The sequence below is a fragment of the Amphibalanus amphitrite genome, unplaced genomic scaffold, assembly GCF_019059575.1.
Source record: "Amphibalanus amphitrite isolate SeventyFive unplaced genomic scaffold, NRLGWU_Aamphi_draft 000533F_arrow, whole genome shotgun sequence".
Lineage (NCBI taxonomy): Eukaryota > Metazoa > Arthropoda > Thecostraca > Balanomorpha > Balanidae > Amphibalanus > Amphibalanus amphitrite.
In genome coordinates this window covers 1-55,857 of record NW_024882027.1, presented here as the reverse complement: position 1 = coordinate 55,857, position 55,857 = coordinate 1, and the positions used below count along the sequence as shown (strand labels likewise).

The 55,857-nt window shown below is 49.3% G+C and overlaps 4 protein-coding genes and 1 long non-coding RNA gene across 6 annotated transcripts; 2 read left to right on the top strand and 3 right to left on the bottom strand.

Annotated features, from left to right (window-relative positions):
* The first annotated feature begins 3,518 nt into the window (after positions 1 to 3,518).
* LOC122393388 (NF-kappa-B inhibitor cactus-like) lies at positions 3,519 to 11,497 on the top strand. Its single transcript, XM_043389335.1, has 6 exons — positions 3,519 to 4,064; positions 5,979 to 6,084; positions 6,762 to 7,017; positions 9,669 to 9,757; positions 10,016 to 10,264; positions 11,015 to 11,497. The coding sequence occupies exons 1-6, from the start codon at positions 3,604 to 3,606 to the stop codon at positions 11,084 to 11,086; spliced, it is 1,233 nt and encodes a 410-aa protein (XP_043245270.1). The 5' UTR covers positions 3,519 to 3,603; the 3' UTR covers positions 11,087 to 11,497.
* A 12-nt stretch (positions 11,498 to 11,509) lies between these two features.
* LOC122393389 (succinate dehydrogenase assembly factor 3, mitochondrial-like) lies at positions 11,510 to 13,570 on the bottom strand. Of its 2 annotated transcripts, none has more exons than XM_043389336.1 (2): positions 13,352 to 13,570; positions 11,510 to 12,211 (listed from the first exon to the last, which is right to left on the bottom strand). In XM_043389336.1, exon 2 carries the CDS (start codon positions 12,176 to 12,178, stop codon positions 11,810 to 11,812), a length of 369 nt encoding a protein of 122 aa, XP_043245271.1. In that variant the 5' UTR covers positions 12,179 to 12,211; positions 13,352 to 13,570; the 3' UTR covers positions 11,510 to 11,809. The 2 variants fall into 2 exon arrangements, with proteins under 2 accessions (XP_043245271.1, XP_043245272.1); XM_043389337.1 differs by lacking the exon at positions 13,352 to 13,570 and adding an exon at positions 12,735 to 12,756.
* Positions 13,571 to 24,915: 11,345 nt separating this feature from the next.
* Positions 24,916 to 27,597, bottom strand: LOC122393396 (synaptotagmin-16-like). The gene is made up of 4 exons (XM_043389350.1): positions 27,574 to 27,597; positions 27,056 to 27,219; positions 25,376 to 25,517; positions 24,916 to 25,249 (listed from the first exon to the last, which is right to left on the bottom strand). The coding sequence occupies exons 1-4, from the start codon at positions 27,595 to 27,597 to the stop codon at positions 25,052 to 25,054; spliced, it is 528 nt and encodes a 175-aa protein (XP_043245285.1). The 3' UTR covers positions 24,916 to 25,051.
* Positions 27,598 to 27,770: 173 nt separating this feature from the next.
* On the bottom strand, positions 27,771 to 28,744 carry LOC122393387. Its single transcript, XR_006258690.1, has 3 exons — positions 28,603 to 28,744; positions 28,189 to 28,297; positions 27,771 to 27,924 (listed from the first exon to the last, which is right to left on the bottom strand). It is a non-coding gene; the product is annotated as an uncharacterized LOC122393387 (long non-coding RNA).
* Positions 28,745 to 37,525: 8,781 nt separating this feature from the next.
* On the top strand, positions 37,526 to 40,212 carry LOC122393395 (synaptotagmin-16-like). The gene is made up of 4 exons (XM_043389349.1): positions 37,526 to 37,550; positions 37,873 to 38,068; positions 39,611 to 39,752; positions 39,879 to 40,212. Exons 1-4 carry the CDS (start codon positions 37,526 to 37,528, stop codon positions 40,074 to 40,076), a joined length of 561 nt encoding a protein of 186 aa, XP_043245284.1. The 3' UTR covers positions 40,077 to 40,212.
* Positions 40,213 to 55,857: the final 15,645 nt, after the last annotated feature.

The window sequence follows — 55,857 nt, the reverse complement described above, 5'->3', positions numbered from 1 at the left end:
CCAAATCGAATTTTCGAAACGAGGGGTCACCTTGCGGGCTTTCATCTGATATTCTCGCCGGCGACTAAAGCGGTGTTTCTGTCGGCCTGGAACTTCGTGAGATCTGCGTCCTGCGATCAGCAGCATATCTTGTTGGCAACTCTCTGGCTAGTCTGGGTTTAACCCTCGCCAGTTGTCTTTTCACTTTTCTGACCTCCGTCCTTTCGTCCCGCGACCGCAATAAAACATGTCGCTGGCCGCGCGAAGAGATAAGGCACCGATTTCAAACGATTCTGTTAGTGAGAGTAGAAAAGAGAAGATGATAATAGCTTCTGCTGAATTAGATATTTTACATCATAGTCTGCGTGCACTGTCCATCCCCGAGCCCGGAACGGCGCCGGATGTGCCGCAATAGTGATGTAATTGGATCGCAGCCACCTGATTGGATCAGGTGACTGTGATTTTATCTCAAGTAAGCGCATTTGCCCTCAGTCACCTGAACTGGCGCTATTCACAGCCGACGGCAGGGGCTTCGGAGTTATTCTGGCCAGCAATAAGGGTGTTTCCGATAAAAGCTCCGGTTATTTTTACCACAACTGACCAGCGACAATCACCGTCGGTGCTTCCCTGGGAAGGGATCAGCGGACGGTGCGAGTGGGTGGAAGGCGCTCCCGTCCACTCCCCTGCCTCACTCAGGTGGATCGGTAGGCTCGCGGTTCCGGCGATTGGTCTGGGTGACTCCCCTGCAGCTGAGCCCCATCGTCTGCCCCCGGAGGATCATGGTACGAAGGCCACACTGCAGGCTCCCAAGTCCATTTTCTCTGAGAGTTTGTAGGTACAGACCGACTGGTTTGTAGGTGTGGTGTCCTGTGCAGCAGTCCTCTATGGGAGGGTGCTCAGCCGTGACCTGAGACTGCTTGATACCTACTGATATCGAACTGGTCTATATGGAACTGATTACCGATCTGAGGGTGAAGAAGCTGTTGACTTACGAACCTGACACTGGTATCTATGTGACCTAAGAAACTGTGTGGTCCGATTAATTTTTCTTGCAGACAAAAGCGCGTTGAAGGATTACACGAAACACATTTCGCAAGAAGTTTTGCTGTCTCGCGCTGGGAGGACATTCCGGAGTGGCAGATGTCAGTTTTATCTCGTGCTGGACGTTCCGAAGGGACATCTCTTCCCGTTTGGAGAGTCCGTGTCTCGAAAGCGCGTTTCAAGAGGAAAACCCAAACTGCGGCGGCGCCGCCATGGATCTCACAGACAGCCAGATCTGTTAAATCACCTGTCACGACACCACGATAGATCTCAAACGTGTTCCGTCAGAGGCGGCTTGGGCCCAGCGGCCCAGACGGCTTTTGGGGTTTCCAAGTGCGGGCCGCGCGGGGCCGTGCTATCGCTAGGAGCGTGAGGTGTACATACTGAGATCGAGCGCCGCTCCCGGGCCATTACCGCTGAGTTCACCATCCGGTTGATTACATCTGCACTTGAAACGCTCTCATTGCAACTCACGCTTCATGGCTGATATTTATTTTCAGAGACAATGCTAGTCGCATTTGAATACCCCATAGTGTTGCATTTAGGTAAATACAAAAGCTGTGCGTTATAATGTTTCAGCGTGCCAAGTACGCAATCCGTACATGCATAACCTGATTTGGCGTCCCAGAAAGTTATCACAAGTTCGTCGCCTATTCGTTTGCAATGTTTATTTGTCCGCACGGAAGGCGCCTCATGGTTTGATAATATAATGTTATTAATTCATACACCAGGCATTTGCTCTTTATTCCAACGGGTAGTCAAATTGAGACTTCGAAAAACCTACTTCGAAAAAATTGTGACTTCTTAAATGTGTTTTTTCAGAAGCCTCTAAACGTTGAAAGACCTTTGTTCCATCGTTATTGAACAGCTAATCTGCATAGTAGCTTCATTGATCACTGTTAGTCCTGCAGCTTGGAAGTTATAGTACCTACCTTTACCTATATGCTGCAAACTTTCGCATCTTATTCTATTTCATTTATAAAGTAAAATCCAGCTGGGGATGACATTGCGTTTTTCCCTCTGCGCAGTAAGCTGCTTATACGGTTTTTAAAGCCGCTTAGTGTTGTTGAGACACGTGAGAGCCCGCAATCAAGTGCGGGATATTGCGGGTTTTCCTGGCCGCTTACCCAGGTGGGAACACAGATGAAAGTGTTTCACAGCTATAGGCGCTGTTCTCGGGACACCCCGTTCAACTTTTTGGCTTTGACCTGCTCCGGGAGGCAGCCTCGAAATACATGACGGAATAATGTTTGGCAGTGCCATTCACTGTCAGAGTAGGGCAAGGGGCACGAGGATAAACCCGCCCCCTTCCAAAGAGCCCATATCCTAGCCCGCGCATGACGAGGGGGGGGGGGCTCTACAGAGGGCGGATAAACCCACCCCCTCCCGTTTACCTGTGATATCTTCAAAACCGCTGAACGTATCGACACGAAATTTGCAGTATGAATCCTCAGGTACGTATAGGTATCAATGACATATAATTGTGCTAAAAAGAAACTTTCGTAGCTTCCATAGGTCGGGATGGAAATGACGTCAGAGTAAAGTCATGCTCGGCCAATTTTGATGCAAAAACACGGACAGTAACGGCAATTGCCGTTGATAGCCTAATTTTTGACCTACCTATGACTAATGTCTTTGCACATGAGATAACGGAGGATACATGAACTATGAAGGGTCATTAAACTGCTGTCTTAGATTTTCAATCACGAGATTGCGGAGTTGCGACATTATAAAATATAATCGTGCAGAGGCTCACGTATATGTTATGATATCTTAGTTTAGTGATCTGACCTGAAAATCGGTAGGTGTCAGAAGATCTAGCTTGAATCAAAGTTTAGGTGGTAATAGGTATGCCAAATATTCTGCTCTATCGCCAGAGTGCTCTGAGCTATCGCGAAAAATCCCTATGGTGGACCCCCCTCGACCTTTTCGCTTTCATATTATTTTTCGTTTGATAGGTAGGTATATTTGCTAACGCAAACGATTGTAAGGGAGGCGTCGATGTTCAACAAAGCTTGCAGGCTGCAGCTCAAGACGACTGCCTATCCATAAAGTGACGTATAGCATATTACGCTGCATATTATTTTGGATATAACCCGGAACCCAAACCCCTTCCCCACCCCTAATTTCCCAAGTAGACCGACGTAGTTCAAAGTATTGCAAATTCACTGGCCTTTTCACAAAACATCCCACACTTCATTATTTCGAACGATATACGTGGCATGGGGATTTATAAGTGGGGGCAGAAAATGTGTTAGTCACGCAGTGCAGCCCAGAGGTAGGTACTTGTTTCTGCGACACACTGCCAGCAATCAACAAACTTCCCCCAACTTCCCGCGGAGGTCGCCGCGCCGCCGCAGCCTGCCGCGATTCGGCGGACCATACCCTGGGGCGTTCCACCTCTCCAACTCTGTCCGGACGGTGGTTCCGTCCCCGGCCGCCAGCGGCGCTGCGGTCGGCGCGGCAGCGAACCACTACGGTGGCCGGCCGGCGGCCAGCGACAGTCGGCGGGCAGCAGTTGCAGTGTGAGAGGGCTGCTGGACGCGATCTGAGCAGAACAGTGGTGACTAGCGAGTGGATACCATGTCGCACAGAGGTCGGATGGTGGACAGCGGCGAGGGGCCGCTCCCCTCAGCCGTTAGTGACTGCGCCCCAGTGACCCGCGGCACGGCCGCGAGGCCGAGCCGCTTCTTCGCGAGCGCCAAGCAGCAGCCGTCGGATCACAACAAGTCGCTGCTGGACAGCGGTCTCGACTCTGGCTTCCTGTCGCAGGGCTGCCTCTCGGAGGAGGGTCTGTCACAGCGCTCCCTGAGCAGCGGCCCGCTGGAGCCGGCCGCCCCGCGCTGTCCCAAGGAGGCGGCCGCCACCGCCGGCGAGTCGCGGCTCGACAGCGGCCTCGACCTGGCCGACCGGCTGACGGGAGAGCTCAGTCAGTTGGAGCTCGCCGAAAAGTCGGAGCTGAGCGAGAGCGAGCGCGAGCTGTGGCAGGAGCGTTATGTAACCACCCTGCGAGAGGCCTTCCAGGGAGACGACGACGGCGACACGTGAGTCCCACCGGGGGCACTCGGGGTGTCGGGCACTCCGGGGCGGCTGCGGGAAAGGTCACCAAAGTCAGGGATATAAATTTGTTATTTGTAGATAATTTAATGCCAAGTACCGATCTGGTTATAAACATTTCCAGTATGTGTTTACGGATCGGCATCAGCTCGTAGTCTGGCGAATGTTTATCGATTCGAGTCAGAAATGTTAGGTATTTGTAGCTTTCAAACTTACATGACTATCTACATTCTACTTGTTGCTTGTGTGTCGCTTATTGTCTATTTATTATGCTGGTTTTGTTTACCTACTGATAAACCTGGCGTGGTGTACCTACCTAAATCACTAGAAAATATTGAGATAATCGATCTCCAATCATGCTGTTATTCACGAGTTATACTGTTCGTGTAATTCAAAAACTTCGATTATCGCCAGATAACAAATGTAATTTATAGAAGAGCTCGCGCTAGCGTGCAAGTCAATTCAACCGTCGTCTTGACATTCGGAATTCCGACATGCATGATTTATTCACCGCCGTTAGTTCGTGTCCAAGAATTGGTGCCACTCGATACGAGTGCGGGACGGTTATCGATTTGTGTGGGCGTGCCAAGGTCGATTCGTACGCCGCCCGGGGCGCCGATTGCGCTGTGTGTGCCGGGGCCATCTGTGCGTACTGCGGCCGTCGCCCGGCTGTGGTGTGACTGGTGCTGTACATACTGAGAACAGCCGACGGCCGGCGCTCCCCAGCACCTGGCCTCTGAGTGTGCCGCTCCGCGAACGGCGTGGCTCGCCCGCTGTGTGGAACGGCCGAGTGGGCCAGCCCCAGCGCGGCCGGCCGGCGCGCTCCGCAAAAACGCCGTGCGCGGACCGGAAAACCCGCGCACCGTGCCTCACCGCCGCGCCGCTGCCGGTCGGCCCGGGCGCGGCCGGGCGGCCCTGAGCGCCCGCGGCCAGCTGCGCCGGTGGGCAACCCACCGTGCGCCCCGCTGTTTGGCCAAAATTCCTACCCGCTGGCCCACCGTGCGTCGCTGTGGAGCGGGCCGGCACGGCGGCTGCACTTGACGGGCGTTTCGTCAGCGGGCGACGGGGATTTCCGAGCGGCTGGTGGCCGGGTCGGGGTCGTCATGGCCGCCGTCCGGTCGGCCCCGAGGGCCGGCTCATCCGCGGGAAATACGTGACGACCGCGGAATCCGCCGACCGGGGTGCTGAGGCGACCGCTCCCCTGGAAAAGCCCGGCGCGCCGCACTGTGGAGCGAGAACTCTCATCGCTCAGAGTCATCATACCCATACGCGGCTTTATTGATAGACAGTAAACACAGTTACATATCATCAGACGGCCGCCGTTCGCGCGTTACCATGCGATCGGTGGGCGTATGCCATAAACGATATCGGTCGGTCGTGGCCCACGTCGGGCCAGTGTTGATAGGACCGAGTGGACTGGCAGAGCAACGGGAGGGCCGGGCAGAGCAGCGGTGGAAATTCCGACCGCCGTGAAAGTGGTCGCTCGCACGTTGAGAGGCGGCCTGGGAAAACCCAGCGGCGCACGCCGTGCTGGGCCGGTCGGCGGTCACGGCGAGTGACGCGGCACGGCGCCGGGCAGTCCGCAGCCGGAGCTCCGGATCCTGTCGGTCCGTTCAGAGTCGGGTCGGGTCGGTCCTGGCCGGTCGCTCTCCCAGCTCCGGCGCGGCCCGGCTGCAGGTCCGGCTCGGTCCGGTGCAGTCGTGATGTCCCGGCCACAGCCGCCGTCTGCAGGCGGGCCGGTGATCTCACGCCGTGAACATCAGGCGGCTGATGGCTCGTTTAACCCCCGCTGGGCCCCCGTAATGGGTCTGAACCCGCCTGACAACAGGCTGGACGTGACGAGCCGCCCGTCAGCTGACCGGCTCCGAGCCCCAGCTGACCTGTGACCTCTCCTTCCGCAGACATCTTCACCTGGCGATCATCTACGGCCTCCGGAAGGTGGCCATCTGGCTAATACGGCTTGTGCCCCACCCGAGCTTCCTCAACCTGAAGAACAGCTACCAACAGGTGAGTCGAACGAAGAATACTGATAGCTCAGGCCTGTGTACCTACACGTACCACTGGGCAAGACTGATGTCTGGCCTACACGTGTTACTTATCAGGGCGACCCTGAGCCCGATTTGTGCATTATTCATGCCCACCCCAGCTGCTCATCAAGTCATCAGCTGCATCAACAACGACAGAACATCATTAAACTGTAGCGTTTATAATGAGAATCTCCCTTTATCCGGGTGCGCGCTGCGCGCCGGTGAATGGGTCGTTGGTCGCCGGGTCGCCGGCCCCTTCCTACCGATGTTACCTCCGCGGCCGAGCGCGGCGCGGGGAGTTCCCGCCCGAAACCCGGACGGTCCCTGTCCGATTTACCTGACGATAACGCCCGGGCTGGGGACAACGGGCCGCCCTGATCACACAATCTCGAGTACATAAACCCGGCCACATAATCTGGCTACTCATCCTGAATCGAAAACACGGTGGGCGCTGAACAGTGAGCACCCACTCAGGAGGGATCGAACAGGGAGGTTCCACAGACCTTGAGCTGTCGAATATTGCGATTACAGCTTGCTTACTTACCGATACAAGTCTGCCTATCGACATGGGCGTCTGGGGATTCCCCGGCGTCGTGCCTGATAGCGAGTGGGATCACGCGGTGACCTGACCTCTGACCTGACCTGACCTGTCCGCAGACGCCGCTCCACCTGGCGGCACTGACCGGTGACTCGGAGCTGGTGCGACACCTGCTGGTGGCCGGTGCTGACCCGACTCTGCGCGACCGGCACGGCAACACGCCTCTTCATGTGGCCTGCGAGCGCGGCGACCGCGGCTGCGTGCTCAACCTGACCGAGCCGGTGACGGCCAACGAGATGCGCCAGGCGGCGTGCCGCTACACCTGCCAGCCGAGGCCGCTGGCCTGCGCTCAGCTCGACGAATGGAACTACCAAGGTGGGTGGGCCGAACGGGGCAGTCGGGGAGGATTGGGAGTTAGCTACTGCACTGGGTGGAATGTTTGAATAGTTGGGATCGGTGCACAACGTAAAGCGACGGTAGGCAGTGGTACCGACCCCACACACTGCAGCTGCAGCTGGTGGAACGTGAAACATCCATTAACAATAGAGGCGTTACAGGGGGCTCATAAATTCCCCGCTGTGTTAGCAGTGCTACTCGGCGGAAGTGAAGGGCGGCCGTGCCGAAAATAGAGCCGCTCTGTACAGACCGACTGGTGCCGGTGGCTCGGCGGTCCGTGGGGCGGCCGGCGGGGGCGGTCGGTCGCAGTATCGAGCGCCCGCGGCTGTGTTAAAGGGACTTAGCCGATTCCTGGTACGGCATGTTGACGAGTAGGCGGCTGCCGACACGGTGTCTGGTGTGCTAGCGGTCGATACCGACCGCCCGGGCGGTAACCGGCGGTCGCCGGGTCCGCCCCGGTGCGATCCAGACGACACCGGCCTCGTCTGCGCCCCGACCGACCGGCGACACCCACCAGAATACCCAATGGTCGAACACGACGACCCGCGAGAGGCTCATCCGGACTCATCCAGTCCAGTACGCGGCCGTCTGTGGTTTCCGTGAGGCGGTGAGCGACTCTGTCTGGCTGGAACGGGACTGAATAGCCCGCTGCCTTTGTGCGGCCTACGGGACGCTGTGCGCCGGGTCTCTGCTGTGATGCGGCTCCACTATTGATCGGTCTGCTCCGCGGCCGGCGGCAGAGGGAGTTCCCCGGCCTCGCCGTCGCCGCCGGCCGACCAGCGGAGCGTGATGCCAGCCGGGACGGCCGTCACGAGGCCGGCCACGCTACCGGCTCTCGCCGGATTGCGCGAGCGGCCACGCGTGCCTTCAGAGAGAGCGGCGGAGAACAGCCCGGCCTGGGGCTTCCCCTCCGCGGCCGTGGCGGCTGCACAGCCGGCAGAGGGAGGAGGATTGAGGAGAGAGGATGGGCCGCCGCCGCACTTCGCGCCGTGCGCAGTTCGCCGCGGCGGAACTGCTCTTTGTTGGGCCGCGCAGTGACGCGGCAGCGCGGTGGCGGACGGGGTGGCCGGCCTCGCTGGGAAGTCCGCGCGGTCCGCGCCGCGTGGGCTACCCTCTCGCGCGGCTGGCACGCGCCTGGGCCCGCCGCATGACCTTATTTGGTAGTCGGCGCGCGCGCAGCGTCGGCGGCGGCGCGTATTTTTGAACTGGTTTTCCCAGTCGTCGGTTGCCAGCTGCGCTAAATCGGAGCGGCCGGCCGGCGGGCGTGCCCGAAATACGCGGCCGGCCCACCGACGGCGGCGGCTGAATCAGTCTGCACGCGCGCCCAGTCACCAGCTCCGGCGGTCAGGGCCGGCCGGCCTCCTCAGTTAGTCAGTCACGTTCTGTCCCAGGCGGTCGCCGCCGTGCGTCATTGTGGTTCTCAGAGGGACTAGGTCGGTGTCGGCGGGACCGACCCGACCCCACCGTTTGACGACACACAAAGCCGCGGCGGAAGCCTGTGGCGCTGCCTGAGGTCAGGGGTCGCCCCTGGCCTGTCGTGTGGCCGTGATAAGGTCATCGGACAGCGGTCGGTAGTTCCCCCAACGTCAGCTCCGAGCCGAAAACTGAACCGTGACGGGCCGGAATCCGCCGGTTCTGACCAATTTTGTTCCTGTATACCATTGCATGTTATGGCGTAGCAGCGTGTCGGGCGGACCCTAATCTGACCATTGCACTGCCGCGGGCCCCCTGGAATGTGCTTAAATCATATCCCCTCCACGGCAGTCTGGTTCGTGCGCGTACGCTGGGCGTCTTCGGGACAGCTCCGGAAGCGTGTTGGACGATGGTCACGCTACGAACGCCAGCGCCCGGCACGTTCGGCTATCACGGCATGTCCTCACTGTCAGTGAAAACCTATCACGAGTCGGTCTCGGCCAGGGATTTCCTTCAACACGTAAAAACGAGCCTGTCGGGCGGCAGCGGTGGCGGCGGCGGCCGGGTGACCACCTGCCCCGGCCGGTGCAGCTGCACCCTTCCCCCTCCCCTCGCCCGGAAAACGGCCAGGGGGCGGGCCCGAGACGGGCCGTGGAGACAGGCTGTCGTGCTCCGGCCGGGATTTCCAGCTGGCTGAGGAATGTGGCGACTGGGAGCCAGCGCCCGTTCTCCACTCGTGACTGGCGCTGGCAGCGAACCCGGCGGGGACAGCCAGGGGCTGGTCAGGCCGCCTGACCCGCGGCCAAGGCCTGACCCGCCGCCAGAGGCCTGACCCGCCGCCAGAGGCCCGATCTGCCTCCGCCGGACAGGACAGGACCGGTCGGTCCGGCTTATGATACCGGCTCGGGAACCTAGATCGGTGGGGCGCTGCTCGGCCGCCGGACAGCGGCGTGTGACACCGCATAAATCCGTAATATTGGCCGGTGCTGAGGACGCGACAGAGACCCGGGCCCGTATCGCTTCTCGATATGTGAGCCGTGGCCTGGCCTCGAATGGGCGGTGAACTCCGACAGTATTCGCAGCCAATCAACCGTCATGAACGATAGACAGACACGCGATTAACACTACACGAATGTAGAGAAACCGCGACTAGTTCTAACCGATGAAATATCACCCTGCTTGCAGCGCGCTCTAACTCCGTTTTTCGTTTGTTGCAGGTCTGAGCTGCCTCCACCTCGCCGTTGCTTCCCGTGACCGTGAAATCACGGCGCACCTCATCATTCACGGATGCAACGTGAACATCACGGTAAGCACTGAAACCCGTGCGACGTTCACTCGCCGCGTAGCGTAGCCGGGTTGTTTGTTTGGGGACGGCATGCATCTCGACGATGGCGGAGGGGGCACAGAGTCCTAAATGATCCCTCGGCCCACTGCGCATCTAGCTGCATCGTTTGCAGTATGGGGACCTAAATCGGCCTCTGGCACTCTAGGTCGACATTCTAAACCCCGATGACCGTACCCCTCGCCCTCGCCCCATCTGACCACCATTTTTCTCCGCCTACAGGAGGGTAAGAGCGGCCGCACCCCGCTCGTCCTCGCCATTGAAATGGGCGACATCGAGATGCTGCGCTTCCTGGTCGAGGCGGGCAAGGCCGAGGTGAACATCCCCACGTACGGCGGTCTCAGCGGCTACCAGCTGGCGCTGCTCAACGGCAGGAGAGACGTGGCCGAGCTGCTGCTCCACCTGGGCGCGCAAGTGTCGCCACTGCCTGACTCCGAGATGGACCTCTCATCGTCCGACTCAGAGTCTGAGGTAAGAATTAGAGTCGCTCGGCGGGAAAAGTTGATAGAGCCATGTCGCAAGGTGTTGATTAGGGACGTGCGTACGGGGAATGGCCGTCGCGGTAATGAGGTGTGGAGATTTTTATTGTTCTTTGAAGGAAGAGGGTGCGGGTAGATGGTGGGTCGCGACGGGGACTCCGGACTCAGACTCGAGTCGTCTCTGGGAGTCCCGGGGCGTGCGGGCCAGTCCCGTCGCCCCGCCGCGCTCCTCATTAGTCGCCTTTTTGTCGCTGCCGCTCGCGGCTCTCAGGGACGGGCTGTCTGAGTCGGGGAACCCCGCCTAATAAGCACCGCCGGCGACGGTCCGGCGGGCGCCGTTATTGGAGTGGCTGCGTCGGTCGGCCTGTAGCGGCGGCGGCGGGGAACTGTCCCAACTCGCCGACTGGCGTCACGCGCTACCTCTGAATCGAGTCGTCACGAGCGTCACAGTCCCATCGTTTGGCTATAAATAGCTGAGTGACTGTGGCCGTGACGCCTCGGTGCGGTGAAGTGGCAAACCGCCGCCCGAACCGGCCGGCTTTCTGGATCAATCGCTCACGGGTATGGGTGGCCACCTGGCGGGTGGATTAGGAAGCTTTGCCGCTTATTGCTACAGCTAGGGGCGCTCGTTTTGTTACCTGGCCTAGTGTGAAATTTTGGAATGGTTTAGCGTGTATTCAACACAATAGTGGCAGGTTTTTGGTGTGACCGTGTCTGACGTCTTATTTCTCTGTTGTTACAGAGCCTGATGAAGGGCGACGATGTCTACAGCGAGCTGCGACTACGTGGCCAGCCCCTGGTGGCAGCCCAATGAACTAGTGGATCGTTCTGAAACCGGGGGGTCGGGGACGCGACGGGGTCAATTCGGGAGGGACGGGGAGGGTATGTCGTTTGGGCGCCACCAGTCGATTTTGACTGGTGTATTTAAAGAAGACTAGAATGTGCGCTGGCGCTGGACCGCATTGTTGAACGATATTGTCATTGTCTCATTGTAAATAGTCATCATCACTTGTAAATAATTCATGTTTGATGTCAAACTTGTAGTGGGCTCTGTTACTTGTGGACATGTCCCATGTTAATACATGTTGTATGTTATTGGCTGTTTCTTGGAGGCCGAACTGAGGAATCACACCACCACATAAATCTTGGGCCAGAAACATGCCGAAAACTAGTGAATCAGGACTCATGAGCGTGGTAGATTGGTGCTTCTAGTAGAAGCCAAAACATTCACGATGCCGATGGTCACATCCTATTTCTATTTATCAACTGCGTGGGTAGGTACTAGGTAGGTATCTTCCCACTTACAATGCACATCACGGTATAAATTGGCAAGACTCAAAATGAGGGAAAATCTGCCAACCAATTGACGTGTAAACCGTTTCTTTGGTGGCCAATAAATATTGCAATCTATCATAAGTCTAGAGCCCTGCACACACCCAGGCATACCAACGCAGACTCGAATTCACTGCTCTTCGACACGTCCTGTCCCTTGGCCAGCAGACCACGCGGTGGCTAGCGGAGCTCGGCCGGCGCCGGGTCAGTCGGAGGCCGAGTCCGGTGGCCGCGACGGGTTCTGGGTCTCCTGGAACAGTTCATACAGCTGCACCAGCTGCTCGGGCCGCAGATGGTCCAGCTGCTCCTCGGAGATGTGCGTGCCGATCGGCCGCGCCCCCTTCACACCGCGCACGCCCAGCTGGCGCGCCAGGTTGAGCGCGTAGCCGGCCCACTCCTGGAGGAACAGACCGGCCTCGCGCGCAGGCGCGTCCCGATGTCGCCGAAACTCATCGCGCACGTATTGGTCGCCAAGGGCCTTCAGTTCGGCGGGCAGACCGCGGTGCAGTCGCAGCACTGATTTGTACAACATGCGCACCGACTGCACGTGGGTCAGCGTCTGGGGCACCCCCATGATGTGGCCAGCACCGACCACTGCGGCAGGACCCTGCAAATTATACAATTTAAACCTCAGCAATCAGCATCTCAGTGACAATGTAGGTCGTTAACACAAATTGAAATCATACAAAGTTGAAGGTTCAATGTTGAGATGCAAGATATTTAGGTCAATTGAGGTTATGGGAAAACATGATCAAGTGTAAGTTGATAGGAAGGTACCTATCCCCTTGTCTATTCCTAAATGTATAAATGTGATTATGGTGATGAAGATCATCAAGTATGAGATGGCCATAGTAATACAACTTTCTTGCAGTGGTGTAAAAATCACCGAACTCTAAGCATAGGTACTAGGTAGGTATTGCATTTGATGAGGGCCCCAGCAAAATACAAGGAAATAGCAAACATGCACAAATCAAACATTACATGATACATGTAATGTATGATGTATACATGTATGATGCAATGCTATTGCAATCCAACAAAACTCAATCCTCACGCATGCATAACTTTGATAATTAGCAACAAATCAAAATCAATCAGCCTCAATCTTGATGTAATGAACAAACACTTGCCTTGAAATTTGAATCACTGGCTACGTTTCCATGGCACAAGTTAAGCCGATTTTGAAAAATAAATTTGTTCCATCATAGCAATTTTTTTTTATAAATTTAGCTTGAATGTTTGAATGGACGGATTGACAGAGCCGGAGTCCACGCTAAGCAGAGCTTGTTGCGTAGACCCCGACCCCTACCGTCCGATCGCGCAATTCCGGGTAACGGGAGAATTTAGATGCCAAAGTTTAACGTGCCCTTCAAAGCCGGACACGGCCTGTCCCACTCAACTGACTTCAACTGGCTGCGGCTGCTCCCACCAACCGCAGACCATCCCCGTCAGGAGTCTCATATATCGAGCGCCGGAGCGTCTCGAACCCGGGCTCTCACTACCGGGAGTCCGATGCTCTACCAACTGAGCTACGGGACAGGCAAAATGTAAAAATGTAAATATAGGATTAGGTGCTAGCTAAAAGTTAAAACCATATATACGCTCATTTTTTGCATAAGGTACCTACCTAAATAGTTTCCGAGTAAAACGCACGTGAAATTTCGCTAAATCGATTTGAGTGTGTCATGGAAACGTAGTGACTGAGCTTTGCAACAATGGAATTAATTTGTACGCGACAAGGCCTTACCTTGGCCTCATTCACGGCCCAAAATCACAATAGACCCAAATCCACCCTCTTCTCAATAGCCACAGTGCTAATTCGACATCTGTGGATTTATGTTCTTTTATCAGTATTCGGAGGCACTTATGTAATCAATGACCAACGAAAGCATAGAAAGAGCCTTCTGCAATCAGCAGCAGCATGTTTTAGCGTTCTAAGATGCTAGAAATGAACACAAAGTTATGAAAGAAGAGCGCAATAACCGCATTTATCTGTGCTTCCAGTAAAGACTACCAGATGAAGGAAAGTTGGCCTTCACCTAAAGAAACCTTCACCAGATGAAGTTGACATTTTACCGGACGCCACTTCATTTCAGTATAGGTAAATACGGAATCTTGGGTAAATAGGCATGATCAAAGGTAAGACCAACTTGTCCAAATCACGTCCAAATGTTGTATCCAGCCCAGTGCTAATCGTCACCCACCCCATACACCAGTGGTCGGCAGGTCACTCGGGGTTGTGCCCCCTTTTTAGGCGCCAGGCAGGGCCATTACCCCCACCTACCAGACCCCATTGCTGTCACAACCAAGTTTACTGAAATTCCATACCTTTCTGGAACTCTTTGGGTATTTCTGCATTTCCAATGCATCAAATTTAAAACATGACACTTCCTCTACAAAGCATTTAGTATATCCCATTTAACCCTCGTACATATAGAGGCGGCGGGTGGTTTTTCGTTAAACGCTCACGTAAAAGCCGTTGGATCACGACCAAATTGTACCCCCGGCCAATCATTTACCCGGGAATTCCTGAGGCCAGTTTTACCAACAGAAAAATAGCCGCCTGCCGGAGTTTTTGCCTAAAAACCGCTTCACATACGTAAGCGCGATGAGCATGTAAGTGGATAGGGTTTTACCGTTTACGTTTACGTTTACGTAATCATTGGCTTCGGAGCGTAAGCGCGATGAGCATGTAAGTGGATAGGGCTTTACCGTTTACGCTCCGTATGTGAAGCGGTCTTAACCCGGCACCGCCTGGGCTATTTCCGTACCCACGACAGCCTGGGGGGGGGGGGGGGGGGGTCGGATCCGACCCCCCCCCTGTTATCTCGAGAACCAATGGTCGTATCGAGCCCCGCGAGGCGGCGTTCGAAAGGTCTCTACGAGGCCTTCCCAAAGCACTCTTAAGATTTTAAGATTGAGGTCAAATTTCGGGTCAAGGTCAGGTCAAAGGTCAAATTCAGGGGTTTTGCATGAATCGGCTTACGGACAGCGGAATCGATAGCTGCTGCTCGAAACTCACCAAAAATGACCTCAAAGGCCTAGTGAAGGTACCATGTGCGTAAAGGGGTCATACTAGGTACAGGTCAAGGTCAGGTCAGGTCACGAAAGGTCACGGTTTTCACTTTCTGCTACATGGGCGTGCGGCACATGTTTTATGGCTTATTTTTCACGCCGAATCCGATGGTAATGGTTATATGTGACCCCAAGTCACTGTGCTGGTGATAAGTGTGCATTGAAAGCATAAAAAATCGTTTATACTATACATAACTAAACTAAAGCTAAGAAAAAAGGTCAATTTTTCAACTTTTTAATTTTGACATAAAAATGCACTTTTCTAGACGAGCTTTGTCCCAGGAATCTAGTGGTGCCATTTGTTTTCACATGCGATGTTCAGAAGTGCCTCTAATTCACGAAAATGCTTATGACGTCACCATGCCCTATGCATGTTGGAGCTATTTTTTTTTACAATTTGGGGGTCAAAAATCAAGATAGAAAGTTGAAATTTGGGGGATCTAATGTTCTAATAGAGCTCTACAACATATATTCCGGTTTTTTGGAAATTCCAAAAATTTTGGATTTTATTAGCTGTTTTCTAAAAAATATAGTTTTTTGAATTTTTAGGGGTAAAAAAACGCATTTTATGGAAAATCCGAGATAGCCATTTTAAAGAACTCGTTGAGCTGCGTCTTTTGATGTCCTTAATTTACAATTTGCTTCAAACCCTGATTTTTGGCGATTTTTTAAACATTTACCACTTTTTGACTAAAAACGCCATGTAGTTACATCACTAAAATCGATATATCTAAAAAAAAAAATTGGAATTTTTTTCTTAAAAATCGCACAGGAGACGTCAAATTGATGGGGGAGAAGGTATGCCAAGTTTCAAGTAGATAGCGAAAGTGGTTCATGAGTTATTCAAGAAAAACGGAGGGGGGGGGGTCGGATCCGACCCCCCCCCCCAGGCGGTCGCGGGTTAAGGCGAAAAATTCCGGCAGGCAGCTATTTTTCTGTCGGTTAAACTGGCCTCTGGACCCATAATGATCATTGGCTTATGAGCTTTTTCTGGAGGTCATCTTGAGCCATAAAATCTCACTTCAAGAAGTTATAGCGGGTCCCGATTTTCTCGACACTCGTCTTTGACCTCCGGAATGAGACGAAATGACCAAGGACCTTAAAAATGGGCAGCAGCGGCTTCCTATAGTCACGGGTAATACGCTCGTTTTTTTATGCACAGCTCCATCTCAGAGTCCGAGAGGCCGCGGGGGTCCGATCGACTCCTCCCCCTTACGTTAGCGGCTGTTGAAACGCCAACAGACGGGCGACGGTTAAAAATTGCAGCTGCTTTTGTACGACTGTACGGAACCGCGGTGGGATGGTGAGGCGAGCAGCTACGTGAAAATTGGTATCTTATCAATGTGTGCTGTGCCTTTGACCTGGGCTAATCTTTGAACCCTGGGATGCAACAGTCACGATGGTTCCATCAATGGAGCCCCTAACTCTAAAAAGATAGGTTTTCTCAGAATCCCTCATTACCCCCACCGAAAGGGTTCCATTACCCCCAAAGGGGGCATGCCCCACCATTTGCCGACCCCTGCCATACACCGTCACCAGCCCACCACATATCTTCTCCTCCCTCCCTCTGCCCTCCCCATAAGTATCCCAGCTCAGCGGTCAGATGCATCGGCTGCCGAGTGCCGAGTCTGATCGCGTAGCAGCACTCGCAGCGCTCATGCTGCCGCGGTCCCGCCCACGGTGGTCCCGCCAAGAGTACCTATACATATGTCCAGCCGTCCAGCCGGTTTATAGCCTTGGTCCAGCTCCAGCCCCAAGATACCTATAAGAAACTCCGGGCCCGTCCCGGGGTGGGACTAAATGCTTTTTTTTATAAATTTAGCTCGAATGTTTGAATGGACGGATTGACAGAGCCGGCGCCCACGCTAAGCAGAGCTTGTTGCGTAGGCCCCGACCCCTACCGTCCGATCGCGCAATTCCGGGTAACGGGAGAATTTAGATGCCAAAGTTTAACGTGCCCTTCAAAGCCGGACACGGCCTGTCCCACTCAACTGACTTCAACTGGCTGCGGCTGCTCCCACCAACCGCAGACCATCCCCGTCAGGAGTCTCAAATGTCGAGCGCCGGAGCGTCTCGAACCCGGGCTCTCACTACCGGGAGTCCAATGCTCTACCAACTGAGCTACGGGACAGGCAAAATGCTTACTAACTACTAAATGCTTACTTCGAAATCTAACCTGCGTTGCGGCATTGGCGGTTATGTGCGGCGTGTATGCCGCATGATTAGTAAGCGGCGACCACTAAATTAAAGACTCAAACGCTCCGACCAGTTCTCAATGAATAACACTGCATACCAAAAATGTCAACCGCTCTCGTCATAAGATATTTAGCTAATATCTACATCATCATTTTGAACCAAATTAATACTTTCAACTTAACTCACTCATTCCTTCCTTTGTTGGCTCCAAACAGTCTTTCGATTGTCTGGAAATCGTATGCTAAATCCCGTACCTGTATGCGACTGGTGCATATAAAGGCCGATAAAAGAATTTGAATAGGCTCTGGCATGCGATTTCCTGGCTACCCAAAAAAGTCTGTTTCAGTCTTGCTATCAAAACATGACCTCGCCCGCACAGGGGGGGGGGGGGTTGATGCAACCCCCCTACGGTTTTTCGCAAATAACTCGCTTAAAAAGCGGCTGATCGCGACGAAACTTTCAGTACCCTCGCATTGATCAATTTAACACCCACTCTGAAAATTTCATGACCCTGACCCAAATGACCTTTGACCTGTGACCTACTTTTCGAGACCATGTTTGGCCGGAACCGCGATTCAGCGTATGTCGGCTCGCATTAGCAGCGCGTTTGCAGTCTTTTCGTGGTTTCAAGCGTTCAAACATGTGATATGATGTTGCCCCCATGCATTAGGGTGGGTGTCAAGGTCACCTGAAGGTCAGGTCAGGTCATTGACCTTTGGTGACCTCGGTTCACTTTTTCGAGTTTGACATGTTTCTAGGCCAGCTTTTTCGAGCTGAATTCGAATTAAGCAACCACATGAACGTTTACAAAGTAGTTTTGGTGCCTTCGTAACATGTTACGAGGCTGTCAGAGGCGGTTGACACCTACTACAAATACCTGGCAGGACCTCTACTGGTTGACCTGACCTGACCTAACCCGACCTGGCCTAAATGAATGAAGACATCATCTGTGATCAAAACTAGCATGATATTCGTGATCAGCACCCCGAAAAACCCCAAAGCAGCCACACTACGACGTTCTAACAGGTCCCAATTTTCCCGCCTTTTGGGTCATTGACCTGACCTGGAAGGTCAACCGATGACCTAGGACCTTAAAATTGGGTATCATCGGCTTTCTCTCGTCACGGGCAACACGCCCGTTTTTTCCGCGAAGCTCTAGCTTGATCAGGAGCGAAACGGCAAGGGCTTATACCTTATACGTTCGCGGCTGAGTATTAATTTGGTTCAAAACAATGATGTAGATAAGTTAGTTATTTAAATCTAAATATCCTATGACGAGAGCGATGGACATTTTTGGTATGCAGTGTTATCCATTGAAAACAGGTCAAAGCTATTGAGTTTTTAATTTAGTGGTCGCCGCTTACTAATCATGCGGCATACACGCCGCACATAACCGCCAATGCCGCAACGCAGCTAAGATTTCGAAGTAAGCATTTAGTCCAGGGGTCGGCAAATGGTGGGGCATGCCCCCTTTGGGGGTAATGGAACCCTTTCGGTGGGGGTAATGAGGGATTCTGAGAAAACCTATCTTTTTAGAGTTAGGGGCTCCATTGATGGAACCATCGTGACTGTTGCATCCCAGGGTTCAAAGATTAGCCCAGGTCAAAGGCACAGCACACATTGATAAGATACCAATTTTCACGTAGCTGCTCGCCTCACCATCCCACCGCGGTTCCGTACAGTCGTACAAAAGCAGCTGCAATTTTTAACCGTCGCCCGTCTGTTGGCGTTTCAACAGCCGCTAACGTAAGGGGGAGGAGTCGATCGGACCCCCGCGGCCTCTCGGACTCTGAGATGGAGCTGTGCATAAAAAAACGAGCGTATTACCCGTGACTATAGGAAGCCGCTGCTGCCCATTTTTAAGGTCCTTGGTCATTTCGTCTCATTCCGGAGGTCAAAGACGAGTGTCGAGAAAATCGGGACCCGCTATAACTTCTTGAAGTGAGATTTTATGGCTCAAGATGACCTCCAGAAAAAGCTCATAAGCCAATGATCATTATGGGTCCAGAGGCCAGTTTAACCGACAGAAAAATAGCTGCCTGCCGGAATTTTTCGCCTTAACCCGCGACCGCCTGGGGGGGGGGGTCGGATCCGACCCCCCCCCCCTCCGTTTTTCTTGAATAACTCATGAACCACTTTCGCTATCTACTTGAAACTTGGCATACCTTCTCCCCCATCAATTTGACGTCTCCTGTGCGATTTTTAAGAAAAAAATTCCAATTTTTTTTTAGATATATCGATTTTAGTGATGTAACTACATGGCGTTTTTAGTCAAAAAGTGGTAAATGTTTAAAAAATCGCCAAAAATCAGGGTTTGAAGCAAATTGTAAATTAAGGACATCAAAAGATGCAGCTCAACGAGTTCTTTAAAATGGCTATCTCGGATTTTCCATAAAATGCGTTTTTTACCCCTAAAAATTCAAAAAACTATATTTTTTAGAAAACAGCTAATAAAATCCAAAATTTTTGGAATTTCCAAAAAACCGGAATATATGTTGTAGAGCTCTATTAGAACATTAGATCCCCCAAATTTCAACTTTCTATCTTGATTTTTGACCCCCAAATTGTAAAAAAATAGCTCCAACATGCATAGGGCATGGTGACGTCATAAGCATTTTCGTGAATTAGAGGCACTTCTGAACATCGCATGTGAAAACAAATGGCACCACTAGATTCCTGGGACAAAGCTCGTCTAGAAAATGCATTTTTATGTCAAAATTAAAAAGTTGAAAAATTGACCTTTTTTCTTAGCTTTAGTTTAGTTATGTATAGTATAAACGATTTTTTATGCTTTCAATGCACACTTATCACCAGCACAGTGACTTGGGGTCACATATAACCATTACCATCGGATTCGGCGTGAAAAATAAGCCATAAAACATGTGCCGCACGCCCATGTAGCAGAAAGTGAAAACCGTGACCTTTCGTGACCTGACCTGACCTTGACCTGTACCTAGTATGACCCCTTTACGCACATGGTACCTTCACTAGGCCTTTGAGGTCATTTTTGGTGAGTTTCGAGCAGCAGCTATCGATTCCGCTGTCCGTAAGCCGATTCATGCAAAACCCCTGAATTTGACCTTTGACCTGACCTTGACCCGAAATTTGACCTCAATCTTAAAATCTTAAGAGTGCTTTGGGAAGGCCTCGTAGAGACCTTTCGAACGCCGCCTCGCGGGGCTCGATACGACCATTGGTTCTCGAGATAACAGGGGGGGGGGTCGGATCCGACCCCCCCCCCCAGGCTGTCGTGGGTACGGAAATAGCCCAGGCGGTGCCGGGTTAAGACCGCTTCACATACGGAGCGTAAACGGTAAAGCCCTATCCACTTACATGCTCATCGCGCTTACGCTCCGAAGCCAATGATTACGTAAACGTAAACGTAAACGGTAAAACCCTATCCACTTACATGCTCATCGCGCTTACGTATGTGAAGCGGTTTTTAGGCAAAAACTCCGGCAGGCGGCTATTTTTCTGTTGGTAAAACTGGCCTCAGGAATTCCCGGGCAAATGATTGGCCGGGGGTACAATTTGGTCGTGATCCAACGGCTTTTACGTGAGCGTTTAACGAAAAACCACCCGCCGCCTCTATATGTACGAGGGTTAAATGGGATATACTAAATGCTTTGTAGAGGAAGTGTCATGTTTTAAATTTGATGCATTGGAAATGCAGAAATACCCAAAGAGTTCCAGAAAGGTATGGAATTTCAGTAAACTTGGTTGTGACAGCAATGGGGTCTGGTAGGTGGGGGTAATGGCCCTGCCTGGCGCCTAAAAAGGGGGCACAACCCCGAGTGACCTGCCGACCACTGATTTAGTCTCACCCCCCGTCCCGCCCGCCGGTACAGGGGGGGAGGGGGGGGGGCCGGGGAGGGGTGATGCAACCCCCCTAAGGTTTTTCGCGAATAACTCGCGTAAAAAGCGGCTGATCACGACGAAACTTTCAGGACCCTAGCATTGATCAATTTTACACCTACCCTAAAAATTTCATGACCCTGACCCAAATGACCTTTGACCTGTGACCTCTTTTCCGAGACCATGTTTGGCCGGAATCGCGATTCGGCGTATGTCGGCTCGCATTAGCCGCGCGTTTGCAAGCTTTCGTGGTTTCAAACATTTAAAAATGTTACTTGATGTTGCTCCCTTGCATTAGGGTGGGTGTCAAGGTCACCTGAAGGTCAGGTCAGGTCATTGACCTTTGGTGACCTCGGTTCACTTTTTCGAGTTTTACATGTTTCATAGGCTAGTTTTTGGAGCTGAATTCGAATTTAGCAACCATTTGAACATTTACGAAGTAGTTTTGGTGCCTTCGTAACATGTTACGAAGCTGTCAGAGGCGGATGACAGGTACTACGAATACCCGTCACGACCCCTACCGGTTGACCTGACATGGCCTGACCCGACCTGGTGACCTAAACTTTTACCCGACAAATAATGACGGACTTCCTTTGCAGTAGCGGCAGAACACCTTCAGGGGGGCACTGCCAACTTTTGGTCCCATTCTTTCCATGCAACGCCCATAGGGCTAATGTTAAAATGCCAAAATCAAAGAGGGGCACGGTGCCCCGGTGCCCTCCCCGTTCTGCCGCCTATGTTCCTTTGCTGATTTTTTTTTTTTACGAAGTCGCTTACCGCGTGATACTACGTTACCCAGGGCTCAATTTAGACGGCGCAGGGGGGGGGGGGGGGGGGATCAGTCAGCCCCAACCGCGGCCCGGCACGGGTGGCGCCGAGTCCTAACCGGGCCCGGGGAATAGGAAAGTATACCAGTTTCATTCAACATGGACTTTTAACCCTCGCCCATGTAGGGGGAGGGGGGGGGGGGTGCACCCCCCCCTAAGGTTGTTCTTCGCTACACGCCGAACCGTTTCAGATAGCCTGCTCAAATTTTCAGTACCCTGTGGGGCATCCTTTGCGCAACTTTTGGTATTTTTTTTGTCAAGGTCATGTCAGGTCACGGAGTTATGACGTCATAAAGGGAACAACCTCCGGCCAGATTTACGCTAAATTGGAGATTGCTTCACATTGGTATAAATGCCGACTGACCTGACACACTGATGGATTGCTTTAGAATCACAACTGGCTGAGTTGACATTGGCACAATGTCCGTTGACATTTTGAAGGTTACTAAAGGTCAAGGTAAGGTCAGTGGCCTCGGTTGACCTGTAATGACTTCTTGCACTTGTATGCCTTTTCGGGGTATTTTGATGCCATGAATTCGAATTTGCTATCCATTTCAGGCATCGTCGGTTGTTTCTTGTAGTTCATTTTGGGTCAGGGTCAGGTCAGTGACGTCACACGCCTGACGTGACCCAATGCCCAAATGACCTTGGAGACTTCCGATGCTCCCAACGCATCATTTTTAGAGTTATGACATCGAAATACACACCAAACGATAGAGAATTGATCACGGATCACGATAGTGAAGGTTTCAAGTCGATATCTCTTACCGTTTTGCCGCAATCGGCGCGGAAATCTGAAAAAGTTAGATTTTTCCGAAAATTTGACCTTTGACCGGTCATAAGTAGGTCAAATGTTGACCTAGGACCAAAAAACATACCACCAATCGCGAGAGCTCGTTGAGAGCAATCCGTTGGTCTTTTCCGCTAAGCTATACGACGCTCCGTTTTCAAACGCCAGGGGGGGGGGTCGCCCATGCCCCCTGCATGGGCGAAGGTGGCAAAACACCGTTTACGGGCGAGGGTTAAACTAGAATAGCAGATTTGTAGCTTGAGATGAGACCAGCACAAATCAGGAGTTTTTATGGCCCTACGATCACCCAATGCAACGATATTCCATTTCTCGTTCCGAGATCAGTAGGCCTACCTACCTACCTGCCTTACGCATCAATGAGGTGCCTTATGGAAGAAAGCCGAGAATGCCAAGAGAATGCAGCTAGCCGGCAGAGACCGACGTCAGCTAATCAGCATGCAATAGGTTTTGAGCTACGCAATATGATTCGTGGTCAACGCGTACTAAGCTTTCGCTGCAAACACTGTTTAGCCTGTGCCAAGATGGAAAACAGTTCTTCCCAAATGAAAATATTTTACAATTTCCTTTCGTTTATATAATTTATTTTCCTTTTTCATCATTCTGTGTTTAAATGTCATAAAAACATGACAAAAAAGATATTTGAGGAAAGTGGTAGGCATAGGTATTGAATATTCCCCTTAATTAGGTCAGTTATCGTGGCCTGGTGACCTGACGGTGAAGGATCTAGATCTGACATTTCGAATCATGTGCACAAATTGTGCATTATAAGGCCTGTGCAAAAACGCAACCTTTTTTAAATATTTGCGATAAATCTCATGGGAAGCCGGTAACAACGACCCCTCCGCAACAGCGCTGGTTAATTAACCGAACAGTTCGGTACCCTCGACATTCGACAATAAGTGACCAATTGTATTGATAATATACAATCTGAGGACCTGAGAAGCAACGCAACTTAACTATAGGGGAAGTTGGGGGAACGCCGAAGACTTTTTTTCTGACGCCCGTAGCACGCAAGGTAGACAACATAAGCTATTCTTGTTGGCGTCATTCGAGAGGCCAGTCTTTTGCCTTTCAAACATACCAGGCGCATTTGATGAATTCGCATACCGTTAAGCGCACAAACTAAAAATACCAAAGAAGTGACTTTTTCGGCGTTGCCCCGGACTGCGGGGAAGCCGAAAATGGGAGAAATAATCTACGGGGAATGCCGACATTGATATTTTGCCATTTTATCTCAAACTTTATCCAGAATTCATCAAAGCTGACACGCGTTTTAAGAGCTTGAGGACGCGGTGCACACTGGAAGTTATAATTGTGTGATATAATAAGAAAATGCCAGGTAAATCATTCCTTATAGGTAACAGGCCGTTGTGTCGGTTGAAAGTGTAATTTGTGCGACTAAAAATACGCGTTGCTATTCTACAGCAGTAAAGTCCACGTAGCGTGCTTTTAACACGTGCGTAATCGCACGTTTTCGGCATTACCCAGCCTGCCATACTTTCATTTGCAGGCCCATAACTTTTCAACGTGCTGTATAAATTTCAAATAGGCAGCACACTTATGCAAAGACATGCTAAAGATTACTTGACCGAATTGGCTAGACAAACGGTAGCACAATGAGTAAGAAATGCAGCTTCAAAGGCGCATGTAGTACAAGGGAAACGTACCTTGAAAACGCTCTTGGCGCCCTCACAGTCGAAGTATTCCGAATGACGACTCGTAACAAACATGCGATAATTGTAGTCACTTAAGCTTCAGAGCATCACTGACAGGTGGCATCCATGTGTTACGGTTTTCGAAATATCTCGAATTTCGGCTTTGCCCCAACTCCGGCATTGCCCAACTTCCCCTAATACATAATACTCAGCAATATAACTACGACTAGACGTAACACACAGCATACCATTACCTACGTTAGCCACATCGTGATGCATTCCATATTCACAAATACCTACACATGGTATAATAATTAAAGGGACCCTCCCACCTTCAAAAAGTTAATGAATTGGCATGACTGTGATGTCGCTCGGTTCAGAGAGAGTGAAAACGAATATCTACCAAATTTCACCGAAAATATATTCACCGGTTTTCAAGATATTAGATTTTTACTTTTGTTTACTTTTTGGGATCTCCGCTGTTCCTAGCGACTTTATTTGAAAGTGAGGCATTTGTTGCGCGCAAAGCAGCATATACCACCGCGTGCTACCAAACGTTTAAGTAAAAGATTAAAAAATCGTTAGATCTCCGCTGACGTCACAAATTCTAAGGGGACATTCCAATGCATTAGCCCCTTAGAATCCGAGAACTGTAAGTTTGAAATTCCATATCTCCAAATTAAAGTATTTTTCGATCTTGTGAGTGCCCAAACCGGTATTTTCAGGCCATGGCCACCAATTTGGCTATCTCAACTCAAAACTAATGGTTAAGGTGGGATGGTCACTTTAACAGTACAGATAATATAATTTTTAAATCAACTCAGGCACATACAATATTCACGATTAATGACGCAGACATTTTGAGCTACGAAATAGTTTCATAGCCTTTAACAATTGGTAAATAACACTGAAGAAACACCAGCACCGTTTTAACCATCCAATAGACACATACTTTTTTGAGCGTAATGAGTCACCTTTAAATCACACAAAAACAAATATCACCATAATTTAGCACGGCTCGTTTTGATTCATTCCGCGGAGAGCAGATGCCACCGACAGATTTGTACACCCTGGGCGTCGCGGGCGTCCGCCCAGTGGCGGCGCTCTTCACTGCTGGTGCTGCTGTGGCCCAGTCCGAACCATCCGATCAGGTCCCGCTTGCGCATTGTCCGCTTGTTGTAGACACTTACTATGAGCGAGACATCCGAAAACTGAAACAGCGGCAGCTGCAAGAAAGGCGCTTCTGTTGTCACTCTGACATCTTATAGACATAATTATTTTAGCAAAATGTTGCAGCTTTCTACTCTTTCTAGCAACTCTTTCCACTCTTTCTAGTGACGTCACTGGCTCACCTGGAACATCAGAGTCTCTCTGAAGAGCGGGTTGATCTGTGCCCTGCGAACGGAGGTTTTCCCACTGGCCAGTTCGCTGCCGCTGCTGCTCACCAGAAGTAAGCGAACATAGGTGTCCGGCGCACGGCTGCCAGAGTTTGACCTGCGAGCGGTCAACGGGTCAACGGCAGAGGTTATTACAGGTCATGCTAGTTGATGTTCATAAACAAAGGCTACAAGTATGTCGACTTTCTTAGGGCTAAATTAGGCGGAGCTAAAAAGAAGAAGAAAAGAAAAGAAAACAGACAAACACAGTCGCAAACAGATCACATAGTTCTTTAGTGGGCTTTATGATTTAGGTAATGCCAATTCCCAGGTCAGCAATACAGTGTCATCCTAAATAGCCCGCGACCGCCTGGGGGGTCGGATCCGACCCCCCCTCCGTTTTTCTTGAATAACTCATGAACCGCTTGCGCTATCAACTTGAAACTTCGCATACCTTCTCCCCCATCAATTTGACGTCTCCTGTGCAATTTTTAAGAAAATTTTCAAAAATTTCTGAGATATATCGATTTGTGATGTAACTACAAGGCGTTTTCAGTCAAAAAATGGTAAATGTTTAAAAAATCGCCAAAAATCGAGGTTTTAAGCAAATTGCAAATTAAGGACATCAAAAGACGCAGCTCAACGAGTTCTTTAAAATGGCTATCTCGGATTTTCCATAAAATACGTTTTTCACCCCTAAAAATTCAAAAAACTATATTTTTTGGAAAACAGCTAATAAAATCCAAAATTTTGAGAATTTCCAAAAAACCGGAATATATGTATAGAGCTCTATTAGAACATTAGATGTCTAAAATTTCAACTTTCTATCTTGATTTTTGACCCCCAAATTGTAAAAAATAGCTCCAATATGCATAGGGCATGGTGACGTCATAAGCATTTTCGCGAATTAGAGGCACTTCTGAACATCGCATGTGAAAACAAATGGCACCACTAGATTCCTGGGACAAAGCTCGTCTAGAAAAGTGTATTTTTATGTCAAAAATAAAAAGTTTAAAAATTGACTTTTTTTCTTAGCCCTCGTTTAGTTATGTATGGTATAAACGATTTTTTATGCTTTCAATGCACACTTATCACCAGCACAGTGACGTGGGGTCACATATAACCATTACCATCGATTTGGCGTGAAAAATAAGCCATAAAACATGTGTCGCACGCCCATGTAGCAGAAAGTGAAAACCGTGACCTTTCGTGACCTGACCTGACCTTGACCCGTACTTAGTATGACCCCTATACGCACATGGTACCTTCACTATGTCTTTGAGGTCATTTGTGGTGAGTTTCGAGCAGCAGCTATCGATTCCGCTGTCCGTAAGCCTAATCATGCAAAACCCCTGAATTTGACCTTGACCTGACCTTGACCCGAAAGTTGACCTCAATCTTAAAATCTTGAAGGTGCTTTGGGAAGGTCTCGTAGAGACCTTTCGAACGCCGCCTCGCGGGGCTCGATACGACCATTGGTTCTCGAGATAACAGGGGGGGGGGTCGGATCCGACCCCCCCCCCCCAGGCTGATGTGGGTACGGAAATAGCCCAGGCGGTGCCGGGATAGCCTGTCAAAGATAATAAGATAAAAACGAAAAAGAAGACAAGCAACACGGGTGGCATCGGTACGGGACCGCCTCGTGAGACCTCCCACCTGAAGTGTGATCCTTTGACGACCTCTGCGGCGAGTCGGCCCGTGGTGCGGCTGTACTGCAGACCCAGCAGCAGACCGGGAGCGCCCCAGCGCGGCAGGGTGCGAGCGCTGCCGGCACTGGTCACCACTGGACTGGAGGCGCCGCTGCCGCGCCCCACCGCCCGCTGGAAACACCAGAGAATGGGCTCAGTGCACACTGTCAGCCGACGGTTCACCGGTGAAAGAGACCGACTGACTTCAGCCGAAAGCTCCTATTCTACTAACTTTTCACGAAAGCGGACAGTCCTACTCGCAATACAGATGCAGGCTTGTGGCCCGGCTGTTACATTTAAGGCGGTACGGGAGCAATAACAATACGAGTATATCATTGTTTCATGAGAATAAGACATAGATACACTGGTGGCACAGGAGCCAGAGCATGTCCTTTTATAACCCTATCTTGGATGTGAAAGGCAGCTCATCTGGAGATAAATGAAACATTTTCGTAAGCTATCACGGACACTATTCACCCCACTCACACCTGTAGACTTTGCACGTTCCATGTTCATTATAATTCAGATTACATGCATAAAATAGTGCAGTGCCACACACCCCACACACCCAGACTCAAACGTAAGCCGCGTTTGGTGCGGCCGTTTTAACTCCGTTTTAACTCTGATCACTGATCAGCTCAGAGAGGCTTGCAGCCCGAGTCAGCTCCATTCTTCTTACCCCGCTGTTGACGTGCGGCCTCAGAGAGAGCCAGATCGAGGTATGGCGCTGCAATCTCTCCGGAGTGCAGGGCAGAACGGCCTCGCCCAGAGTCTGGTGCCGCCGCAGACGGTCACTGGCCAGGAGTCGTAGCCGCACCGCCGACTCCCGCAGGGCCTCTGTCGGGACGGGTAGTTGCATGGGTAACTAATAACTATGCTGAATATATTATGTGGAAAACTGATATGGAAAACAACATTAATCTAGGTTGGATGCAAATGAATGCACTGCATAAATGAAAGTCATGGTTAAAATCACGAACATAGTTTTGTGATGAACTAAGCTGTTCAATAAAATTTAAATGCATGACTCGTAGATAATAATTTATATAAAATATAGAGAGGAACCTACGCAATAAAAGTGCAAATAGAGTAGTGGTTTACCTGGCTGTATGTTGTCAAACACGAAGGTCTGGTTGAAGCGAGGGTTATCGCCATACTGCAGTTCGCTCAGGAATCTCTGTTTCTTCTCTGGTAGCAGGGCTAGCTCCACCTGAGGCGTTCAAACGGCCGTGAGGCGAGGGTCTTTCCCTCTCGCAACGCATCCAAACATGGTAACTTCTAGGTACTCGCTGAAGGATGTGCGTTTTTTTTTTTTTAATGGTAAGCAAAGAACAAATTAAATAATAAAGTGTAGCATGGAGTTTACATGCATAGGAAAAGTTTGCAAAAAAGATGACATTCATATCCAGTGTTGTTTTTAAAAAGCATCTGAAATCAATCGGATTAAAATCTTAGAAGTATGCCCTAAAGACAATTAAAAATGACCCTAACCTCCTAGTGATTCGCCGTACCTACCTGTGTGTAGCTTTGGCTCTCCCGACTGCTCAGCACGCCTCTGGCCTGGACCACCCTGACAGTGAGCTTCTTGTTGAGCCGGTCGTACGCCCCGGAGACCTCCAACTGACCACTGCTCCAGCGTTCATCGTTACCGACCGAATCCACGTGCAGCAGATGACCCTGTCACAGCGTGATGTGGGGAGCGATTGGTGAAATATCGCGGTGAATGGATCCGATTGCGTGTAGATGGCTCGATTACATATACCGCTTTTTTAGCTTTGTGGTTTGGTTGTAAGCGTATTTTTCATACAATATTGCACGTTTGATGCCTATAGGTGAATGCGTATGACAATTATTGAAAGTTTCAGACCCAATTCAAATATGCCTGCTACATGAAAATGAAATAAACATTTATAGTAACAACGCAGGACAGTTTCCCAATGCATGGCCATGCATTTTTTTTTTTTTAGTGTGGGAATTTGGCGAACGAAAAATTGCCATCCGAAGGGCGCGGTCGGTCGGAAGCCAGCGGAGACGGCTGCGGCGATATACCGACGCTCACGTGCAGCTCACCGACACTCACATGCAGCTCACCGACACTCACGTTGGTGGAGAGGGACGGCGCCGAGCTGGAGCTACCCAGTGACGTCACGTCGATACCAGAACGCCACGCCCGCAGCGGCGGCTGGAACGCCCGCCTCTCCAGCGCCTGTGTCAGAAGCGAGCGGCTGTTACAGAGATGAGCCAGTCACAATGAACCGCGAGGAGCGTCAACGAGTCAAACATTCTAACCTTTCGGTGATCATAGCTTGGTCAGCGGCCACCAGAGCTGAAATCGAGCACCTCCGATATCGGCGCTAGCTGCCCAATAGTAGCCATTTGCGCTGTTTGATAACAAGTATTTTTGGACGGGAGAGTAGCGCTTGCACACTACTTGGTGACAGAATTAGCCCATTATTTTCCTTATATTCTATAAACCCACGTCGCTGAAGTAGTCTCATTAGGCAGTTCCTTCAAGGAGGCCTTAGATGCAACCTCCATTACATAACTGGATTATATGCGTGCTTATTCAAACGCGGTGTAGTTTCTCACCTTCAGTAGTTTCCACTCCAAGTTGAAGAGTGACCTGGATCGGGTTCTATGCTTGTGTACGGGCGGAGACCGGGGCCGTTTGCGCCGTACGGGTCGGTACGGGTCGTACGGGTCGTAACCGCAGAGACTGGGACGAGCCTGACGGGTCGCCGCCGGCGCTGGCGAATTCGTATCGACACTGGCGGCTTTACTTGACTGTAGTACAGAAACATACATGTGTCGATACAATGCGTAAAGGTAAATGCATATAAACTACACCTTTTGTCAGTTCCTTTCGGTACGTAACTCGTCCGTTTTAGAACTAGCGGATTCTTCGGATACCGCAAAGCGATGCATCAGTAGGTAAAGCATTGCATGGCGGCCGCGGTGATCGGCATTAGCCGTTTTCACGACGGGCTATCTCATCTGGGGAATGCACCTAATTCTTACCAAATCTGCACCTAATCTCTTTGATGACAAATATCTTCATATAAAAATTTATTTCACGGTTTTAATCCATGACAATGTCTGATGATATGACAAAGTAAGTATATCAGCAATTAGTGCAACCCTAGCTGATAGAACCTGATTTGAACCAAATCCTCACCAAATGTGCACCTAATCTACACGAAATGAGTACCAAATTACAGGAAATATATCGCTTTTAACATGTCTTATTGTCTCAACTTCTGCAATGTGCACATTGCAGAAAGAATGCATGCATGTCTCAGCCCTATCCGTTATGGCCGAATATTCCATTGGCATTCGCCAGTGGCTAGCATGGTTTCGTGTTCATGCTTTCTGTGGGTTAAACAAAACGTCACAATGTATTAACTTTGATCAAATAGGTACTGCAGATGTAGCTACTTAAAGGGACCCTCCCACCTTCAAAAAAGTTAATGAATTGGCACGAAAGTGATGTCGCTCGGTTCAGAAAGAGCGAAAACGAATATCTACCAAATTTCATCGAAAAATATTCACCGGTTTTCAAGATATTAGACTTTTACTTTTGTTTACTTTTTGGGATCTCCGCTGTTCCTAGCGACTTTATTTGAAAGTGCGGCATTTGTTGCGCGCAAAGCAGCATATACCACCGCGTGCTACCAAACGTTTTAGTAAAAGATTTAAAAATCGTTAGATCTCCGCTGACGTCACAAATTCTAAGGGGGCATACCAATGCACTAGCCCCTTAGAATCCGAAAACTGCAAGTTTGAAATTCAATATCTCCGAATTAAAGCATTTGTCGATGTTGTGAGTGCCCAAACCGGTATTTGCAGGCCATGGCCACCAATTTGGCTATCTCAACTCAAAACTAATGTTAAGGTGGGAGTGTCCCTTTAAAACCAAGACGGCGGAGAACAAAATCAGACCGACAGGGTACATACGTGACTATTGAACTTCGACCTCGCCAGTGCGTTAGATACGCCCGGCGTCGTCGCGTGGTTGTTCAAAGGATGCGCCGAGCACCGGATGGACAGTCGGAGCCTGTTTGATGTGTGTGTGTGTGTGGGGGGGGGGGGACGGGGGGAGGCAAGAAAGATAGACATGCCGCCTAGATGACACATCCGCTGCAACTACGAGCCTTATCGTTTATGGACGGGCTAGAATGTCGGCGCTAGGTCTTATGACGGTGTTACTGTTTGTTGGGATGCGTGAGGACTGAGAGGTGTGGTGATACGACACGGATGGCATGCTGAATTCATTCCCATGTCCCCTTGCACATAGAACGAGGGGATCTTTCACGCTGGCAGTCCGGGAAGTGCAACAATAATCGTGTCGAGTGGGACAGCGGAAGGGGGGGGGGACTCATTCTGGTATGATTGTGATAGAACTGTATCAGGTCTGATTGACGACGATGACACCCCGGCCATTCGCACTGAGTCGGGACGGCGGCGTTTCATGTATTCTGTCGTGAAGGAATTCAATGAACTGCCCCATGATATGCGTGAGCTAGGCCTGCCCCGCTTCAAGTCGGAGCTGCGCCGGTACCTGCTGAGCGCTCAGGTCACATAGTGCATCGTGTAGTGAACGGAGCATGGTTTGTCACCGAATGTGGTAAGTGTGCTACTCCCTGTGTAACCTTGTGTACTGCTGACGAACTACCCGGAATAGCCACGGTGTCCGTGGATGGGTAGCGAACTGTGAAATAAATAGATGATGACTTGCTTTCAAGGTGTAGTAAATATCACCTTTTGGTGAAATAATTAATGTTTTGGGCAAATATCAGCAAATAGTGACAACAGCACAGACGTGCTTCATTGAAAGAAATTGGGTTTGCCTCGAGTCGATGAACACAATGGAATTTATTTTGACGATCGTCGTCCGCTATACGGTCGTCAACTTAGATGTAAGTGAATCCTAATCTATAATCTAAGATTCGGAATCAGGTGAGCCCCTACGATTTGGACCAAACTTGGTCAGTGGATAGTACGTAACGTCCTGATTACGATGCACCCAAAATCTAAGCTCGGCCCGCCATATTTACGAAGTTACGGATGTTTGAATTTCAAGGTCATTCGGGAGAGCCCCTACGATTTCCGTCAAAATTTGTGTACGGACACTCTAGATGCTCCTCATTAAGAATATCACAAAATTTAAGCTCGGCCCGCCATATTTACGAAGTTACGGAGGTTTGAATTTCAAGGTCATTTGGGTGAGCCCCTGCGATTTCCGTCAAAATTGGTATACGGACATATTCCATCCTCCTCATTACAAATATGATAAAGTTAAGCTCGGCCCGCCATACTTTTCAAGTTACGTAGTCACAAAGTTACGGAATTTCAAGGTCATTCGGAGAGCCCCTCCGATTTTCGTCAAAATTTGTATGCGGACACATTACATGCTCCTCATTACGAATATCGTAAAAGCTAAGCTCGGCCCGCACTATTTCAAAAGTTACTGACGTTTGAAACTCACTGAAATTCAAACATCTAACTTTTGAAATAGTGCGGGCCGAGCTTAGCTTTTACGATATTCGTAATGAGGAGCATGTAATGTGTCCGCATACAAATTTTGACGAAAATCGGAGGGGCTCTCCGAATGACCTTGAAATTCCGTAACTTTGTGACTACGTAACTTGAAAATATGGCGGGCCGAGCTTAACTTTTATTATATTTGTAATGAGGAGGATGTAATATGTCCGTATACCAATTTTGACGGAAATCGCAGGGGCTCACCCAAATGACCTTGAAATTCAAACCTCCGTAACTCGTAAATATGGCGGGCCGAGCTTAAATTTTGTGATATTCATAATGAGGAGCATCTAGAGTGTCCGTACACAAATTTTGACGGAAATCGTAGGGCTCTCCCGAATGACCTTGAAATTCAAACATCCGTAGACTTCGTAAATATGGCGGGCCGAGCTTAGATTTTGGGTGCATCGTAATCAGGACGTTACTACTATCCACTGACCAAGTTTGGTCCAAATCGTAGGGGCTCACCTGATTCCGAATCTTAGATTATAGATTAGGATTCACTTACATCTAAGTTGACGACCGTATAGCGGACGACGATCGTCAAATAAATTCCATTGTGTTCATCGACTCGAGGCAAACCCAATTTCTTTCAATGAAGCACGTCTGTGCTGTTGTCACTATTTGCTGATTTTTGCCCAAACATTAATTATTTCACCAAAAGTGATATTTTACTACACCTTGAAAGCAAGTCATCATCTATTTATTTCACAGTTCGCTACCCATCCACGGACACCGTGGCTATTCCGGGTAGTTCGTCAGCAGTACACAAGGTTACACAGGGAGTAGCACACTTACACATTCGGTGACAAACCATGCTCCGTTCACTACACGATGCACTATGTGACCTGAGCGCTCAGCAGGTACCGGCGCAGCTCCGACTTGAAGCGGGGCAGGCCTAGCTCACGCATATCATGGGGCAGTTCATTGAATTCCTTCACGACAGAATACATGAAACGCCGCCGTCCCGACTCAGTGCGAATGGCCGGGGTGTCATCGTCGTCAATCAACCTGATACAGTTCTATCACAATCATACCAGAATGAGTCCCCCCCCCCTCCGCTGTCCCACTCGACACGATTATTGTTGCACTTCCCGACTGCCAGCGTGAAAGATCCCCTCGTTCTATGTGCAAGGGGACATGGGAATGAATTCAGCATGCCATCCGTGTCGTATCACCACACCTCTCAGTCCCACGCATCCCAACAAACAGTAACACCGTCATAAGACCTAGCGCCGACATTCTAGCCCGTCCATAAACGATAAGGCTCGTAGTTGCAGCGGATGTGTCATCTAGGCGGCATGTCTATCTTTCTTGCCTCCCCCCGTCCCCCCCCCCCACACACACACACATCAAACAGGCTCCGACTGTCCATCCGGTGCTCGGCGCATCCTTTGAACAACCACGCGACGACGCCGGGCGTATCTAACGCACTGGCGAGGTCGAAGTTCAATAGTCACGTATGTACCCTGTCGGTCTGATTTTGTTCTCCGCCGTCTTGGTTTTAAAGGGACACTCCCACCTTAACATTAGTTTTGAGTTGAGATAGCCAAATTGGTGGCCATGGCCTGCAAATACCGGTTTGGCACTCACAATCGACAAATGCTTTAATTCGGAGATATTGAATTTCAAACTTGCAGTTTTCGGATTCTAAGGGGCTAGTGCATTGGTATGGCCCCTTAGAATTTGTGACGTCAGCGGAGATCTAACGATTTTTAATCTTTTACTAAAACGTTTGGTAGCACGCGGTGGTATATGCTGCTTTGCGCGCAACAAATGCCGCACTTTCAAATAAAGTCGCTAGGAACAGCGGAGATCCCAAAAAGTAAACAAAAGTAAAAGTCTAATATCTTGAAAACCGGTGAATATTTTCGATGAAATTTGGTAGATATTCGTTTTCGCTCTTTCTGAACCGAGCGACATCACTTTCGTGCCAATTCATTAACTTTTTGAAGGTGGGAGGGTCCCTTTAAGTAGCTACATCTGCAGTACCTATTTGATCAAAGTTAATACATTGTGACGTTTTGTTTAACCCACAGAAAGCATGAACACGAAACCATGCTAGCCACTGGCGAATGCCAATGGAATATTCGGCCATAACGGATAGGGCTGAGACATGCATGCATTCTTTCTGCAATGTGCACATTGCAGAAGTTGAGACAATAAGACATGTTAAAAGCGATATATTTCCTGTAATTTGGTACTCATTTCGTGTAGATTAGGTGCACATTTGGTGAGGATTTGGTTCAAATCAGGTTCTATCAGCTAGGGTTGCACTAATTGCTGATATACTTACTTTGTCATATCATCAGACATTGTCATGGATTAAACCGTGAAATAAATTTTTATATGAAGATATTTGTCATCAAAGAGATTAGGTGCAGATTTGGTAAGAATTAGGTGCATTCCCCAGATGAGATAGCCCGTCGTGAAAACGGCTAATGCCGATCACCGCGGCCGCCATGCAATGCTTTACCTACTGATGCATCGCTTTGCGGTATCCGAAGAATCCGCTAGTTCTAAAACGGACGAGTTACGTACCGAAAGGAACTGACAAAAGGTGTAGTTTATATGCATTTACCTTTACGCATTGTATCGACACATGTATGTTTCTGTACTACAGTCAAGTAAAGCCGCCAGTGTCGATACGAATTCGCCAGCGCCGGCGGCGACCCGTCAGGCTCGTCCCAGTCTCTGCGGTTACGACCCGTACGACCCGTACCGACCCGTACGGCGCAAACGGCCCCGGTCTCCGCCCGTACACAAGCATAGAACCCGATCCAGGTCACTCTTCAACTTGGAGTGGAAACTACTGAAGGTGAGAAACTACACCGCGTTTGAATAAGCACGCATATAATCCAGTTATGTAATGGAGGTTGCATCTAAGGCCTCCTTGAAGGAACTGCCTAATGAGACTACTTCAGCGACGTGGGTTTATAGAATATAAGGAAAATAATGGGCTAATTCTGTCACCAAGTAGTGTGCAAGCGCTACTCTCCCGTCCAAAAATACTTGTTATCAAACAGCGCAAATGGCTACTATTGGGCAGCTAGCGCCGATATCGGAGGTGCTCGATTTCAGCTCTGGTGGCCGCTGACCAAGCTATGATCACCGAAAGGTTAGAATGTTTGACTCGTTGACGCTCCTCGCGGTTCATTGTGACTGGCTCATCTCTGTAACAGCCGCTCGCTTCTGACACAGGCGCTGGAGAGGCGGGCGTTCCAGCCGCCGCTGCGGGCGTGGCGTTCTGGTATCGACGTGACGTCACTGGGTAGCTCCAGCTCGGCGCCGTCCCTCTCCACCAACGTGAGTGTCGGTGAGCTGCATGTGAGTGTCGGTGAGCTGCACGTGAGCGTCGGTATATCGCCGCAGCCGTCTCCGCTGGCTTCCGACCGACCGCGCCCTTCGGATGGCAATTTTTCGTTCGCCAAATTCCCACACTAAAAAAAAAAAAATGCATGGCCATGCATTGGGAAACTGTCCTGCGTTGTTACTATAAATGTTTATTTCATTTTCATGTAGCAGGCATATTTGAATTGGGTCTGAAACTTTCAATAATTGTCATACGCATTCACCTATAGGCATCAAACGTGCAATATTGTATGAAAAATACGCTTACAACCAAACCACAAAGCTAAAAAAGCGGTATATGTAATCGAGCCATCTACACGCAATCGGATCCATTCACCGCGATATTTCACCAATCGCTCCCCACATCACGCTGTGACAGGGTCATCTGCTGCACGTGGATTCGGTCGGTAACGATGAACGCTGGAGCAGTGGTCAGTTGGAGGTCTCCGGGGCGTACGACCGGCTCAACAAGAAGCTCACTGTCAGGGTGGTCCAGGCCAGAGGCGTGCTGAGCAGTCGGGAGAGCCAAAGCTACACACAGGTAGGTACGGCGAATCACTAGGAGGTTAGGGTCATTTTTAATTGTCTTTAGGGCATACTTCTAAGATTTTAATCCGATTGATTTCAGATGCTTTTTAAAAACAACACTGGATATGAATGTCATCTTTTTTGCAAACTTTTCCTATGCATGTAAACTCCATGCTACACTTTATTATTTAATTTGTTCTTTGCTTACCATTAAAAAAAAAAAAACGCACATCCTTCAGCGAGTACCTAGAAGTTACCATGTTTGGATGCGTTGCGAGAGGGAAAGACCCTCGCCTCACGGCCGTTTGAACGCCCTCAGTGGAGCTAGCCCTGCTACCAGAGAAGAAACAGAGATTCCTGAGCGAACTGCAGTATGGCGATAACCCTCGCTTCAACCAGACCTTCGTGTTTGACAACATACAGCCAGGTAAACCACTACTCTATTTGCACTTTTATTGCGTAGGTTCCTCTCTATATTTTATATAAATTATTATCTACGAGTCATGCATTTAAATTTTATTGAACAGCTTAGTTCATCACAAAACTATGTTCGTGATTTTAACCATGACTTTCATTTATGCAGTGCATTCATTTGCATCCAACCTAGATTAATGTTGTTTTCCATATCAGTTTTCCACATAATATATTCAGCATAGTTATTAGTTACCCATGCAACTACCCGTCCCGACAGAGGCCCTGCGGGAGTCGGCGGTGCGGCTACGACTCCTGGCCAGTGACCGTCTGCGGCGGCACCAGACTCTGGGCGAGGCCGTTCTGCCCTGCACTCCGGAGAGATTGCAGCGCCATACCTCGATCTGGCTCTCTCTGAGGCCGCACGTCAACAGCGGGGTAAGAAGAATGGAGCTGACTCGGGCTGCAAGCCTCTCTGAGCTGATCAGTGATCAGAGTTAAAACGGAGTTAAAACGGCCGCACCAAACGCGGCTTACGTTTGAGTCTGGGTGTGTGGGGTGTGTGGCACTGCACTATTTTATGCATGTAATCTGAATTATAATGAACATGGAACGTGCAAAGTCATACAGGTGTGAGTGGGGTGAATAGTGTCCGTGATAGCTTACGAAAATGTTTCATTTATCTCCAGATGAGCTGCCTTTCACATCCAAGATAGGGTTATAAAAGGACATGCTCTGGCTCCTGTGCCACCAGTGTATCTATGTCTTATTCTCATGAAACAATGATATACTCGTATTGTTATTGCTCCCGTACCGCCTTAAATGTAACAGCCGGGCCACAAGCCTGCATCTGTATTGCGAGTAGGACTGTCCGCTTTCGTGAAAAGTTAGTAGAATAGGAGCTTTCGGCTGAAGTCAGTCGGTCTCTTTCACCGGTGAACCGTCGGCTGACAGTGTGCACTGAGCCCATTCTCTGGTGTTTCCAGCGGGCGGTGGGGCGCGGCAGCGGCGCCTCCAGTCCAGTGGTGACCAGTGCCGGCAGCGCTCGCACCCTGCCGCGCTGGGGCGCTCCCGGTCTGCTGCTGGGTCTGCAGTACAGCCGCACCACGGGCCGACTCGCCGCAGAGGTCGTCAAAGGATCACACTTCAGGTGGGAGGTCTCACGAGGCGGTCCCGTACCGATGCCACCCGTGTTGCTTGTCTTCTTTTTCGTTTTTATCTTATTATCTTTGACAGGCTATCCCGGCACCGCCTGGGCTATTTCCGTACCCACATCAGCCTGGGGGGGGGGGGTCGGATCCGACCCCCCCCCCTGTTATCTCGAGAACCAATGGTCGTATCGAGCCCCGCGAGGCGGCGTTCGAAAGGTCTCTACGAGACCTTCCCAAAGCACCTTCAAGATTTTAAGATTGAGGTCAACTTTCGGGTCAAGGTCAGGTCAAAGGTCAAATTCAGGGGTTTTGCATGATTAGGCTTACGGACAGCGGAATCGATAGCTGCTGCTCGAAACTCACCACAAATGACCTCAAAGACATAGTGAAGGTACCATGTGCGTATAGGGGTCATACTAAGTACGGGTCAAGGTCAGGTCAGGTCACGAAAGGTCACGGTTTTCACTTTCTGCTACATGGGCGTGCGACACATGTTTTATGGCTTATTTTTCACGCCAAATCCGATGGTAATGGTTATATGTGACCCCACGTCACTGTGCTGGTGATAAGTGTGCATTGAAAGCATAAAAAATCGTTTATACCATACATAACTAAACGAGGGCTAAGAAAAAAAGTCAATTTTTAAACTTTTTATTTTTGACATAAAAATACACTTTTCTAGACGAGCTTTGTCCCAGGAATCTAGTGGTGCCATTTGTTTTCACATGCGATGTTCAGAAGTGCCTCTAATTCGCGAAAATGCTTATGACGTCACCATGCCCTATGCATATTGGAGCTATTTTTTACAATTTGGGGGTCAAAAATCAAGATAGAAAGTTGAAATTTTAGACATCTAATGTTCTAATAGAGCTCTATAACATATATTCCGGTTTTTTGGAAATTCTCAAAATTTTGGATTTTATTAGCTGTTTTCCAAAAAATATAGTTTTTTGAATTTTAGGGGTGAAAAACGTATTTTATGGAAAATCCGAGATAGCCATTTTAAAGAACTCGTTGAGCTGCGTCTTTTGATGTCCTTAATTTGCAATTTGCTTAAAACCTCGATTTTTGGCGATTTTTTAAACATTTACCATTTTTTGACTGAAAACGCCTTGTAGTTACATCACTAAAATCGATATATCTCAGAAATTTTTGAAAATTTTCTTAAAAATTGCACAGGAGACGTCAAATTGATGGGGGAGAAGGTATGCGAAGTTTCAAGTTGATAGCGCAAGCGGTTCATGAGTTATTCAAGAAAAACGGAGGGGGGGTCGGATCCGACCCCCCAGGCGGTCGCGGGCTATTTAGGATGACACTGTATTGCTGACCTGGGAATTGGCATTACCTAAATCATAAAGCCCACTAAAGAACTATGTGATCTGTTTGCGACTGTGTTTGTCTGTTTTCTTTTCTTTTCTTCTTCTTTTTAGCTCCGCCTAATTTAGCCCTAAGAAAGTCGACATACTTGTAGCCTTTGTTTATGAACATCAACTAGCATGACCTGTAATAACCTCTGCCGTTGACCCGTTGACCGCTCGCAGGTCAAACTCTGGCAGCCGTGCGCCGGACACCTATGTTCGCTTACTTCTGGTGAGCAGCAGCGGCAGCGAACTGGCCAGTGGGAAAACCTCCGTTCGCAGGGCACAGATCAACCCGCTCTTCAGAGAGACTCTGATGTTCCAGGTGAGCCAGTGACGTCACTAGAAAGAGTGGAAAGAGTTGCTAGAAAGAGTAGAAAGCTGCAACATTTTGCTAAAATAATTATGTCTATAAGATGTCAGAGTGACAACAGAAGCGCCTTTCTTGCAGCTGCCGCTGTTTCAGTTTTCGGATGTCTCGCTCATAGTAAGTGTCTACAACAAGCGGACAATGCGCAAGCGGGACCTGATCGGATGGTTCGGACTGGGCCACAGCAGCACCAGCAGTGAAGAGCGCCGCCACTGGGCGGACGCCCGCGACGCCCAGGGTGTACAAATCTGTCGGTGGCATCTGCTCTCCGCGGAATGAATCAAAACGAGCCGTGCTAAATTATGGTGATATTTGTTTTTGTGTGATTTAAAGGTGACTCATTACGCTCAAAAAAGTATGTGTCTATTGGATGGTTAAAACGGTGCTGGTGTTTCTTCAGTGTTATTTACCAATTGTTAAAGGCTATGAAACTATTTCGTAGCTCAAAATGTCTGCGTCATTAATCGTGAATATTGTATGTGCCTGAGTTGATTTAAAAATTATATTATCTGTACTGTTAAAGTGACCATCCCACCTTAACCATTAGTTTTGAGTTGAGATAGCCAAATTGGTGGCCATGGCCTGAAAATACCGGTTTGGGCACTCACAAGATCGAAAAATACTTTAATTTGGAGATATGGAATTTCAAACTTACAGTTCTCGGATTCTAAGGGGCTAATGCATTGGAATGTCCCCTTAGAATTTGTGACGTCAGCGGAGATCTAACGATTTTTTAATCTTTTACTTAAACGTTTGGTAGCACGCGGTGGTATATGCTGCTTTGCGCGCAACAAATGCCTCACTTTCAAATAAAGTCGCTAGGAACAGCGGAGATCCCAAAAAGTAAACAAAAGTAAAAATCTAATATCTTGAAAACCGGTGAATATATTTTCGGTGAAATTTGGTAGATATTCGTTTTCACTCTCTCTGAACCGAGCGACATCACAGTCATGCCAATTCATTAACTTTTTTGAAGGTGGGAGGGTCCCTTTAATTATTATACCATGTGTAGGTATTTGTGAATATGGAATGCATCACGATGTGTGCTAACGTAGGTAATGGTATGCTGTGTGTTACGTCTAGTCGTAGTTATATTGCTGAGTATTATGTATTAGGGGAAGTTGGGGCAATGCCGGAGTTGGGGCAAAGCCGAAATTCGAGATATTTCGAAAACCGTAACACATGGATGCCACCTGTCAGTGATGCTCTGAAGCTTAAGTGACTACAATTATCGCATGTTTGTTACGAGTCGTCATTCGGAATACTTCGACTGTGAGGGCGCCAAGAGCGTTTTCAAGGTACGTTTCCCTTGTACTACATGCGCCTTTGAAGCTGCATTTCTTACTCATTGTGCTACCGTTTGTCTAGCCAATTCGGTCAAGTAATCTTTAGCATGTCTTTGCATAAGTGTGCTGCCTATTTGAAATTTATACAGCACGTTGAAAAGTTATGGGCCTGCAAATGAAAGTATGGCAGGCTGGGGTAATGCCGAAAACGTGCGATTACGCACGTGTTAAAAGCACGCTACGTGGACTTTACTGCTGTAGAATAGCAACGCGTATTTTTAGTCGCACAAATTACACTTTCAACCGACACAACGGCCTGTTACCTATAAGGAATGATTTACCTGGCATTTTCTTATTATATCACACAATTATAACTTCCAGTGTGCACCGCGTCCTCAAGCTCTTAAAACGCGTGTCAGCTTTGATGAATTCTGGATAAAGTTTGAGATAAAATGGCAAAATATCAATGTCGGCATTCCCCGTAGATTATTTCTCCCATTTTCGGCTTTCCCCGCAGTCCGGGGCAACGCCGAAAAAGTCACTTCTTTGGTATTTTTAGTTTGTGCGCTTAACGGTATGCGAATTCATCAAATGCGCCTGGTATGTTTGAAAGGCAAAAGACTGGCCTCTCGAATGACGCCAACAAGAATAGCTTATGTTGTCTACCTTGCGTGCTACGGGCGTCAGAAAAAAAGTCTTCGGCGTTCCCCCAACTTCCCCTATAGTTAAGTTGCGTTGCTTCTCAGGTCCTCAGATTGTATATTATCAATACAATTGGTCACTTATTGTCGAATGTCGAGGGTACCGAACTGTTCGGTTAATTAACCAGCGCTGTTGCGGAGGGGTCGTTGTTACCGGCTTCCCATGAGATTTATCGCAAATATTTAAAAAAGGTTGCGTTTTTGCACAGGCCTTATAATGCACAATTTGTGCACATGATTCGAAAATGTCAGATCTAGATCCTTCACCGTCAGGTCACCAGGCCACGATAACTGACCTAATTAAGGGGAATATTCAATACCTATGCCTACCACTTTCCTCAAATATCTTTTTTGTCATGTTTTTATGACATTTAAACACAGAATGATGAAAAAGGAAAATAAATTATATAAACGAAAGGAAATTGTAAAATATTTTCATTTGGGAAGAACTGTTTTCCATCTTTGGCACAGGCTAAACAGTGTTTGCAGCGAAAGCTTAGTACGCGTTGACCACGAATCATATTGCGTAGCTCAAAACCTATTGCATGCTGATTAGCTGACGTCGGTCTCTGCCGGCTAGCTGCATTCTCTTGGCATTCTCGGCTTTCTTCCATAAGGCACCTCATTGATGCGTAAGGCAGGTAGGTAGGTAGGCCTACTGATCTCGGAACGAGAAATGGAATATCGTTGCATTGGGTGATCGTAGGGCCATAAAAACTCCTGATTTGTGCTGGTCTCATCTCAAGCTACAAATCTGCTATTCTAGTTTAACCCTCGCCCGTAAACGGTGTTTTGCCACCTTCGCCCATGCAGGGGGCATGGGCGACCCCCCCCCCTGGCGTTTGAAAACGGAGCGTCGTATAGCTTAGCGGAAAAGACCAACGGATTGCTCTCAACGAGCTCTCGCGATTGGTGGTATGTTTTTTGGTCCTAGGTCAACATTTGACCTACTTATGACCGGTCAAAGGTCAAATTTTCGGAAAAATCTAACTTTTTCAGATTTCCGCGCCGATTGCGGCAAAACGGTAAGAGATATCGACTTGAAACCTTCACTATCGTGATCCGTGATCAATTCTCTATCGTTTGGTGTGTATTTCGATGTCATAACTCTAAAAATGATGCGTTGGGAGCATCGGAAGTCTCCAAGGTCATTTGGGCATTGGGTCACGTCAGGCGTGTGACGTCACTGACCTGACCCTGACCCAAAATGAACTACAAGAAACAACCGACGATGCCTGAAATGGATAGCAAATTCGAATTCATGGCATCAAAATACCCCGAAAAGGCATACAAGTGCAAGAAGTCATTACAGGTCAACCGAGGCCACTGACCTTACCTTGACCTTTAGTAACCTTCAAAATGTCAACGGACATTGTGCCAATGTCAACTCAGCCAGTTGTGATTCTAAAGCAATCCATCAGTGTGTCAGGTCAGTCGGCATTTATACCAATGTGAAGCAATCTCCAATTTAGCGTAAATCTGGCCGGAGGTTGTTCCCTTTATGACGTCATAACTCCGTGACCTGACATGACCTTGACAAAAAAAATACCAAAAGTTGCGCAAAGGATGCCCCACAGGGTACTGAAAATTTGAGCAGGCTATCTGAAACGGTTCGGCGTGTAGCGAAGAACAACCTTAGGGGGGGGTGCACCCCCCCCCCCTCCCCCTACATGGGCGAGGGTTAAAAGTCCATGTTGAATGAAACTGGTATACTTTCCTATTCCCCGGGCCCGGTTAGGACTCGGCGCCACCCGTGCCGGGCCGCGGTTGGGGCTGACTGATCCCCCCCCCCCCCCCCCCTGCGCCGTCTAAATTGAGCCCTGGGTAACGTAGTATCACGCGGTAAGCGACTTCGTAAAAAAAAAAATCAGCAAAGGAACATAGGCGGCAGAACGGGGAGGGCACCGGGGCACCGTGCCCCTCTTTGATTTTGGCATTTTAACATTAGCCCTATGGGCGTTGCATGGAAAGAATGGGACCAAAAGTTGGCAGTGCCCCCCTGAAGGTGTTCTGCCGCTACTGCAAAGGAAGTCCGTCATTATTTGTCGGGTAAAAGTTTAGGTCACCAGGTCGGGTCAGGCCATGTCAGGTCAACCGGTAGGGGTCGTGACGGGTATTCGTAGTACCTGTCATCCGCCTCTGACAGCTTCGTAACATGTTACGAAGGCACCAAAACTACTTCGTAAATGTTCAAATGGTTGCTAAATTCGAATTCAGCTCCAAAAACTAGCCTATGAAACATGTAAAACTCGAAAAAGTGAACCGAGGTCACCAAAGGTCAATGACCTGACCTGACCTTCAGGTGACCTTGACACCCACCCTAATGCAAGGGAGCAACATCAAGTAACATTTTTAAATGTTTGAAACCACGAAAAGCTTGCAAACGCGCGGCTAATGCGAGCCGACATACGCCGAATCGCGATTCCGGCCAAACATGGTCTCGGAAAAGAGGTCACAGGTCAAAGGTCATTTGGGTCAGGGTCATGAAATTTTTAGGGTAGGTGTAAAATTGATCAATGCTAGGGTCCTGAAAGTTTCGTCGTGATCAGCCGCTTTTTACGCGAGTTATTCGCGAAAAACCTTAGGGGGGTTGCATCACCCCTCCCCGGCCCCCCCCCCTCCCCCCCTGTACCGGCGGGCGGGACGGGGGGTGAGACTAAATCAGTGGTCGGCAGGTCACTCGGGGTTGTGCCCCCTTTTTAGGCGCCAGGCAGGGCCATTACCCCCACCTACCAGACCCCATTGCTGTCACAACCAAGTTTACTGAAATTCCATACCTTTCTGGAACTCTTTGGGTATTTCTGCATTTCCAATGCATCAAATTTAAAACATGACACTTCCTCTACAAAGCATTTAGTATATCCCATTTAACCCTCGTACATATAGAGGCGGCGGGTGGTTTTTCGTTAAACGCTCACGTAAAAGCCGTTGGATCACGACCAAATTGTACCCCCGGCCAATCATTTGCCCGGGAATTCCTGAGGCCAGTTTTACCAACAGAAAAATAGCCGCCTGCCGGAGTTTTTGCCTAAAAACCGCTTCACATACGTAAGCGCGATGAGCATGTAAGTGGATAGGGTTTTACCGTTTACGTTTACGTTTACGTAATCATTGGCTTCGGAGCGTAAGCGCGATGAGCATGTAAGTGGATAGGGCTTTACCGTTTACGCTCCGTATGTGAAGCGGTCTTAACCCGGCACCGCCTGGGCTATTTCCGTACCCACGACAGCCTGGGGGGGGGGGTCGGATCCGACCCCCCCCCCTGTTATCTCGAGAACCAATGGTCGTATCGAGCCCCGCGAGGCGGCGTTCGAAAGGTCTCTACGAGGCCTTCCCAAAGCACTCTTAAGATTTTAAGATTGAGGTCAAATTTCGGGTCAAGGTCAGGTCAAAGGTCAAATTCAGGGGTTTTGCATGAATCGGCTTACGGACAGCGGAATCGATAGCTGCTGCTCGAAACTCACCAAAAATGACCTCAAAGGCCTAGTGAAGGTACCATGTGCGTAAAGGGGTCATACTAGGTACAGGTCAAGGTCAGGTCAGGTCACGAAAGGTCACGGTTTTCACTTTCTGCTACATGGGCGTGCGGCACATGTTTTATGGCTTATTTTTCACGCCGAATCCGATGGTAATGGTTATATGTGACCCCAAGTCACTGTGCTGGTGATAAGTGTGCATTGAAAGCATAAAAAATCGTTTATACTATACATAACTAAACTAAAGCTAAGAAAAAAGGTCAATTTTTCAACTTTTTAATTTTGACATAAAAATGCATTTTCTAGACGAGCTTTGTCCCAGGAATCTAGTGGTGCCATTTGTTTTCACATGCGATGTTCAGAAGTGCCTCTAATTCACGAAAATGCTTATGACGTCACCATGCCCTATGCATGTTGGAGCTATTTTTTTACAATTTGGGGGTCAAAAATCAAGATAGAAAGTTGAAATTTGGGGGATCTAATGTTCTAATAGAGCTCTACAACATATATTCCGGTTTTTTGGAAATTCCAAAAATTTTGGATTTTATTAGCTGTTTTCTAAAAAATATAGTTTTTTGAATTTTTAGGGGTAAAAAACGCATTTTATGGAAAATCCGAGATAGCCATTTTAAAGAACTCGTTGAGCTGCATCTTTTGATGTCCTTAATTTACAATTTGCTTCAAACCCTGATTTTTGGCGATTTTTTAAACATTTACCACTTTTTGACTAAAAACGCCATGTAGTTACATCACTAAAATCGATATATCTAAAAAAAAATTGGAATTTTTTTCTTAAAAATCGCACAGGAGACGTCAAATTGATGGGGGAGAAGGTATGCCAAGTTTCAAGTAGATAGCGAAAGTGGTTCATGAGTTATTCAAGAAAAACGGAGGGGGGGGGGGGTCGGATCCGACCCCCCCCCCCAGGCGGTCGCGGGTTAAGGCGAAAAATTCCGGCAGGCAGCTATTTTTCTGTCGGTTAAACTGGCCTCTGGACCCATAATGATCATTGGCTTATGAGCTTTTTCTGGAGGTCATCTTGAGCCATAAAATCTCACTTCAAGAAGTTATAGCGGGTCCCGATTTTCTCGACACTCGTCTTTGACCTCCGGAATGAGACGAAATGACCAAGGACCTTAAAAATGGGCAGCAGCGGCTTCCTATAGTCACGGGTAATACGCTCGTTTTTTTATGCACAGCTCCATCTCAGAGTCCGAGAGGCCGCGGGGGTCCGATCGACTCCTCCCCCTTACGTTAGCGGCTGTTGAAACGCCAACAGACGGGCGACGGTTAAAAATTGCAGCTGCTTTTGTACGACTGTACGGAACCGCGGTGGGATGGTGAGGCGAGCAGCTACGTGAAAATTGGTATCTTATCAATGTGTGCTGTGCCTTTGACCTGGGCTAATCTTTGAACCCTGGGATGCAACAGTCACGATGGTTCCATCAATGGAGCCCCTAACTCTAAAAAGATAGGTTTTCTCAGAATCCCTCATTACCCCCACCGAAAGGGTTCCATTACCCCCAAAGGGGGCATGCCCCACCATTTGCCGACCCCTGGACTAAATGCTTACTTCGAAATCTTAGCTGCGTTGCGGCATTGGCGGTTATGTGCGGCGTGTATGCCGCATGATTAGTAAGCGGCGACCACTAAATTAAAAACTCAATAGCTTTGACCTGTTTTCAATGGATAACACTGCATACCAAAAATGTCCATCGCTCTCGTCATAGGATATTTAGATTTAAATAACTAACTTATCTACATCATTGTTTTGAACCAAATTAATACTCAGCCGCGAACGTATAAGGTATAAGCCCTTGCCGTTTCGCTCCTGATCAAGCTAGAGCTTCGCGGAAAAAACGGGCGTGTTGCCCGTGACGAGAGAAAGCCGATGATACCCAATTTTAAGGTCCTAGGTCATCGGTTGACCTTCCAGGTCAGGTCAATGACCCAAAAGGCGGGAAAATTGGGACCTGTTAGAACGTCGTAGTGTGGCTGCTTTGGGGTTTTTCGGGGTGCTGATCACGAATATCATGCTAGTTTTGATCACAGATGATGTCTTCATTCATTTAGGCCAGGTCGGGTTAGGTCAGGTCAGGTCAACCAGTAGAGGTCCTGCCAGGTATTTGTAGTAGGTGTCAACCGCCTCTGACAGCCTCGTAACATGTTACGAAGGCACCAAAACTACTTTGTAAACGTTCATGTGGTTGCTTAATTCGAATTCAGCTCGAAAAAGCTGGCCTAGAAACATGTCAAACTCGAAAAAGTGAACCGAGGTCACCAAAGGTCAATGACCTGACCTGACCTTCAGGTGACCTTGACACCCACCCTAATGCATGGGGGCAACATCATATCACATGTTTGAACGCTTGAAACCACGAAAAGACTGCAAACGCGCTGCTAATGCGAGCCGACATACGCTGAATCGCGGTTCCGGCCAAACATGGTCTCGAAAAGTAGGTCACAGGTCAAAGGTCATTTGGGTCAGGGTCATGAAATTTTCAGAGTGGGTGTTAAATTGATCAATGCGAGGGTACTGAAAGTTTCGTCGCGATCAGCCGCTTTTTAAGCGAGTTATTTGCGAAAAACCGTAGGGGGGTTGCATCAACCCCCCCCCCCCCTGTGCGGGCGAGGTCATGTTTTGATAGCAAGACTGAAACAGACTTTTTTGGGTAGCCAGGAAATCGCATGCCAGAGCCTATTCAAATTCTTTTATCGGCCTTTATATGCACCAGTCGCATACAGGTACGGGATTTAGCATACGATTTCCAGACAATCGAAAGACTGTTTGGAGCCAACAAAGGAAGGAATGAGTGAGTTAAGTTGAAAGTATTAATTTGGTTCAAAATGATGATGTAGATATTAGCTAAATATCTTATGACGAGAGCGGTTGACATTTTTGGTATGCAGTGTTATTCATTGAGAACTGGTCGGAGCGTTTGAGTCTTTAATTTAGTGGTCGCCGCTTACTAATCATGCGGCATACACGCCGCACATAACCGCCAATGCCGCAACGCAGGTTAGATTTCGAAGTAAGCATTTAGTAGTTAGTAAGCATTTTGCCTGTCCCGTAGCTCAGTTGGTAGAGCATTGGACTCCCGGTAGTGAGAGCCCGGGTTCGAGACGCTCCGGCGCTCGACATTTGAGACTCCTGACGGGGATGGTCTGCGGTTGGTGGGAGCAGCCGCAGCCAGTTGAAGTCAGTTGAGTGGGACAGGCCGTGTCCGGCTTTGAAGGGCACGTTAAACTTTGGCATCTAAATTCTCCCGTTACCCGGAATTGCGCGATCGGACGGTAGGGGTCGGGGCCTACGCAACAAGCTCTGCTTAGCGTGGGCGCCGGCTCTGTCAATCCGTCCATTCAAACATTCGAGCTAAATTTATAAAAAAAAGCATTTAGTCCCACCCCGGGACGGGCCCGGAGTTTCTTATAGGTATCTTGGGGCTGGAGCTGGACCAAGGCTATAAACCGGCTGGACGGCTGGACATATGTATAGGTACTCTTGGCGGGACCACCGTGGGCGGGACCGCGGCAGCATGAGCGCTGCGAGTGCTGCTACGCGATCAGACTCGGCACTCGGCAGCCGATGCATCTGACCGCTGAGCTGGGATACTTATGGGGAGGGCAGAGGGAGGGAGGAGAAGATATGTGGTGGGCTGGTGACGGTGTATGGCAGGGGTCGGCAAATGGTGGGGCATGCCCCCTTTGGGGGTAATGGAACCCTTTCGGTGGGGGTAATGAGGGATTCTGAGAAAACCTATCTTTTTAGAGTTAGGGGCTCCATTGATGGAACCATCGTGACTGTTGCATCCCAGGGTTCAAAGATTAGCCCAGGTCAAAGGCACAGCACACATTGATAAGATACCAATTTTCACGTAGCTGCTCGCCTCACCATCCCACCGCGGTTCCGTACAGTCGTACAAAAGCAGCTGCAATTTTTAACCGTCGCCCGTCTGTTGGCGTTTCAACAGCCGCTAACGTAAGGGGGAGGAGTCGATCGGACCCCCGCGGCCTCTCGGACTCTGAGATGGAGCTGTGCATAAAAAAACGAGCGTATTACCCGTGACTATAGGAAGCCGCTGCTGCCCATTTTTAAGGTCCTTGGTCATTTCGTCTCATTCCGGAGGTCAAAGACGAGTGTCGAGAAAATCGGGACCCGCTATAACTTCTTGAAGTGAGATTTTATGGCTCAAGATGACCTCCAGAAAAAGCTCATAAGCCAATGATCATTATGGGTCCAGAGGCCAGTTTAACCGACAGAAAAATAGCTGCCTGCCGGAATTTTTCGCCTTAACCCGCGACCGCCTGGGGGGGGGGGTCGGATCCGACCCCCCCCCCTCCGTTTTTCTTGAATAACTCATGAACCACTTTCGCTATCTACTTGAAACTTGGCATACCTTCTCCCCCATCAATTTGACGTCTCCTGTGCGATTTTTAAGAAAAAAATTCCAATTTTTTTTTTTAGATATATCGATTTTAGTGATGTAACTACATGGCGTTTTTAGTCAAAAAGTGGTAAATGTTTAAAAAATCGCCAAAAATCAGGGTTTGAAGCAAATTGTAAATTAAGGACATCAAAAGACGCAGCTCAACGAGTTCTTTAAAATGGCTATCTCGGATTTTCCATAAAATGCGTTTTTTTACCCCTAAAAATTCAAAAACTATATTTTTTAGAAAACAGCTAATAAAATCCAAAATTTTTGGAATTTCCAAAAAACCGGAATATATGTTGTAGAGCTCTATTAGAACATTAGATCCCCCAAATTTCAACTTTCTATCTTGATTTTTGACCCCCAAATTGTAAAAAAAAATAGCTCCAACATGCATAGGGCATGGTGACGTCATAAGCATTTTCGTGAATTAGAGGCACTTCTGAACATCGCATGTGAAAACAAATGGCACCACTAGATTCCTGGGACAAAGCTCGTCTAGAAAAGTGCATTTTTATGTCAAAATTAAAAAGTTGAAAAATTGACCTTTTTTCTTAGCTTTAGTTTAGTTATGTATAGTATAAACGATTTTTTATGCTTTCAATGCACACTTATCACCAGCACAGTGACTTGGGGTCACATATAACCATTACCATCGGATTCGGCGTGAAAAATAAGCCATAAAACATGTGCCGCACGCCCATGTAGCAGAAAGTGAAAACCGTGACCTTTCGTGACCTGACCTGACCTTGACCTGTACCTAGTATGACCCCTTTACGCACATGGTACCTTCACTAGGCCTTTGAGGTCATTTTTGGTGAGTTTCGAGCAGCAGCTATCGATTCCGCTGTCCGTAAGCCGATTCATGCAAAACCCCTGAATTTGACCTTTGACCTGACCTTGACCCGAAATTTGACCTCAATCTTAAAATCTTAAGAGTGCTTTGGGAAGGCCTCGTAGAGACCTTTCGAACGCCGCCTCGCGGGGCTCGATACGACCATTGGTTCTCGAGATAACAGGGGGGGGGTCGGATCCGACCCCCCCCCCCCCCCCCCAGGCTGTCGTGGGTACGGAAATAGCCCAGGCGGTGCCGGTTAAGACCGCTTCACATACGGAGCGTAAACGGTAAAGCCCTATCCACTTACATGCTCATCGCGCTTACGCTCCGAAGCCAATGATTACGTAAACGTAAACGTAAACGGTAAAACCCTATCCACTTACATGCTCATCGCGCTTACGTATGTGAAGCGGTTTTTAGGCAAAAACTCCGGCAGGCGGCTATTTTTCTGTTGGTAAAACTGGCCTCAGGAATTCCCGGGTAAATGATTGGCCGGGGGTACAATTTGGTCGTGATCCAACGGCTTTTACGTGAGCGTTTAACGAAAAAACCACCCGCCGCCTCTATATGTACGAGGGTTAAATGGGATATACTAAATGCTTTGTAGAGGAAGTGTCATGTTTTAAATTTGATGCATTGGAAATGCAGAAATACCCAAAGAGTTCCAGAAAGGTATGGAATTTCAGTAAACTTGGTTGTGACAGCAATGGGGTCTGGTAGGTGGGGGTAATGGCCCTGCCTGGCGCCTAAAAAAGGGGGCACAACCCCGAGTGACCTGCCGACCACTGGTGTATGGGGTGGGTGACGATTAGCACTGGGCTGGATACAACATTTGGACGTGATTTGGACAAGTTGGTCTTACCTTTGATCATGCCTATTTACCCAAGATTCCGTATTTACCTATACTGAAATGAAGTGGCGTCCGGTAAAATGTCAACTTCATCTGGTGAAGGTTTCTTTAGGTGAAGGCCAACTTTCCTTCATCTGGTAGTCTTTACTGGAAGCACAGATAAATGCGGTTATTGCGCTCTTCTTTCATAACTTTGTGTTCATTTCTAGCATCTTAGAACGCTAAAACATGCTGCTGCTGATTGCAGAAGGCTCTTTCTATGCTTTCGTTGGTCATTGATTACATAAGTGCCTCCGAATACTGATAAAAGAACATAAATCCACAGATGTCGAATTAGCACTGTGGCTATTGAGAAGAGGGTGGATTTGGGTCTATTGTGATTTGGGCCGTGAATGAGGCCAAGGTAAGGCCTTGTCGCGTACAAATTAATTCCATTGTTGCAAAGCTCAGTCACTACGTTTCCATGACACACTCAAATCGATTTAGCGAAATTTCACGTGCGTTTTACTCGGAAACTATTTAGGTAGGTACCTTATGCAAAAAATGAGCGTATATATGGTTTTAACTTTTAGCTAGCACCTAATCCTATATTTACATTTTTACATTTTGCCTGTCCCGTAGCTCAGTTGGTAGAGCATCGGACTCCCGGTAGTGAGAGCCCGGGTTCGAGACGCTCCGGCGCTCGATATATGAGACTCCTGACGGGGATGGTCTGCGGTTGGTGGGAGCAGCCGCAGCCAGTTGAAGTCAGTTGAGTGGGACAGGCCGTGTCCGGCTTTGAAGGGCACGTTAAACTTTGGCATCTAAATTCTCCCGTTACCCGGAATTGCGCGATCGGACGGTAGGGGTCGGGGTCTACGCAACAAGCTCTGCTTAGCGTGGACTCCGGCTCTGTCAATCCGTCCATTCAAACATTCAAGCTAAATTTATAAAAAAAAATTGCTATGATGGAACAAATTTATTTTTCAAAATCGGCTTAACTTGTGCCATGGAAACGTAGCCAGTGATTCAAATTTCAAGGCAAGTGTTTGTTCATTACATCAAGATTGAGGCTGATTGATTTTGATTTGTTGCTAATTATCAAAGTTATGCATGCGTGAGGATTGAGTTTTGTTGGATTGCAATAGCATTGCATCATACATGTATACATCATACATTACATGTATCATGTAATGTTTGATTTGTGCATGTTTGCTATTTCCTTGTATTTTGCTGGGGCCCTCATCAAATGCAATACCTACCTAGTACCTATGCTTAGAGTTCGGTGATTTTTACACCACTGCAAGAAAGTTGTATTACTATGGCCATCTCATACTTGATGATCTTCATCACCATAATCACATTTATACATTTAGGAATAGACAAGGGGATAGGTACCTTCCTATCAACTTACACTTGATCATGTTTTCCCATAACCTCAATTGACCTAAATATCTTGCATCTCAACATTGAACCTTCAACTTTGTATGATTTCAATTTGTGTTAACGACCTACATTGTCACTGAGATGCTGATTGCTGAGGTTTAAATTGTATAATTTGCAGGGTCCTGCCGCAGTGGTCGTGCTGGCCACATCATGGGGTGCCCCAGACCTGACACTGCAGGCCTTCGTGGTGGTCGCATGTTGTACAAATCAGTGCTGCGACTGCACCGCGGTCTGCCCGCCGAACTGAAGGCCCTTGGCGACCAATACGTGCGCGATGAGTTTCGGCGACATCGGACGCGCCTGCGCGCGAGGCCGGTCTGTTCCTCCAGGATGGGCCGGCTACGCGCTCAACCTGGCGCGCCAGCTGGGCGTGCGCGGTGTGAAGGGGGCGCGGCCGATCGGCACGCACATCTCCGAGGAGCAGCTGGACCATCTGCGGCCGAGCAGCTGGTGCAGCTGTATGAACTGTTCCAGGAGACCCAGAACCCGTCGCGGCCACCGGACTCGGCCTCCGACTGACCCGGCGCCGGCCGAGCTCCGCTAGCCACCGCGTGGTCTGCTGGCCAAGGGACAGGACGTGTCGAAGAGAGTGAATTCGAGTCTGCGTTGGTATGCCTGGGTGTGTGCAGGGCTCTAGACTTATGATAGATTGCAATATTTATTGGCCACCAAAGAAACGGTTTTACACGTCAATTGGTTGGCAGATTTTCCCTCATTTTGATCTTGCCAATTTATACCGTGATGTGCATTGTAAGTGGGAAGATACCTACCTAGTACCTACCCACGCAGTTGATAAATAGAAATAGGATGTGACCATCGGCATCGTGAATGTTTTGGCTTCTACTAGAAGCACCAATCTACCACGCTCATGAGTCCTGATTCACTAGTTTTCGGCATGTTTCTGGCCCAGATTTATGTGGTGTGATTCCTCAGTTCGGCCTCCAAGAAACAGCCAATAACATACAACATGTATAACCATGGGACATGTCCACAAGTAACAGAGCCCACTACAAGTTTGACATCAAACATGAATTATTTACAAGTGATGATGACTATTACAATGAGACAATGACAATATCGTTCACAATGCGTCCAGCGCCAGCGCACATTCTAGTCTTCTTTAAATACACCAGTCAAAATCGACTGGTGGCGCCCAAACGACATACCCTCCCCGTCCCTCCCGAATTGACCCCGTCGCGTCCCCGACCCCCCGGTTTCAGAACGATCCACTAGTTCATTGGCTGCCACCAGGGGCTGGCCACGTAGTCGCAGCTCGCTGTAGACATCGTCGCCCTTCATCAGGCTCTGTAACAACAGAGAAATAAGACGTCAGACACGTCACACCAAAAACCTGCCACTATTGTGTTGAATACACGCTAAACCATTCCAAAATTTTCACACTAGGCCAGGTAACAAAACGAGCGCCCCTAGCTGTAGCAATAAGCGGCAAAGCTTCCTAATCCACCCGCCAGGTGGCCACCCATACCCGTGAGCGATTGATCCAGAAGCCGGCCGGTTCGGGCGGCGGTTTGCCACTTCACCGCACCGAGGCGTCACGGCCACAGTCCTCAGCTATTTATAGCCAAACGATGGGACTGTGACGCTCGTGACGACTCGATTCAGAGGTAGCGCGTGACGCCAGTCGGCGAGTTGGGACAGTTCCCCCCGCCGCCGCTACAGCCGACCGACGCAGCCACTCCAATAACGGCGCCCGCCGGACCGTCGCCGCGTGCTTATTAGGCGGGTTCCCCGACTCAGACAGCCCGTCCCTGAGAGCCGCGAGCGGCAGCGACAAAAAGGCGACTAATGAGAGCGCGGCGGGGCGACGGGACTGGCCCGCCGCCCCGGGACTCCCAGAGACGACTCGAGTCTGAGTCCGGTCCCCGTCGCGACCCACCATCTACCCCACCCTCTTCCTTCAAGAACAATAAAAATCTCCACACCTCATTACCGCGACGGCCATTCCCGTACGCACGTCCCTAATCAACACTTGCGACATGGCTCTATCAACTTTTCCCCCGAGCGACTCTAATTCTTACCTCAGACTCTGAGTCGGACGATGAGAGGGTCCCTCTCGGATCGGCAGTGGCGACACTTGCGCGCCCAGGTGGAGCAGCAGCTCGGCCACGTCTCTCCTGCCGTTGAGCAGCGCCAGCTGTAGCCGCTGAGACCGCCGTACGTGGGATGTTTCACCTCGGCCTTGCCCGCCTCGACAGGAAGCGCAGCATCTCGATGTCGCCCATTTCAATGGCGAGGCGAGCGGGTGCGGCCGCTCTTACCCTCCTGTAGGAGAAAAATGGTGGTCAGATGGGCGAGGGCGAGGGGTACGGTCATCGGGGTTTAGAATGTCGACCTAGAGTGCCAGAGGCCGATTTAGGTCCCCATACTGCAAACGATGCAGCTAGATGCGCAGTGGGCCGAGGATCATTTAGGACGCTGTGCCCCCCCCGCCATCGTCGAGATGCTGCCGTCCCCAAACAAACAACCCGGCTACGCTACGCGGCGAGTGAACGTCGCACGGTTTCAGTGCTTACCGTGATGTTCACGTTGCATCCGTGAATGATGAGGTGCGCCGTGATTTCACGGTCACGGGAAGCAACGGCGAGGTGGAGCAGCTCAGACCTGCACAAACGAAAAACGGAGTTAGAGCGCGCTGCAAGCAGGGTGATATTTCATCGGTTAGAACTAGTCGCGGTTTCTCTACATTCGGTAGTGTTAATCGCGTGTCTGTCTATCGTTCATGACGGTTGATTGGCTGCGAATACTGTCGGATTTCACCGCCCATTCGAGGCCAGGCCACGGCTCACATATCGAGAAGCGATACGGCCCGGGTCTCTGTCGCGTCCTCAGCACCGCCAATATTACGGATTTATGCGGTGTCACACGCCGCTGTCCGGCGGCCGAGCAGCGCCCCACCGATCTAGGTTCCCGAGCCGGTATCATAAGCCGGACCGACGTCTGTCCTGTCCGGCGGATGCAGATCGGGCCTCTGGCGGCGGGTCAGGCCTCTGGCGGCGGGTCAGCCTTGCCGCGGTCAGGCTGCCTGACCAGCCC

Bases quoted from the DNA above. Each gene is read 5' to 3' on its own strand.
- LOC122393389 (XM_043389336.1), bottom strand. From the start codon at position 12,178: ATGGGGGTGCCCCAGACGCTGACCCACGTGCAGTCGGTGCGCATGTTG.
- LOC122393395 (XM_043389349.1), top strand. From the start codon at position 37,526: ATGGAACGTGCAAAGTCATACAGGT. The intron at 37,551-37,872 runs GTGAGTGGGGTG...GTCGGCTGACAG, and splicing joins ACGTGCAAAGTCATACAGGT to TGTGCACTGAGCCCATTCTC. The intron at 38,069-39,610 runs GTGGGAGGTCTC...GACCGCTCGCAG, and splicing joins GTCAAAGGATCACACTTCAG to GTCAAACTCTGGCAGCCGTG.
- LOC122393396 (XM_043389350.1), bottom strand. From the start codon at position 27,597: ATGGAACGTGCAAAGTCTACAGGT. The intron at 27,220-27,573 runs GTGAGTGGGGTG...TGGTGTTTCCAG, and splicing joins AACGTGCAAAGTCTACAGGT to CGGGCGGTGGGGCGCGGCAG. The intron at 25,250-25,375 runs GTGAGCCAGTGA...CCTTTCTTGCAG, and splicing joins GAGAGACTCTGATGTTCCAG to CTGCCGCTGTTTCAGTTTTC.
- LOC122393388 (XM_043389335.1), top strand. From the start codon at position 3,604: ATGTCGCACAGAGGTCGGATGGTGGACAGCGGCGAGGGGCCGCTCCCC. The intron at 6,085-6,761 runs GTGAGTCGAACG...ACCTGTCCGCAG, and splicing joins TGAAGAACAGCTACCAACAG to ACGCCGCTCCACCTGGCGGC. The intron at 7,018-9,668 runs GTGGGTGGGCCG...CGTTTGTTGCAG, and splicing joins CGACGAATGGAACTACCAAG to GTCTGAGCTGCCTCCACCTC.